General features: G+C 42.2%; 1 long non-coding RNA gene across 1 annotated transcript; it reads left to right on the plus strand.

Moving 5' to 3' along the window:
- The first annotated feature begins 7,726 nt into the window (after window positions 1-7,726).
- LOC133385796 (uncharacterized) lies at window positions 7,727-46,126 on the plus strand. Its single transcript, XR_009762961.1, has 3 exons — window positions 7,727-7,816; window positions 40,967-41,172; window positions 44,953-46,126. It is a non-coding gene; the product is annotated as an uncharacterized LOC133385796 (long non-coding RNA).
- Window positions 46,127-72,089: the final 25,963 nt, after the last annotated feature.

The raw sequence follows: 72,089 nt of genomic DNA on the forward strand, positions 1-72,089 counted from the left end.
AATTCAGTAGGACTTACTTTTGAGTAGACATGGTGAGGATTGTGCTGAAAACCAATGGGACTTTTGAGTGAACACAGCAAAGGACCGTGTTGTAAATCTTTCACCCCAATCCTTTTTTTAAAGCAATTAGACAGGGCTTACTCATGTGTCACTGCTTTTGTTTGGTAGGAAACTAATACTGATTTCTTTTTAAGTGTTCTGCAATGACCAACTGGTTTTGACAATAAACTATTATATGGAGTGTATGTATTTTTACATCTCCAGTATGTTGATATGGAATCTTTCAAACAACCCTGTGAGGCAGGGTTAGAAACCAAGGCAGCTCACAATAAGAAATAAATCCAATTAAAATCCAATAATCATGAAACAAGTATAAAACAGTTGCAAAACAGCTTAAGGTGGCATGATTCTGAATTTTGGTTTGGGTGAGTGAAGTTCCTTATCACTTGAGGTTCCAGTCCCATGCATGCTTCCCTGTCTGAGTAAGCCCCATTGAATACATTGGGACTTGCTTCTGATAAACATGCATAGGATTGTACTATAAATATATTTACAGGTTGTGTAAATAATAAAAATCTTTTTCATTAAATGCTTATATAAATATTTCTTCATACTATGTCTTGATATGTATCTGATTTTACACTATGGTTGTACATTATTATTTCTTCTACATTTTAAGTGTGCCCTGCTTGCTTGAGGTGGTCATGGCCCCCCTAAGTTGTTTTCACCTTGAGGAATAGATTAGGCTGAGAGATGGTGAGTAACCCACTGTCACCAAGTAAACTTTGTAGTGGATTTCCATTTTTAAAATTAATTAAAATATTTTATATGCAGGCAAAATGTATGAAGTAATGCAGATCCACAAAATACATTTAAAGCACATCCAACTCACATTTAAAGTACATGACTTCTCCCAAAGAATCCTGGGAAGTGCAGTTTCTGAAGAGAGTTGCTTTATGCAGCAGAGTTCATTGGAAATATAAAAAAAATGAGAGTGGTATTTATCTTAAAATAAACCCATTTTATTAAGAAAGTACACATTGACAGGAAAGCCTAATCATCTACACTAACTGAATTCAAAAGGTAGGGAGAGAGAGAACTGTGGGAAGAAGGAGGAAGTGGAAGTGATGATAGCTCTGAGAATATCAGTCTAACCAATCAGAGGCATGCTTAAACTTGAGCAAAGTAACAAGCATGGAATTCAAGCAGGTGCCCTTTCAACTGACTAACTATATCTATTGCCCCCAATGGTCAATAGATTCAGAACACACAGCGAGACAATGCATTGATTGAAGTGAAACTTCCAGCAGTTTTCCCCTCACAGTTATAGTTCCCACCACCCTTAACAAACTGCAGTTCCCGTATTTCTGTGGTGGGATTCTTGCACTTCAAATGTATATTGAATGTGTTTTAAATGCATGGTGTGGATCTGCACTAGCTATGCTGTGTATTCATTAGTAAATTAAAAATAACAATTTTAAAATATACTTTTTTAAACAGGGGAAGGCTTGTAGCTCAGTGGTAGGGCACATGCTTTGCACTACAATTCATTGTTTGGAAAAGACTATTGCCTGGAAAGCCCGGAGAGCAACTGCTAGTCCATGTCATCAGTACTGAGCTAAATAGTGCTAAATGGCCTGAGTCGGTATATGGTACATTCCTTTGTTTCTGAAAGAGAACAAAGACCCAACAGCCACAGTGACTCTGAAATTTATGTATTTTACTTACAAGATTTATATACCACTTTACTGTAAAAAACTTTAAAGCGGATTACAGAAGAAATTAAAATAATAAAATTATTGGCAAAAACAGTTAAAACAAGTATTTAAAAACATTTAAAATAATAAACTAACAATGAGTTAAAAACAGATAAAAAGCATAATAGCTTCTACATGCCTGAGTAGGCTTGCTTAAACAAAAAATGTTTTTAGCAGGTGCTGAAAAGAGTACAAGGAAGGCCCCTGTCTAATGTCAATAGGCAGGAAGTTCCACAGTGTAGATGCTGCCACACTAAAGTACTGATTTCTTACAAAAGCAGCTCAAGTACTATGTGGCGCCCATAAAATGTAAAGCTCACCTTGAACTTGGCCTGGTAGCAAATCGACAACCAGTGCAGATTTCAGAGCAGAGGTATTCTGTGCTGACAGGGACTCACTCATGTCAGCAATAGTGCTGCTGCATTCTGCACAGAGTAGTATGCTCCAAGCAACTGTGGCTGATGCTTAATGTATCGTGCTTAATGACATCAACACCACCACCCAAAAAATCTCAGGGTTTGGGATGCTTCTGACCTAGCAACCCTATGGACCTGTTCATGTCACCAAAGGAGGTGTGATTTCCAATATCTTGGGCCTAGAGCCCAAAGGGACGTTGTTCTGCTCATAAATTCAGGAAGGGGATGGAGTAGAGGGGACTCCAATTAAAATGCAAAAATAATGGTTTGAGTATGCTATAGAGTTTAAAAGTTGTAGGTAGAAATAGACATGAAAAGATTATTCAGGCACAATCCTTCCGGGATTGAAGCTTAACCCCCTTAATTATGTGGAGACACAATGTGAGAGAAAGGGAGACAAAGAAGAACAGATGGCAATTTGCACTTCTGCAATGTTTGATCAAAAAATGTTTTATAAAAATTTTAAATAAAATGCATTATATTAGGGAAAAAGTCTTGCAAAATTGCACAACTTTTCATGCAGATTAAAAAAAGTTCACAAACTGATGTGGAAATGGGATGTCCCAAACGTAAGATTGGAAAAATGAGAAACTGAAATTGATAGATTTGTCCATTCCTAGACACTGTTATTTACCATTTCTAGAATGCAGAGAAGGGATACCAGCTCTTTCTTGGGTGTTCACCACTGAATTTAGGATTGGATACCAAATGTATTATTGGAGTGGCTTGGTATACATTCTTGGGAGCTTGATACTCTTTGACCTATATACAAAAAAGTGGCTCTCTTGTGGTGGTGGTAGGAATGCAGAGTTATTATACTAGTTTCAGCAGGGGGGTTACTTTCGCTTACTGGGAGGAGCAAGGCAGCAGGGAGGTCGGTGCAGTGCAAATGCACTGGCAGGAGCACCAGATTGGCCCCACTGGTGCATTTACACCACATCAGCCTCAATGCCACCTCATCCTCACCCTTCGAGTAAGCAATAGCAACCCTACTGTTGGAAAGCTGGTGTAACAGCACTAAAGATAAAGGTGTCCCTGCACTTGTAGTGCGAGTCGTTTCCGACTTTTAGGGTGACGTCTTGAGAAGTTTACTAGGCAGACCGTATATATGGGGTGGGATTGCCAGTTCCTTCCCTGGCCTTTCTTTACCCCCCAGCATATGCCGGGTACTCATTTTACCGACCACGGATGGATGGGAGGCTGAGTGTACCTTGACCCCTTTTACTGGAGATTTGACTTCCTCCTTCTGTTGGAATAGCAACCCTCCTGTTGGAAAGCTGGTGTAACAGCACTACTAGACCCAATAAGTTGCTTTCTGGACAATACTTCCTGTTGTCTATAAACATCCAGAAAACAGGCTATAAAAGTAGTCAAGCTTTTGTAGGTTTCCTTGTTTCCCCTACAGTGCAATTCCCAGACAAGCAAGCTTGATTCTTTAGAACTCTCCCAATTTGGTGAAAAAAGTAGAAATACATCTCTCTATATGAACCAGACTGTTCTGGCCATTGAAGTGAATGGGAGAGCCCTTGGGACAAGAGAGTTTCCTGAATCCTCCCAAGAGTTGGAGTCTGTAAAGAATAGCTGGATCAGGGCAATTACATGGAAGAGAAAGTCCCACTGATTTCAGCACAACAGCCAACAAATGTACTTAGCATCACAGCCAACTGCTTTTTGAGGTTTCATGTAGAGCAGGAGGAGGATGAACTTCCCCCTTGCTACGGAAGAACACTGATCTATATAACATTACTCAAGAGAATAGAATATCACAGTTCTATTTTAACTCTTATTTTAGATCTTCCAATCCTACAAAGAAACCCAAGCCTTTCTTGAGTGCTTAGAAGCCAGGACAATGACAAGAAAAATGTGACATTCCCCTTTAGGCAATCTCTTTTTTTGAAAAAGGAAAAAAAAATGGGGAGGGAGCTCACAAGTTTAGGAACTGTCAGGAAAGAAGTGAAGTTAGAAATCTCTCAGTTATACAAATACTGATTTCTAAAGTTTTGAAACAACTTTGTATGAGATACAGCCTGGAGTTGAGAATTTTATCAACTGTACAGAAAACTGATTCATAGTAGAGTCTGAACAGCATATTGTTATAGGATTGAGGGAGTTGGTCTGAATATCACCTCTGGGTCCCCTCCAAGCCTGTGGGTTTATATACCTGTAAAATGGTATTCTCTAGAAGAAAGCTGCCAAAGTGGTCACACCAGACTCTTTGTTAATAGCCCAAGGTAACTCTTTGTATGTCCCAGGTCTACACCTACTGTGCTCCATCCCCAGGAAGACAAAATAGAGCAACCTTCCCTAACCTTTCAGATGTTTTGGACCCTAATCCCTATCAGTCCTCACCAGTATGGTCAATAATTAAGGATGATGGAAGCTGTAATCCAAAATATCTGGATGGCACTAGGTTGGGGAAGTCTGATACAGAGAGATGTCTGCCAAGACTTGGTCATTCCTAGATGAAGATGATGATACCACTTATTTGTCAAAATGGCTTCTAAGCCATTTAAAATATAACACTGATTATAAAGAATATAGCTCCACATAATTAAAATATACAGTAAAACAATTCTATCAAAACATTAAAATAAACATCCACAATTAAAATGTACAATTAACAAGCACATTAAAACAACATAACAAAACAGTTAAAAAAGCAATTTAAACCATTAAAACAGGTTCAAGTCAGGAGATCAGGAGAACCTATGTCTAAATAGATGTGTCATCAAGAGCTAGCAGATCACCAGTGTTGATGGGTGTCTCATATTTCAGCAGGGAGAACATTCTATAACACTGGTGTCACCGGTGAAAAAGCCTAGCTCCCTATAACCTAAAGCTGATAATCATCAGGCCATGGCAAAGCTAATCAGCAAAGCCAGAATAGACGTCAGCAGGCATATTTCGATGCCATCCAATTCTTTCTGCCTCTCCCCTTAGGTAGACACAACTGACCCCTCACATATTGGCAGATGTGATATGCCAGGAAACCATACCCTGGTTTCTGGTACAAGAAATGAAAAGACCCGACATTTTCTAGGTTCATTGGTTAACCCGTACTGAAGAACACTTCCTTTCTAACATCGTATTAGGATTTTAGCTTGACCCTGAGCAAAACAGTAAAATGCATCTCCTGGACTCCTAGTATACCTTCAAGTGCACCTGATATCTTGTATCTAGCTGTAATATTTTGGGGTAGTGGGAGGGTAAATCTCAATCTCAAGGAGTGGGAAACAGTCTGTAAACAACCAGAATAAATATTAAAATAAGACATTACATTTTGAAATCATCTTGAAATCTGATATGACTCATCACGTCTCTGGAGAATAAAGTAAACCATACATTACTGAAAACATTTTTCCTGCAAAAAGGCAACACAAATATTAAACAAGTAGAAGCAGAGATATTTGACAATGGTTATTATTATTATTATTATTATTATTATTATTATTATTATTATTATTATTATTATTATTATTATTATTATTATTAATCCCACAGTTCTGCCCACTTTTAGCATCTCCGATATGGCAATCCCACCAAATCATTTTCTAATCAATGTTTGGCAACATAATAATTGGATGTTTGCTACCCAGCCTGTTACTTAGTAAACATTAGCCACAGATGTCACATTTGATAATACTGCTAAAACATTCATATTCAGAAATTATCTTTATCTGTTTCTTTGTAATTTTTTTAAAATGATCGCTCTTTCTTTTTTACATCACACACACATACACACACACACTAGTTAGATCCCACTGTCAGACACTGTTGATGGAAAAACCAGAGTATTCAGAATTAAATCTTTCTATCTTTACCTTTAAAAAAAAGAAAAAAAAGAAAACAGAGTCAGGTACAGCATGTCGTCTGTATTAAAAAATAAGTCATCAACACTCTTTTCAGTTGCATAGATAAAATGATGTGAATAATTATGAGAGACAGAACAATTTTTGTGCTGAAAGGCTTACTTCCTGAAGCTTCCCCTCAAAACATCCTCTCGAGGCAAACAAACCCTGTCTCTATATTCCACAGAGAGTTTAATTTAATTCTGTTGGTACCTTTCTAGTGCCTCTCCTCAGGTGCTAATAGATGAGGTCAACCACACCACAGCGCTTATCCACATGGGAGCCTAACTTTGTACTAAAGACACTGCTTTTAGTATCAAAATAGATTTTCAAGGTCCACACTTCTTGCTCAATGGTAGCTTCCAATCTGCTGTTTTCCATTCACACAAGTAGGATCCTCTGGGAAGGATTAGTATTGCTGTTTCCTTGTGACCCCGTCCTCTAATTTTATGTTTACTCCCTCCGGTTGTTTGGGCTTCAAGTGCCTCAGCATACAATTGACAAAAAACAATGTAAACAGAGCCCATCGCGTGCAAATAATAAACTCACTTGATGAAAACAATAACATGGAGACAAGGAGGGAGGTGTTGTTTTTTAAAGTGGCTGCTGCTGGACAAAGTTCTGCTGAAAACTATTAAATATTATTATGGAACAAAGTGGTGCTGAAGTAAATTGTTGATGGGGGAGGGAGAGAGGTGTGATGGGGGTTGCCCACACCTACTCCCTTCTGCTGCAGCTTCCCATTACAAAATCACCAGGCAAGCCTAGGTGATAAGCCCGGTAGCCTGGAACAGAGCCCCACAACAACCTGTTGTGCTTGTTCAGCTTCCCCAGCCCTGGTGGCTGGGATTGATTTGCAAGCCAATCCTTCCGTTTTCTGAGTGATTTAGACTTTAATTCCCCCCAGATGTTCTCTCTATACCCCCCTTTTCTTGTCTGGCGCTTACTTTGAAAATGGAAGAGAGTAGCGGAAATTGCTCTTCAGTCCAGAGGATATGAAATGAATGAAGGGAGGATGAGGGAGTGGGTGTGGAGAGGGGAACGATTGACACATCCACCTAAGAGCATCGGAGCAAAGCATCTGCAAGCCCTAGAGATATGAAGTAGAAACGTTTTTTACTTTCCCTTTTCAGATTATATCAGGATTGGGATGATATAGATTTACAGGGGAAAACTGCGTGATAGCTTCTGTTTGCCTGCAACGTCATGTGAACCATGCAAATTAAAAGAGGATGCAAGTAGCACCAGATACACAGTAAATCGCCGTGTGGATAAGCCCAAAGTCTGAATATTTATGATTGCACTGTGGGTACCACTAGAAAAAAAAATCATTTAGCGTGGTTCTGCAGTGGTAGCATCTGTAACCTAAACTATTAGTATATATATAAAAAACAATACAGTGAAAATGCCAACAATTAAAATTAAATGTCTAAAAACTAATGTATGATAATGTCAACTAATACAGCCAACAATGTTGAGACAAACCAAATGTAGTGTATATTTTGGTAGTGGACCAAACACATTTCTACTGTGTTTCTATAGGCCAGGAAATGTAATGAATGAAATATGATTTACATATAAGTTATATCATGTTTTATGTATATACATGTAGTATCTGCAGGATTAGGACTGGCTATCTATTTTTTTCAGGGATATAGTCCTTTAAGCATGACAGTGCAAAATTTATTTTAACAGCTGGGTTGGGCTCTATATTAAGTAAATCTTGAGCAACCTTACATACTGTTTGCTGGCTGACCTGTGATATAATTTGGAAGAGGCCCTATAAGTAGGAATGGTGAGTGTCCACTGGTAAGATAGTTGGAGGTATCACCTCACATTAAATTTAAACAATTTTGAACCAACTAATACCTATTTTTCAGATTGGGCAAAATACATGATTAATCCAGATCAATCAAAGGATATAAATCGACTCTCAGGAAAAGATTCTCAAGAACTGTATATAAAAACAAGTTTGAACAGATTTAGTCCCCCCCCTAAATTCTGGTGGGTTGATTTATTTACTTATTATCTTTTTCTCTCTATAGGTGATTATATTATGCTTGGTTACAACAGCAAACTGTGCATGTAGTGACAAAACTGAATTATATATTGTATGTAAATTGACCATTAAAGAAGACCCATTTAGGGTAGAAACGTGTTTGGTACACTTTCAAAGTATCTGTATGCTACATTTGGTTTGTCACAACATTGTTGGCTGTATTAGTCGACATTATCATAGAATAGTTTTTAGATGCTTGATTTTAATTGTTGCCATAATTGTATAAACACAGAAACATAATTGTTTTCTAGTGCAGAATATGTTTTCTACTGCCGTCGCCGCCAAATCCCCCCCCATATTAAGATAAGTTGATAAATTACAGTGCTCTGAAAAAGGACTTTTAATGACGTTTGAAATTCATATGTGGGGCATGGCTCAGCTATGTTTTAATCATATTTGGCTAATTATGGTACATTTTTTTGGCCAATAGCCACTAATATTTCTAATGAAGGTATTGCCCCAATGTGGATTTTGTCATTTCTTTCTTATGGACCAACCAGCACAACTACTTTTGTGTTTATGTTACACTTCTAATGTACTTGAGTCTTATTTTTAAGAACCCTAATACATTACCAGCTATCACCCCCTCAAGAAGTAACATAACTTCATAACATAACATAGGTTCATAAATTCACTGTAGATGTTTGCCAGCATTTGGAAATATAAGCATTTATTAAGACTGTACCATCAATGTCAGGCAGAATGGTATTTACTTTTTCTATCAGATTTTAACTCTTTTAAAAAAACTGTGCCATGCTTATAAGGATGCTTTTTCAAACGTTGAATACCAAAATGTGTAGTCTTTAAAAAATGATGATCATTTCAGCAGGGCTTTATTTCTAGAGAAAAGAGGGGCTGAGTCTGTCAAAAAGATGGCATATCAGTTCCTGGGAGGATGGCATATCACTCTCAGGGGCACTTGTGGCCACATTTGGAATGCCCACACAAACAGCCACTAGGCTTTTAGCCACCTGGAGTAGCTGTTACCTCTGTGTGTGTTCTTGTGTGTTTGTGCTTTTGAAATGGAAAGGCAGCACTTGGACCTAGGGAAGAATGAATCTGTTTCAGCTTCTCTCAGTTTTTGATTTTCGAGTCTTCAGTGCACTCCATTTTCACATTAATTTGTGAATTCGTATACATTTTTGTGTAGCTTTCCCCAATATACACATTTTTACAATTTTTTCCACTTAATATAATGTAGTTTTGGTCATTATCTTTGCTAATCTATGCATTTTTGTGTACACTTTTTGGTTGGAGAACCACATCACAAAATTTAGAAAAATGCTAACTTTTGAAGAATAGTTGTGTTTCTGTTTGCTTATTGATTCAAGAAGTGCAGATTAGGTAGGTTTGCTTAAAAAAGTTAAGTGAACAAATTTATCTCCCATCCGTATTTAAAATCTGTATTTGATAGTTTTTATTTTTCAATTTTAATGTGGCAGTTTGCTTTTGAAACCTCTCAAACTATGAGACAGAATGGAATGGACTAGGATAGGAAGAAGTGCCTATGTATGAACGACAGCACATATGTTGTTATGTGCCTTCAAGTCAATTACGACTTATGGTGACACTATGAATCAGTGACCCCCAATAACGTCTGTTATAAACCACTCTGTTCAGATCTTGTAAGTTCAGGTCTGTGCTTTCCTTTATGGAATCAATCCATCTCTTGATTGGTCTTCCTCTTTTTCTACTCCCTTCTGTTTTTCCCACCATTATTGTCTTTTCCAGTGAATCATGTCTTTTTATTATATGTTCAAAGTATGATAACCTCATCATTTTACCTTCTAGTGACAGTTCTGGTTTAATTTGATCTGACCCCCAATTATTTGTCTTTTTCGTGGTACATGGTATGCCTAAACCACATTTCAAATGAGTTGATTTTTCTCTTTTTTCACTGTCCAACTTTCACATCCATACATAGAGATTGTGAATACTATGGTCTGTATGATCCTGACTGTGGTGTTCAGTGATACATCTTTGTGTTTGAGGACCTTTTCTAGTTCTCTCATAGCTACCCTCCCCAGTCCTAGCCTTTTTCTGATTCCTTGACTATTGTCTCCATTTTGGTTAATGACTGTACGTACAACTTTGCTCATAGTTAAGATGGCGGTGGCAGGATTGCCTGCACCCGCAACTATTCTCTGCTCATCCACGCTGCACGAGTGAGCGGAGCGTTATTTAGGTTTAGATTTCTTGTAACAGCATGTGATATAATTACAAAACATGTTCAGCCTTTTTATTGGATTCTTGTGTAGCTTGGAATAAATTGGTGACATGTGCCTCTGAGTATATGGTAAGTGCTGGCAACACCTGCAATCAGTCTAAATAACAGAAACAAGACATACACTGTAGTGGTCTTGGTTTTGGAGGGAGCAAGCAACAATATTAAAGCAGTTGATATTCAGATATTCATTTTATTTGATTTACTTTTCATTTTTAATGAAGTTTCCTGTGGTAAACTCTTTTGTTTCTCTTTCTGTAAATATGTGTATAGCAACATTTTGTATAATTTATGTTGAAAACCTTCAAGAACAGCTGTGGAGTAATGGCATGGACGATTCTGCAGAATAGCGTCCAGTAGACATGAGGACATGCTAAGGACAATCATGTAGCCCTTGTACTTGACTTTAATGGCTATACCAGTGCAGTTGCACAAGTGCAAGGGCCATAAGATTCTCTTCATTGTGTCCTCCAAGCACGCACTAGCTTACCTCTTATTTTTCTGTTGTACCACGTTATAAAATGTGTCTTCTCACAGTTCTGTCTGCTCTGGTTACAGAATTCTCAGTCTGTCACTGGTACTGTGTTCATACAGTGTCTGATCTCAAGGCTCCAACAGTGGAACTAAAGTCATAGTGTGCTGAGTAGGAGTCTTTTAGTTTGCACAAGCAATTGAATCATTCTGATTGGACAAACACTACTTGAATCTGACAGAACAGAAGAAGAGGCAGTGTTTTGTACCCCCTCCCCCCAAGAAATTGAATAGGGTGAGGAGTAGACATAACATTAACAAGCTGTTAAAAACAAGAGAAGCTTGGAGAAATGAGGGGAAAGGATGTAGATTACAACAACATTTCTCTTTCTTGCTTGTCAGCCAAAGACTGTTCAGTGGAAACGTGGTTTTAGCATGGTCATGAGGAAGGATGGAGAAAACCCAGCATTTTTTCATTCTGTATCCTGTATCCAGGTGGAGATTAAGGGTTTGTGGGGAAGGAAGGTTTTACTTTCATTAATGCCAGGGAACAGAGATACCCATTTCTGCAACAGAGTTTATTATTGATTGAACAGTACTTTGCACCAAGAAATTGTATAACAAGATTCCGACTTATGGCAACCCTATGAATTGGGTTTTCATGAGGCTGAGAGGCAGTGACTGGCCCAAGGTCACCAGTGACCTTCATGGCTGTGTGAGGATTTGAACCCTGGTCTCCCAGGTCATACTCGAACAACTTAACCACTACACTACAAAAATATAACCAGTCTTTTTCCATTAAAAGAAATAAGAATAAGGAAAAGTGGAAACATTAGATCTGGAATTGTCTGTGGTTTCTGCCAGACAGCATATCAAATTATCAGACCTTTAATGCTTCCTTGTATTTCAGATACAGCAGTTTCTATATTATAAAAGAAAATGTCAGCAAGACAGATGCACAGATTTTCACATCATATTAAATATATTTTTTATGAAATCTGAAGCTACAATCCTAAACAGGATTGCATGGGAGTAAATCCCATTGAACTGAAAATCTGGCTTCCTGCAACCTGAGCCCATTATTCCATGTCTTGCACTCTGGGACAATCGAGAAGAGATCCTGGCCCTCTTCGGTGTGATAATCTTTGAAGAAGAATGCTATCATATGTCTCCTCAATCTTCTTTTCTCAAGGCTGAACATGTCCATTCTTTTCAGTCTGTCCTCATAGGGCTTTGTTTCCAGTCTCCTGATCATCCTGTTATAGACCTTGACATTTTACTGACAGCCAGTGTGCTGTAGTGGCTAGAGTGATGGACTAGGGCTGCAGACACACTAGCTGCTTCAAAAGCAGCCAGATCATTTTATCTGGCTTCAGTTTAACATGTTTTAAAAATGGGTTTGCCCATGGCAGGATCCATCTCCCTTCCATGCTGTTGATCTCAGACCTTTTAGGACCACTCACAGCAAAGCATTGTCTCTGCCTAACCTACAGCAAAACATTTTCATTGGGCACACCGCAGAGTGGCAATACGTTGATCAATCTACCGAACAGTTTTGATTTCTGTGTGAAGCTGATTTTTCAGAGAAACACACTGAAGCTGCATTTCCCAGGTTTGGAAAAAAAGGGGTAGAGTTTGACTAGCTTTGTGCGTCTCTAACTTCAGAAAATGGAGGTGTAGACACAGTGAAGTCACACAACCACAAGTGTGTCTCTACCCTAGGACCTGAGAGACTAGGGTTCAAATCACCATTCAGCCATGAGGCTTGTTGGGTGACCTTGGGCCAGTCACAGTCTCCCAGACTAACCTACCTCACAGGGTTGTTGTGATGATAAAATGGAGAGGAGGGAGAACCATGTACACTCCCTGAGGAACTATGGGACATAAATGCCATAATAAAATAAATAAATAAAACTGATTCACATTTGTATGTTCATCCATTAAGGGAACAATCCAACCCCAAGATCCACCTTGACGAATGGAGTCTGGAATAGTACATTTGCTGGTGTAAGTCCTCCATCCTGGCTCAGTTGGGGCTCAGACAGCTCAGCTGGCTCAGCTGAAACCAGATGAGCCAAAGCCAGGGTAAGTTCCCAAAGAGGTACATTCTGGAGGAGTGGCAGGGTTGTGGTGGGGGGAGGATTGGGCAGAGGGAGACTTATCCCTATTCCAAATGCTGTTCAGCTCGGTCATGTGACCTAGCGACCCAGCAGAAATTGCACTGGCAAAAAGGGTGGTGTAAGTCAAACTTTATTTTAAAGGCTTATTTCCCCTCTGTCAGGCTCAGGACAGCTCAGCCAGCAATACCCCTGCTCCTGAACAGAGTTTGGAATAGTGGTAATTATACTGACATAATATACTTCAGCATAAATAATGCTGGCTTCCTATAGTTTGGATTGCTCTGTTAGTATTTGAGTAAAGAATCAAATTATTTATTTATTTATTATATTTCTATACCGCCCAATAGCCGAAGCTCTCTGGGCGGTTTACAGCATAAAAACATCCAGTATACAATTAAAAACATATATCAAACACATTGAAACAATATAACAAAATAACTAAACATAGTTAAACACATGGACAATGACAGACACAATCCTAAAATGTTAAGTATAAAAACGTATTAAATCAGTTAAAATATGAAGCTGTTTAAGATGTTAATGTTAAAATTACTAAAATTAAGATTGTGAGTGATAGATGTAGGTGTTAAAAGTAGATATTAAAATGTTAAAATGCCTGGGAGAACAAGAAGGTTTTTACCTGGCGCCGAAAGGATAACAATGTTGGCGCCAGGCGTACCTCATCAGGGAGAGAATTCCATACATGGATGGAATACGTACATGGATGTGTAAATAAGTTATAAAGGAATGAACTTTAAGCTTCTTTTTATTTATTTAAAAAACCCTCGTTCCGTTGTTTAATTCTTCTGTCACTGATTTTATTATACTCTGTATATTGCTTGGGACATATATGGAAGGTAATTAATTCTTCATGATCATGATGACCACCACTGCCACCACCATCATGCCAGACCAAACATCTCCTTTTGTAGGCCTCGGGGTAAAATTTAATATTATGGACAGGGTGCTTTGAAGGGAAATGTTCAGTATTAGCATCTTCGTTTAAATATTCTTACACTGATACAAGAATTCACACCTGCTACTCTCAGCTTCACTGAGAAACAGTTGACAATAGTCTGTGCTTGTGTCACTACCATCTTGTCACTTCCACAACAGAAAGTCAGTGGCAAAGAGTGAAGTGGTTAAGTGCACAGCTAAGATATTAGGTGACAAAAGAAGCCAGTGCAACATTCAGCTGTGTCTACCTGTCAGTGGCTGGCAAAATAATTTTAACTCTGCTGCCAGTAAAAAGAATGCAGACCTCTACAAAAATGAGGAAAGAGGACACCTGCTTAGCAACCCGTTGACCCAGAGAAATCACGACAGGGAGGAGTAGTTATGAATGGTGTTGCTAGGGAAGGAATTTGAAAGGGAACTGTACACTTTTGAACCAGGATTTTATTCAATTATCTATTATTTTTTAAATTTGATATGCAAGAGTGAACAAGGGCATGATCCAATCAAAGTTGAGCAAGTTTCTGCTCCATTGGCCACATGGGAGAGATTTCAGCATGTGCTTTTGAAATGCATTATAATTATAAATCAACTCATGTGGTAGAATTAGGCTTATTGACCTGAACGATACAGCTGTGATGTGCTCACACTTGAATGTCTTTCTTTCAGACTTAAATTCTGCAGTCTGCACTGTAATCTCTGAGAAGTGGTTTATATTTTACAGCAAACTAGCACATGTTTATGCATTTATTTGATTATTGCAAGTATTTATATCCCACCTTTCCATTGTATTTAGAAGCACCCACGATAACCTAAAACAATTTTAGAAAACAAAACAAAACTAAAATGCATCAGAAATTAAAAATCTAAAGCAATAAACAGCAATAAAAAGAGACAGGTACAGCAGGTAAAAACAGATCAATCCTTAATAAGTAGAGGAGTGGCCACAATAGAATCCTCAACCCAGCAGGCCAAAAGCAAGGAGAGAGGTGGGTGACCTTCAGTGGTAGGGAGTTCCACAATCTAGGCACAGCCATAGGAAAGGTTCCCTGTCCCATATCTCAACCAGCCAGGCTTGTATGGAAGGAGAATGGTTCCTTAGATGCCCTGAGCACAAACTGATTAAGGCTTTAAAGACAATCACAAAGATGTTTATTTATGCCTGGAAACAAATTGGCAACCAATGCAGCTGCTGTAGGATAGGCATAATATACTCTTATGGGCCAGTACCCATTAGCATCCTTCCTGCTGGACAGGCAGAAATTTCAGATGTTCTTCAAATGTAGCCCCATGCATTGCAATAATTCATTCTAAAAGTAACTAAGGCATATGTTACCACAACCAGGCTGGACCTTCTCAATAATGGGCACAGTTGGTGCACCAGGTTAAGATGAGCAAAAGCACCCCAAGGCACAATTGCTATTTGGACATCCAGATTCATGGCTGATTTTAGGAGTACTCGCACACCACAATTCTGATTTGTAAAGAGGAGTGTACCACACCCTAAAAGACTGTACCCCTATCCCTTTGACCCAAACATGCTTACACATATATCAATAATCTGATTCAGCATGACAGCTTCATATTGATATATCTATTATCTACTCTGATTGGCAGCAGCTCTCCTTCACTCTGGCAAAGGTATTTCCAGCCCTCCTATCTGACATCCCTTTTACTGGGGAAGTGGATGCTGGTCAATGAACCTGGGAGCTCATGTAGGCAAAAGAATGTGCCCACTCCGAGATGGAATTACTTGGAGACACTGGGGGGGAAAAACCCATCTGGTTAAAATACGGTGCACTCAGCTTTCTTATTCCATATTATAGTATCACTGTGTAAGTAAGCAAATAACTAAATTCTATATTGTAACCACAGGACACAGCAAATCAGAACATACATGAAAACATTACTACATCATGTATCCAAAAGGATTTAAAATATTGATAGATCATACATCCAATTATCAGAAAATAGAAATAAAACTGAAATCCAAAATACCAAATAGTAGTTACAACTCCAATAAAAGTAATCCAGATTCCCAGGCTAGTCCTGAAACTACAATTCAGCCAGATGACTAGCAGCATTAAGAAATACAGATATCTTTCTATTTTTAAAAGAAAATAAAGGAAAAATGGCCACTTGATAACTGACATAAGGTAATGCCTCTGCCAGCAAATAGTTGGTGCATTCCACTTCTGAGTCTGAGAAGCTGTCAATAATCTGATCCAACATCTTTCTTCTTATTGCTTCATAAAAGGTGCAGTGTAGGGCATAATGTTTAATGTCCTCCACTTGACCCTGGCCACAAGAACAGAGACACTGCTTCACAGAGACTTTACAGAATCTGCCCTCAAAATACATGAAAGGCAGTTTGGAAATGTAAGTTGGTAAATGCCTTCCTTAATGGTGCACTAGTGAGGTTGACTAAGCACCATGAAATATTTTTTCTTAAAATGGTGGTACCACAGAGAGAATTTAGAGTGCTGGACCAGACCAGCATCTCAATTGGCATCACACTCAACGAGCCAGTTGTGAATTTTATTTGTCACCACAGACTCAACAACCTCTAATAAAGGCAGAGAATACATTTATAAAATGGGGGATAGCATATTTGCCCACTAGTTCCCCTCCCGGGAGTGCCAATAACAAGATTTAACTAAGTGGCCTTTGGTGATGCTTTCAAACTTCTTAAAATATTTGAATAATATCAGACAGACTCTTACAGTAATTGAGGGCAGCCCTGCTTCCATTCTTAAGTGTGTGACAGGGGTACTCTGGGGGAGAGTCCACAGTTTCCTTATTCTGAATTATTTCTAGCTCGATAAACATCTTCTCATTCTATCCCCAAATCTCAGAATTAACATTGTGGCATTGTTTCCACCACAATACCACAAAAGTGTGATTGGGCCCCATGTCAAACCCTATGAGGGATATTAAAAGTGCCATGGAGACCTCTCAAATGATCTTCCTTAAGGACTGGCAGGTTACAGACGTTGAGTTGAAAAAACAAGAAAATATAAACCCAACCTACTCAAATGGATAGAAATACAGAATTGGGTTAGGTTATCCCGATATGAAAAATATGGATACCAAAGTAACTAAAATAAATATATAAAAGTGTCCAACTTTAATCTCAGACAATTAGTGAGTGTGTGTGTGTGTGTGTGTGTGTATACTATAGCCAGCATGGATTTTTCAAATTCCGCAATGTTAAATTGAAAATACCCCCATGCCATTCTGATGCCTCCCATAAGATCATTACAAAACAAAACCTTACAAAACTTATAGTCCTGAACTCAGAAACACTTGCTTAATAAACCTCTCAATTTTCATAGTGATGCACAAAAGAGTCAGAGAGAATAGAGAATTCAAACTCTAAAAAGAAAGGAGAAAACCCCGAGCCCTTTTGGACTTTTTTCTCTGAGAGTTCTCATAATCTGTTGAAATTCATTAAAAGTCAGCCATGTTCACAGAGGACCTGGACTCCTATTACTGACCTTGCCCCATACTCTGACCTTCATCTTCTGCAGTTTAAAAGTTAAAAAAAATAATGCCTGGCTGATTTTTACTTAATTTAATAAACTTTGCATTGAACAATGCATGCTCAGTAAGAACCAACTGTCAGTGTTCTAAACGCCAGACACACAGCTGCTTGGCTTGGCTAATCAGAAGGCCACACACCCACACCAGACTTTGTTTTCATGTGAGACAGTCATAGCTTCCTCCAAAGAATCCTGGAAAGTGTAGTTTGTGAAGGATGCTGAGAGGAGACTCCCATTCCCCTGACAGAGCTCCAGTGGCCACACTGGTTTAACAGTCAGCCACGCTGATTGAGGGTCTATGAGGGAAACACGGCATCTCCTAGGAACTCTCAGCACCCTTCACTAACTGCACTTCCTTTGATAGAAGCCATGACTGTCCAAAGTGAAATAAAGGCCTGGTGTGGATGTGGATAGGGACAGCTTTGCTTTAAATTTGGGTGGGAGGACACTACATGTGCCTGCTGTAGAATAAAAAGGTGGGGGAAACACTGAAAAGCAATGATACTGTTCACAATGTTTTCCTTTTGGAAAAGAAAGGGGCTTCTCCTCTACCAGTGCCCACCCACCCAATCTTCTCCCCTCCCTGCCCCTCCCTCAGGTCAGTGTTGGACTACAACCTGGGAGACCAAGGTTCAAAACCCCACACAGCCATGAAGCTCACTGGGTGACCTTGGGCCAGTAACTGCCTCTCAGCCTCAGAGGGAGGCAATGGTAAAACCACCTCTGAATACCATTTACCATGAAAACTCTATTCATAGCGTCGCCGGAAGTCGGGTCGACTTGAAGGCAGTCCATTTTCATTTTCAAACATGATTGCACAGAAATAAATCCCACTGAACTCAAAAAGTATGCAAATGATCAAACCCACCCTCCCTTCTCCTCTCTCCCCTCCCCTCCCTCTTGCCCCTTCCCTCCCCCTTCCTTTGCCCTTCCATCCCCATCCCTATTCCCTTCCAATCCCCTCCCCCCTTTCTCCTCCCATGGTCAGTTTTACCTATTTAAGCATGATTGCATAGGAGTAAATACCATTGAACTCTATAAGCGTGCAAATGATCAAACCTGCCCTCCCCTCCCCCTTCCTTTGCCCCCTTCCAATCCACTCCTTCCCCCTCCCCCTCCCCCTCCCCAATGGTCAGTTGTACCTATCCTAACCATGATTGCATAGGAGTAAATTCCACTGAACTCAGTTAGCATGCAAATGATCAGACCTGCCTTTTCCCTCCTTCCCCTCCCCTTTCCCTTCTTCTTCCCCTCCCCCTTCCTTCTTCCTCCTCCCCTGCCCACTCCAGACCCTCCCTCCCTACTTTCTGGACTATCCTAAGCATGATTGCAGGGGAGTAAATCCCACTGAACTCAATAAACATGCAAATGATCAATCCATTCTCAGCAAACTTGCAAGGGATCCCATTTCTTACCTCTCAGATTTAAAAGCAGAGAAATTCACTAATAGGCAAAAAAACATTGGGGTTTAAGAATGTACCTATAGCCCACAGATATTTCTATCAAACTTTAAAAAGCAGGGAAATTGGGCAGCTAGAGTGAATGCACCAGGGTAGCAGGAGACCTGACCTCCTCTCTGAGATATTGGACTTCCCTACAAATTGGTCAAAATGCAAATACAATTTGGGTTGTTCTTTCACAGTCCAATCCACTTGCTGTGTAGCTTGGAACAATTTGGTAACATGTGCTTCTGAGCATATGGTGAGTAGTAGAAAGAAGACGTGCTGTGCTGATCTTGTTTTAGCAAATGTGTACATGGGTCAAAACTGCCTACAAAAATGTACTTATTAGGAGAATTTTCATGAGGATTTTTTAAGAAACCCACAAATTACTCCAGAAATGTGGAGAACTACATTTAAGATTGGAAAAATAAGAAACTGAGAGAACCAATATTGACAGATCCTTAGCTGGTTGTGGTTGTGTTCCTCCTTCCATTACCTTCCCATTACCTTCCCATTATCTGCCTATCAAAAATTATACATTGGCTCCCCCACAACTGCTTTGGGATTTCTTTTGAAATTAAGGGGGATGTAGACAGGATTTTACTAAACAAACCAACAGAGTCATCTTTGAGCAGTGGTTTCTTTCCAGTGGAACATTGGGCTGGAGCATTCAAGTCCTAAAATGTTGAGGTTGTAGATGGGTATATTCATGATTAATAGTAGATTAACTGACAAAAACAAACAAGCAAACACCCACGCACCCCATATTTTGATTACTTTTGCATTCTCCTGGCACTATTTTTTTTAAAAGCTAAGAACTGAAAATTAATGACTGCTAGTTACGATGGCTATTTTTAATTCCCAAACTGAGAGACAGTTTTCCTGTGAGCACCAATTGATGGAGACCAACAGTAGGAAAAGCTGTTGTCTTCACATCCTGCTTATGAACTTTCCAGAGGCATCTAATTGGTCATTATGAGCAATAAAGTGCTGGGACTAGATCGGGGTGGAGAACCAGTAGCCCTCTGGATGGTGTTGGACTATGTCTCCCACCAGCCTCAGCCAGCATGACTGATGGTTAGGGATGGTGGGAGTTGTAATCTAGTGGCATCTTAAAGTTCACAGGTCCCCTAATTCTGGACTAGGTGGATCCAGCAGGGCTCATCTTAGATTCTTAACTGATTAAGATCAATAACATGTTTGAGACAGATATCACTTTGGACATGAGAAAATACAAAATAATTTCCCTTTGTGTTTTTTCTTTCTGTTATCAGGATAATTAGATCAGGAACTAATTGAAACGGAGACTAATTAATTTCAGCAATTGTTATGTATATGAAACCATAGTCTTTTCTTGACAAATTTGGTCTGATGAGGCAATATGAAGTGCTTGACATTTTGCCACTGAAAGTTAATTGCTCTCAATCTCCAATTTGAATGACCCATAATAAGAACTGAATTGCTTAATGCATTATTCAGAAGAAAAGTAGATGTGAGGGGATCACAGAAGGGGAAAAAAACTTTTAAGTGAAAACATGGATTGCTTTATTAGGCAGTATCATCAACATTACATATTGTCATCAAATACTTCTGAGTAAGGATTGGAGCTGAAATAAATTTGGAATCAAAAGCTTTATAACATGACAAATCTATTAAAAGACATGAACATATTTGAGGTCAATTTGTCAAAACTTTTTTAACACATCAACCTGAAAATTGATATTTAATTGTCAAAGCAGGCATTTCAAATCAGCTGTTGACTGCAGATCTGCTGTTCTACTTTTGGTGCTTAAAACCAGTCGTTTATGAGTACTAGAAAGGCAATCACGGCAAAGCTGTCTGGGGGGGGGGCTTACTCTAGTTCTTCCTGTGTGCATGTAGTGCACAGAGAGAGCTCCACAAAATGAAAGTCTTTTCATTAACTTCAATGCTGAACCGAGTTTTGGACTGGAAACAATTTATTGATGAAGAAAATGCAGACAACTTTCAAAGGAACACAGTAAGCTGCCTTACATAATATCAGAAGAGCCTGCTGGATCAAGCCAGTAGCCCATCTAGTCCAGCATTCCTTATGCTGAGTCAGGCCATTAGTCCATCTAGCCCAGTATTGTCAACACTGACTGGCAGTGGCTATCCAGAGTTTCAGACAGGGCTCTCCCTCAGTGATGCTGGGGATTGAACCTGAGACCTTTTGCTTGCAAAACATGTGCTCTAGTACTGAACAATGGCCCTTCCCCAATAAAATACAAAAGATCTTAGAATCATATTACATATAATCTGGTAAGACAATTGGAACAACCATCCAGTTGTACACCTTTTCCACCATGAGCATTAATGTGAACTGGGATGTGCAGATGTGGATGGGAGTTTTCCTAACTGGAAGGAGACTCTCCTTTTGTCTAAATTAAAAATAATTATAATAGGCTGTCACCACAAATGATGAACCTCATGCAACACCCTAGTCTGTTCAGCTCTTTGGGGACTTTCTGGGGTCTACTGCCAGGAAACATTTCCTTCAACCCAGCTGTAGAAGAAAATAAATGAAGAGAGGAGTTTTGGACTTTGTTTCCCAAAGCACAGAGGACACAGATCCTAACAGAGCAGAGCAGAGGGAGCTGTCTCAGTTGATCTACAGATGAAAACATAAAAGCAAGCCAGCTTTCAGAGAGCGAGCGAACAGGGAGGGCAAACAGGAGTTTGACAAAGGAGCTCGACAGGGGAGGACAAGGGGGAGGTCCCTAAAACAAAAAACAAAAACAAAAAACCATCACCACAACAACAAACCAAACAAATTACTAATTCTCCAGTGAGACTCTCAAGTTTACCCTGAAGTAGGACAGGACAAAGCACAGGCCACTCCAAAACAAGTAGTTAGAAAGAAACAAACGGTAGAAGAGAGTATGAATGGGAAGGATTCTCCAGTGGTTGTAACCTGCAAGGTGTGTGCCATGTTTGTTGCCTGCAACAAGTGCAAGTTCGTGGCACTGTTGGGAGAGAAGGTGAGAAGCCTGGAACGGTGGGTGGCTACACTGAAGACTATTAGAGAAGATGAAGAGTTCTTAGACAGAATGCTGGAACAACAGCAGCAAAGAGATGTGGAGGTGGAAGAGCAACAGCATGTGGTAGCAGAAGAGGAGACTGCTTTGGAGAGGAATAACGAACTGGAGGAAACTCCGTGGGAAAGGGTGACAGTTAGGAGCAGAAGAGGTAGAAGACACCCTTCACCAGTGGAGCTATGGAACCACTTTCAACCACTTGAGGAGGAGACTGGAGGACAGCCTGTGGTGGAAGAATTGCAGGAGACCCGTGTGACAACAAACAAGTGGCTGAAGCTCAATCAAGCAGGGCCTTGAAACCATGCCCCACAACATGAAGAGAAGAGTACTAGTAGTGGAAGACTCCCTACTGTGAGGGATCGAAACCCAAGTAAGCTGAGAAGATCTGTGGATTCACCAGGTATGCTGTCTACCAGGAGGATGGATTAGAGGTGTGACGGAAAGGTTTCCATCACTCAGCAAGCCCACCAACAGGCATCCCTTTCTTCTCATCCATGTGGGAACAAATGATACTGCCAAATGGAGCTATGAAGAAATCACATCAGACTTTGAAGCTCTGGGAAGGAAACTCAAGGACTTTGGGCCCCAGATAGTTTTTTCATCCATCTTTCCAGTACTTAGAAGAGTAGAAAGGGAAAGAAAAATACTTCGTGTGAATGAATGGCTACGAAGGTGGTGCAACGTGAGAGATTTGGATTCTGGGACCATGGGCTATGGTTCCTGGAAGATGGACTGCTGGCAAGTGAAGGGTTACATCTCACAAGGACTGGGAAGAATGTGTTTGGCCACAGCATGGAGAAGTTCATCAGGAGGGCTTTAAACTGAATCCTAAAGCGGAGGGAGACGTAAACTTGGTGGTAACAACTGATGAAGGCTTATGCACAGTAGCGGGACCAGAGAATTGACTCTAATAGGGCCCAGTAACAGTCCTCAGAAAAATGTAGTAAGGAAGTCAAGGCATAAATCACATGGTCTTTGATGTCTGTATACTAATGTGCAGAGCATGGGAAAGAAGCAGGACGAACTTGAACTCTTAATAAAGGAGAGCAATTACGACTTGATAGGTATAACTGAAACTTGGTAGGATGACTCCCATGACTGGAATACAGCAATTGAAGGATACAACTTGTTCAAAAGGAACAGAAGGAATAAAAAGGGAGGTGGAGTCACGCTATATGTTAAAAATATATATCCCTGCACAGAAATACAGGAAGATGATCAAGTAATAAAAGGAATGTGGTGCTTGGAGTCTATTACCGACCACCCAATCAAGGAGAAGACGAAAATGTAACTTTTGAAAAGCAAATTGCCAATGTTTCGAGGAGGCATGATGTAGTATTAATGGGGAATTTCAATTATCCCGATATCTGTTGGGAGACAAATTCTGCCAAACACGGTCCCTCCAAGAAATTTCTGACTTGTGTTGCAGATAACTTTCTCCTATAGAAAGTGGAGGAAGCAACCAGAGGATCAGCTATCCTGGACTTGATTCTAACCAATAGAGATGATTAGGTGGATGAAGTGGCACTTACGGGAACTCTGGGGGAAAGTGACCACACCATACTTGAATTCTTGATTTTAACAGAAGCAAAAGCTGAGAGTAGCCATACACACACCCTGGACTTCAGGAAAGCTGATTTTAATAAACTCAGTACAATTGTAAGTATGGTTCCATGGCAAGCCACCCTAATGAGAAAAGGAGTCAAGGATGGGTGGGAGTTTCAGGTTAGTGGACACTCTAGGCGACTTACAATAACAAAAAGCTATACATAATATACATATACAAAAACAAACCACAGTCCTAAACAATTTAAAACCAATTTCCAATTAAAACATCATAAAATTAATCCTCCTTAATCCCACAAAAAAAAGCACACAAAAAACAAACAAACACCCAGGCCACCCCAGCCAGCCGGCTTATGTATCGCTCCAAAGAGGGACAGGTGGTAGCAATCAGTCCCAGCTGGCTGGGTACCTGGGGCCTGGTCCTGCAGGATGCAGGTCTGCCAGGCAGAAGTCCCACAGGGAAGGGTGGTGGAGGTGGTGATCCCACAGCAGCAGCAGCAGCCTCTCCTTCCCTGGGCGGCGATGTTCTCTTCCTGCAGGCCCTGGGTCTCCCAGGCCACCCCAGCCAGATGGTGTCAGGAAGGCTAAAGCTGAGAATGAGCTGATGCTAGCGAGGGATGCTAAAAGCAACAAAATAGCTTTCCTCGGGTATGTCCATAGTAAAAGACAGAGAAAGAAATGGTGGCACAGCTGCTCAATGAGAATGGCAAAATGATAACAGATGATAAAGAAAAGGCAAAAGTGCTCCATTCCTACTTTGGCTCAGTCTTCTCCCAAAAAAAGGCTCTATGACCCTCCCAGGAAACATGAAGTAGAAGGGGCAGGATTGGAGCTTGAGACTGATAGACAAATGGTCAAGGAATACCTAATCACTTTGAATGAGTTCAAATCTCCAGGGCCTGATAAACTGCATCCTAGAGTATTGAAGGAACTGGCTGAAGAACTCTCAGAGCCGCTGACTATTATCTTTGCGCAATCATGGAGGACTGGTGAAGTGCCGGATGACTGGAGGAGAGCTAATGTTGTCCCTAGCTTCAAAAAGGGCAAGAAGGAAGAACCGGGGAACTACAGACCAGTCAGTCTAACATCAATCCCTGGAAAAATTCTGGAGCAGATTGTAAAGCAGTCAATCTGTAAGCACCTTGAAAGCAATGCAGTGATTACTAGGAGCCAACATGGATTTATGAAGAACAAATCCTGCCAAACTAATCTCATCTCATTTTTTGATTGGGTAACCTCCCTTGTAGACTGTGGGAATGCTGTGGACATAATATATCTCAACTTCAGCAAAGCTTTTGACAAAGTTCCCCATGATATTCTGATTAGCAAGCTAGCTAAATGTGGGCTGGATGAAACAACTATCAGATGGATCCACAGTTGGCTCCAGAATCATACTCAAAGAGTGTTTATCAATGGTTTCTTCTCAAACTGGGCGGAAGTAATATGTGGGGTACCGCAGGGATCGGTCCTGGGCCCAGTGCTCTTTAACATTTTTATTAACGACTTGGATGAGGTACAAAGCATGTTTATCAAATTTGCAGATGATACAAAGTTGGGGGGCATAGCTAATACCATGGAAGACAGAAAGAAAATTCAAAGGGACCTTGATAGGCTGGAGCATTGGGCTGAAAACAACAGAATGACATTCAACAGGGATAAATGCAAAGTTCTACACCTAGGAAAAAGAAACCAAATGCACAGTTGTAAGATGGGGAATACTTGGAATTGTTGTTGATCACAAGCTGAATATGAGCCAACATTGTGATGTGGCTGCAAAAAAAGACAAATGCTATATTGGGCTGCATTAACCGAAGTGTTGTTTCCAAATCACGTGAAGTACTTGTTCCCCTCTATTCAGCACTGGTTAGGCTTCATCTTGAATACTGCGTCCAGTTCTGGTCTCTACACTTCAAGAAGGATGCAGCTGGACAGCCATCTGTCGGGAATGCTTTGATTTGGATTCCTGCATTGAGCAGGGGGTTGGACTCAATGGCCTTATAGGCCCCTTCCAACTCTACTATTCTATGATTCTATGAGGGCTGCCAACAGACAGGTAAAAAGGATCCATTTCTACTGGGCAAATTCTGTAAGATAAGAATAGCCAGCTGCTGCAATCCTTGCCCTTTCAGGTTTTTAACCAATGAGTGAAGTCAAAGATGTGACAGACAAGGGATTTCTTGAACACCAGACAATAGCTAGATATCATTGCAAATCCTTTCTCTGCCTTTTCCTGCTTATCTCTGCATATTGGTTAATGCTGTGCATGTGCACATTCTGTGAATTGCATAAGCTTATAGCTTTCAGCAGTGGCATGTGTGCCTGCTTACCCACTTTTCTCTCTCTGTGCACATCCAACATGAGGCCCAGAACAGAAGACCAAAGAAGCACACACAGCACAGCAGGATCTTGGTAGGCATGCACAGTAAACAATATCAGTGATAAAGATAATAAAAGTGTGCATGCGGGTTTTTAAAATTTTATGCATACACGTACACATACATACAAACATACATACATGTATATATGTGCATACACATATGAAGGAGTGAAAAGAACTTAAAAGATAAAGGGGAAAAAACTTAAAACAGTGTCAGGGTGACCCGTCAGTCCCAACCAAAGGCTCTCTGGAACAATATAGTTTTTACAAGTTTCCGGAAAATCATCAGAGAGGGAGCAAAGCGGGCTTCTTGGGGCAGGGAATTCCAAAGTCTGGGAGCCACAATTGAAAAGGCTCTCCTGCATGCCTGTTAATCTAACTTCTTTCATTCCAGGCATGGAAAGGAGACCAGAGGCAGATGATCTTAAATCCAGGGTAGGAACATATGGACGTAGGCAGTCCCTTAATTACACTGGTCCAAGGCTGTTTAGGGCTTTAAAGGTCAAAACCAGCACTTTGAATTGGGCTCAGAAACAAATATTTGAACATGAATAAGGTGTACATGCAGCTTATGATGCCATTTTAATGTGTTACAGTTTTCTAAATATAAGGAGTTATACAAATTTAAATTTTCCTGGGCTGCTGAATAGGACAGTTTATTTGTCTAATTCATAGGCTGTTTTGAAAACCTTTTCAAGATGAGATTTTAATCCTATACTCACTTTTATGGGAGTAAAGCTGCAATGCTAATTCCACATAGCTGGGATCAAACCCCACTGGATTTAATTGGCATTACTTTTGAGTAGAAATGGTTAGAATTGTGCTCTAAGTCAGTGAGACTTTTCAATATACATAGCATAGGTTTGTGCTGTTAATCTCTCCCCTCTCATCCTATTTCTCGAGCAATTAGGCAGGCCTTACTTAGGTGTCACAGCTGTTATTTGGCAGGAAATCAGTGCCATGTATTTTTAATGAATTGTCCTGCAATGGCCAACTGGTTCGACAATAAACTATTATATGGCGGCTCAACTCCAAGTTTTCCTGAATGAATCGGATTATCTAGACCCTTTTCAATCAGGCTTCAGGCCTGGTCATGGGACAGAGACTGCCCTGGTCGCCCTGCTTTATGTCCTACACTGGGCATCAGATATGGGGAGTGTATCCCTGTTGGTGCTGCTGGACCTCTTGGCAGCCTTTGATACCATCAATCATGGTATCCTTTTGAGCTGCCTTGCTGGGATGGGTCTATGAATAACTGTTTTACAGTGGCTCCATTCCTACCTGATGGACAGGACCCAGAAAGTGGTGGTGGGAGACTACTGCTTGACACCCTGGCCATTGGCCTACTGGGTACTGCAGGGTTCCATCTCGTCTCCCATGCTCTTTAACATTTATATGAAACCGCTGGGAGAGGTCATCCGGAGATTTGGAGTGCAATGTCATCAAGAAACTGAGTCTGAATCCTAGCAAGACGGAGGCACTGTGGGTTGGTGGTTCCCGAGTTCAGATAATTGGTCAGTTGCCTGCTTTGGATGGGGCCGTACTCCCTCTGAAAGAGCAGGTCCATAGTTGGGGGTGCTCCTGGATCCATCTTTGTCACTAGAGGCCCAGGTGACCTCCGTGGCTAGGAGTGCCTTTTACCAGCTTCGGCTGTAAGACAGGTGCGGCCATTTCTGGACCAGGATAGCCTGACCGCTGTTGTCCATGCACTGGTAACCTCCAGGCTGGATTACTGTAATGTGCTCTATGTGGGGCTGCCCTTGAGGTTGGTCTGGAAGCTGTAGCTGGTGCAAAATGCAGCAGCAAGACTGCTCACTGGGGCTCACTGTCACCCCACTGCTGAAAGAATTGCGCTGGCTGTCCATTTGCTACCGGGCCAAGTTCAAGGTTCTAGTTTTGGTGTACAAAGCCCTATGCAGCTCAGGACCAGGATACCTGAAAGACCGTCTTTTCCCTTCTATACCCAGTCGATCATTGCGCTCTGCAGGTGAGGGACTCCTGCAGATACCATCTTATCAGGAAGTTCATTCTGCACAATATAGGAAACAGACCTTCAGTGTGGTGGCACCTCTTACCCTGTGGAATTCCCTCCCCTTGAATATTAGGCAGGCACCATCTCTGCTATCTTTTCTGCACCTTTTGAAGACTTTCCTCTTTCAACAAGCTTTTTTAGTTGAGATCTATCCCAGTCTGCATCTGTGTTAGAATTGCTATTAATATCTTTTCTTGCATAATGTTTTAACTCTTTTTTAAAAGATGTTTTTAACGTTTTTTTAAAACATGTTTTTAACATTGTTTTGTTTTAATGTATTTTAAGGTCTGTTTTTATGATGTTTTAAAGTGTTTTTAGTGCTTCTGTTTGCCGCCCTGGGCTCCTGCTGGGAGGAAGGGTGAGATATAAATCAAATAATAAATAAATAAATAAATATGCTGATGACACTCAACTCTATCTCTCCCTTCCATTAGATAGCAGCTGGGAGTGCTCATCCTAAACTGCTGCCTGGAGGCTGTGAAGGGCTGGATGTGGGCTAACAAACTGAAACTTAATCCAGACAAGAAGGAAGTATTGCTGGCCAAGGGTAAAACTGCCCCAAGGATAGGGTTGCAACCTGTTCTGGATGGGATTGCACTCCCCATGAAGAGCAGGTCTGCAGTTTGGGAGTTCTGGATCCTGCCCTGCTGCTGGAATATCAGGTGGCTGCAGTAGCCAGGAGTGCGATTGGCCATCTCAAAATGGTCTACCAGCTGTGTCTGTTCCTGGAGGCAGCTGACATGGCCACAGTGACACATACATTGGTGACATTGAGGCTTGATTCCTGTAATGCACTCTACGTGGGGCTGCCTTTGAAAATGATTCGGAAACTACAGTTGGTCCAAAATATAGCAGCCAGAATGCTAACTGGAGCACAGCGCAGGGAGCATATCACCCCTGTGCTGTATCGGCTCCACTGACTCCCAATTTGTTTCCGAGCCCAATTCAAAGTGCTGGTTTTGACCTTTGAAGCCCTAAATGGCCTTGGACCAGTGTAGTTAAGGGACCACTTATGTCCATATGTTCCTACCCTGGATTTAAGATCATCTGCCTCTGGTCTCCTCTGCATGCCTGGAATGAATGAAGTTAGATTGACAGGCATGCAGGAGAGAGCCTTTTCAATTGTGACTCCCAGACTTTGGAATTCCCTGCCCCACGAAGCCCACTTTGCTCCCTCCCTGATGGTTTTCCGGAAACTTGTAAAAACTATTTTGTTCCAGAGAGCCTTTGGTTGGGACTGACAGGTCAGCCTGACACTGTTTATCTTTTATTTTATCTTTTAAGTTCTTTTATTCTCACTCCCTCAGATGTGCATACACATATATACATACGCATGTATGTTTGTATGTGTGGGTATGTATATACATAATGCATTTTATGTATTTTAATCGTATTTTATGCATTTTAATTTACTGTAATGTTTGTGATTTTATTGTTTTATTATATCAAATATTTTATTATATGTATGTGTGCAATTTTATTGTAGCCGCCCTGAGTGCCCTATTGTAGAGTAGAAAGGTAGGATAGGAATATTTAAAATAAATAAATAATATGAGGTGTATGTATTTTTACATCTCCTATGTGTGTGTGTGTAGCATTATCAGCAACCCTGTGAGGTAGGTTAGGCTGAGATTTGGTTCAATTAAGCTGCATATGTTTAGAGTATTTGTGTGTGTGTGTGTGTGTGTGTGTGTTGGCAAGGTTTTGTTTTTTAATTTGCTGTAAAATATCAGGACTGTAGGATGTGCAGTTAAAGCAAGGGGGGCTGCCTTTGTGCATGTTTCCCCCCTCACTGCATGGTTTGTGATTATGACATGATAAATTTGCTCCTCGCTTTTCTTCCTGGGTCCTCCATCCCCCTTTTATCTTTGCAACAACTCGCTGAGGTAGGTTAGGCTGAGACTTGGTTCTGTCACCAATGTTGTGAAGCTGCGCATACTTTGTTTTGTCTGTTGTTATCAGGGATTCAAAATAACTGTTCATATTGATTATATGTGTACCTAAGCAGCAGCTCTTGCCAGTAGCTTGCTAGGAGACAGGAGTGGGTAGGAACATAGGGGGCTCAATCTACATACAGTGTAGCACACCCAGGAAATCCTGTTGGCACCCCTGCAGATCTGAATAAAAACGATGAATGTGAAATAATTAGTGCTGAGCCAAAAATGTATCCTCCAGTTTCTTGAAAGTTTTCTTTGTCGGGGGCGGGGGCGGGGAGAGGCTTCAATTTTTCTGCCTCTTTCTCAGGACACTTTAGAATTTTGGTGAGTATGGGGGTTTGAGCTTCCCTTATTGTGAGATGGTTGAAGTTGATGTGTATGCATGGTTTCCCCCACTTTCCATTAAACATTTCTGAGTGCTCTGAAGCCTTCCTCGCTGCTCACATTCCCTCTGATCTGAAAAAACAAAGCCCCCTTGAGAAGGCCCCATTATGGTTCCCCCCAGGCTTTTAATTGATGCACAGGCATCTGGTGAGGTGGCAGAGTGCAGATCACCAGAGAGGAGATTTGTATAATGATAGAATGGACGCTCATGAGCACCCCTCAGCCATCTCAAAAGCAAACTGCTTTCACTTCACCTCTAAGAATTTCACCAAAATGTTATCTCCCCTCTGATAATTTTGGATACAATTTCTTTTCTCATTAACTAAGACTTTTTTTTGGGGGGGGGATATTTTGGCATATCACTAGAAGTAACCTTAAAACAAAAAGTGGTAGCTTTAAGAACCAGCCAGTCTAATCCATAGAAAAGAGTCTAGGGAGACATTTAAGAGACTTACTTTCTAAAACCAGCAAAGTCAAACATCAAAATATGAAGAATGTTGTGGGGGGGGGGGAGATGAGAAAAAAAGGGAAGACAATCACACAGAGAGATTTAGAGATTTAAGATGAAATAAAGAAATAATTAAGGCTGCAGTCTTACACACACACACACACACACAGAGAGAGAGAGAGAGAGAGAGAGAGAGAGAGAGAGAGAAATGATCGCTGGAGGGGGGAGGACTGCACTCTCCCAGTGTGTGCCAGCAGAGAGAACTCTGATGGGAGAGCAGTTCCATTTATGGAATGGCCCTCTGCAGTGGAGGCCTGAGCTCCACTTGAATGGATGGGAAGCCACTGATGTTAGCCCTCCCTCTGATGTTAGCCAGCATAGAACGTTGACACAGACATTCTGGGTGCCAGGTAGAGGGTGGAAACTGGGCTGGCCAAGGGTCAACTGGATCTGATGCCAGTCCAGCTCCCAAAGATGGACCAATCTGAGCCCCTCTGTTGCTCCAGCTTGGATCTGACACAACTAAACAAACAACAAACACACCCACACCACTTCCAATTTCTGTCCTGACCAGCAGAACTCTGGATATGGTGATGGCTCTGGCATGCTGATCATCCCAGGCTGCTCTGTAACTTAGCTAGTTATAGGTTACCTGCTGAGCAAAGTCTTGGGTCTCAGAGCATGTACAGAATACCTTGCAGAAGAGAGGTTCTGTAAAGGAGAGCATATTTGGACTGTTGCTCAGATGTTTCCAGGAACAGCAAGGCTGAAAGTGAAGTTTTACATATTTATGGAAAACTGAGACCGGAGACTTCCGGGAAGGGTGACTTCGCTTGTGCCTGCTTTTGAGACGGGGTCCCGCCTCAAAAGAAGCTTATTCAGATATAAATCAGTCAGAACATTTTTTTTTGACTGATGAAATTTCTCCCGGGCAGGGAGCAACGTAGAGATCAACCTCAAAAGCCTGTTTTTGTTGGGAGGACTGGATTTCATTAATTTATGAGAAAAGGTCCAGCCAGCAATGCCGGACGGACTTCCGAACAAGCTCTATCTGATTAATGCGATACGTTTATCTTTTCTTCAAAGAGAAAATGGACTAACAGGCAAGCACCCTTCTTTCTATTATTTTTTTTACTTGGTTTAAATTGTTGCAGCAAAAAGAGATTTGTCAAATGAATCAGCTTTAAAGAACTTCTGGGTGAGCTATAACTCTTCTCTGTTATTCACGAAATTAACAGCTTATCTCTGTTTCTATTGCAAAAAGCTGTCCTGGAAGTGCATTCTAAAGATATAAACAGAAGAGGGATTTCTATTCCGAGGAGAAAAAAATAAAAAATATGAACTTTGGAACATTATATTGTCTGGGACTATTCTCTTTTTGGTCTATTTTATTTTGACGAATCTGCTTCTTCACGACGCCACTAACTGTTTTGATGCTGGGAACTAAATTTGTTTTGTGTTCTTGAACATAGAGAGATAAGGCAGGCTGCTCTGTTTATACTGTGATGTCATCAAGCCTGGAATATTAACCCAATTGTTGCTGAAATAAGAAGTGGTTCTTCTTTATTTTTGTTTTGTTTTGTTTTTGTGGTTTTAAAAATGGCAATCAAGAAAGTGGCTGAGAATCTGGAAGTAAGTATGTTTCAGAAAATAATGGATGAGATTGAGATAACGAAACAAACCCTGCGACAGGGCAGTAAGGAGCTGAAAATTGAACTGAGCAAAATGACACAGGAGCTTAAAGAAATAGGGGATCCTGTGAGAGAGGAGAATGAGATCAGAGATGAGAAAAGAAAAAATAAAGGGAAGATACAAGCCCTGGAGATTGGAACAAATGTGGAATTGGAAAAAGATCTGGAGTTTATGGATATTAGAAATAAAATCTACTGTTTGGAATTTAACGTTATCTCTGAAGAAATTAATGAAGATATTAGAGATAAAGTTATCAATGGCTTGGATAATTTTCTGGACTGGAATGACGTGATGGAGCTTGATATAGAGAAAATCTATGGAATTAACTGCAGCCATGTGACAATGGAAAAACTCTCAAGAGATGAGCCAGTGCATTTTGTAAAAAAGAAGAACACAGATATGACTTTACAACAATATTTCAGCAACTTATTCAGAATCGATGGCAAGAAAATATTTGGGATAGAGGAAATTCCCATCAGACTCTTATTATATGACTATGGCTATGACAGCAAGATTATTATGGAATACTGATAATGGAAGATTGGACACTGAAATTACTGGACTTAACAGGACTATTGAAGATGGAAGATGGAATTAATATGGATAATGGAATAATGGCTATTGAAATTATTGGACTTAACAGATTTGATGAGATGGATTAATCGATATGTTTATTTGGACTATGGTTATGACAATAAGATTATTATTATTATTAACGAGATGGATTAATCGACATGTTTATTTGGAGAAAAATTGATAGATAGATTTCTTAAAGAATTGAAACCTCTCTTTGACTTTTTGTGGAAAGAATAAAGTCATGTTTATGAGATTTGATGATTAATTAAGATAACTACTGGAGGAAAGTGATTTTATAATATAATTTAAGAGACAGGATTGTTATATATTGTAGACCTACAACTGATTTGATCTGCGACAAATGGGAAGTCAACATTTTATTTTTTTGTTTAATCATTTTTGTTTTGTTTTGTTTTTTGTCTTTGAATGTTTTATGATTTTGTTTTGTATGTTTTATGAAAATTTGAATAAAAATTATTGTAAAAAAAAAAGGAAAACTGAGACCGATAAAAGTCTGCCCCCTTTTTTTATTTAATAAAATTTAGATAGTGCTTGAATGTAAAGACCTCTGAGCGGTTAATAGGTGGTTGTTTTGTCCCACGGCAATGTCTGATGCTGGTGTTCTTCATGACCAGTTAGTAATTTACTTAGAGGGTCGTTCCAGTTTCTTAATGACTTTGCACTTACATGTCAAAAGAATTAGCCAGTTCTGGCCAGGTGGAGCTTGCAAAATAAGTATTAACCTATGGATCTATATTCAGAAAGAAAAAAGTGGATAGCTGTTTACACAGGGTTTACTGTGGAAGGCATTAAATCCCAGATATGCTAGGTGGCACTGTTGTGACTTGTGATACATCAGAATATAGGGGTTTGTCACATAAGGCCTATGCATGCATGTAAATACCTCAGTGAGTACACTCTTCTCCCATGATATATCTACTGTGAAAAAAGTGGTGGAGAGATCCTGGAAGGAAATCTATGTATAGAGGCCAGTATGTACATAGGTCTTGATTCTCACTAAATATTATACACATGGTGAGGGTGGGTACATCCTCACTGCTGAACATCACATTATGTGTGTATAACGTATATGGCCAGGAGCTATGAAAGCTACCCTTTGCACATAGGGAATACACACATGCATTAAAATATTGAGGGGGGAAATCCATAAGGATATTGGTAAGCAACCAAAATATTGTGTTAGTAGCAGTCAGTGGAAGCTTCTCTTCATTTGGGGGCTCTAATATGCAACAAATTAAATTTACGGAACCAGAGTTGCTGAAATGTGGGAAAACATTTTGAAGGGAGGGGGATTTGCTGTTTCCCATTTTGAAAAGCACAGGGGAGAAGTAAACTAAAGCAGAGATGCCCTTAATATCCTTACTGCAAACCCATTCTCATGCTGGCTGAGTTTCTGCCACAATGGCTACACATGCTCTTGTGCAACCTGAGTCCTGCCTCACCAGCTGCCCTTTCTGTACTCCCAAATTCATTACCAAGAAGTTAATAATGTGTTATGTTGTTAGACAAGAGCGGAGCGATTCCAGCCAAAAACAGAATTTAATCAGAATAACTTGCATGGCTCTGTGGAACAGAAATCCGGCAGTGCCATGTTTTTGTCCAGTGCTCACAGCTCAAGCCCCATCTGCCCTATACATTTAAACAGCCATGGCTTCCCACCAAAGAGTCCTGGGAACCGTAGTTGGTTTTTTTTTTTTTTTTTTTTCAATAATTTTTATTCAAATTTTCATAAAACATACAAGACGAAATCATAAAACATTCAAAGACAAAAAACAAAATCAAAAATAGTTAAACAAAAAAATAAAAAATAAAAATAAAAATAAAAATAAAAAATAAAAAATAAAGAGTAAAATATTGACTTCCCATTTGTCAAAGATCAGATCAGTTATAAGTCTATAATATATAACAATCCTGTCTCTTAAGTCATATTATAAAATCACTTTCCTCCAATAGTTATCTTACTTAATCATCAAATCTCATAAACATTACTTTATTCTTTCCACAAAAAGTCAAAGAGAGGTTTCAATTCTTTAAGAAATATATCTATCAATTTTTTTTTTCCAGATAAGCATATCGATTAATCCATCTCATTACTAATTATGATAATCTTATTGTCATAACCATAGTAAAAATAAACATTTCAATTAATCCATCACATCAGAATCTGTTAGGTTCAGTAATTTCAGTAGCCATTATTCTATTATCCCTATTAGTTCCATTTTCCATCTTCCATCTTCAGTAGTCTTGTTAAGTCCAGTAATTTCGGTATCCAATCTTCCATTATCAGTATTCCATAATAATCTTGCTGTCAAAGCCATAGTCATATAGTAAGAGTCTGATGGGAATTACCTCTATCCCAAATATTTTCTTGCCATCCATTCTGAATAGGTTGCTGAAATACTGCTGTAAAATCATATCTCTGTTCTTTTTTTCAAAATACACTGGGTCATCTCTTGAAAGTTTTTCCATTGTCACATGGCTGCAGTTAATTCCATAGATTTTCTCTATATTGGGCTCCATCACATCATTCCAGTCCAGAAGATTATCCATGCCATTGATAACTTTATCTCTAGAATCTTCATTAATTTCTTCAGAGATAACATTGAGTTCCAAACAATAGATTTTATTTCTAAAGTCCATAGACTCCAAATCTTTTTCCTGTTCCACGTTTGTTCCAATCTCCGGGGTCTCCTCTCTCACAGGGACCCCTGTTCCAGTCTCCAGGGTCTCCTCTCTCACAGGGACCCCTGTTCCAGTCTCCAGGGTCTCCTCTCTCACAAGGACCCCTATGTCTTTAATCTCCTGTGTCTCCAAACAATAGATTTTATTTCTAAAGTCCATAGACTCCAAATCTTTTTCCTGTTCCACGTTTGTTCCAATCTCCGGGGTCTCCTCTCTCACAGGGACCCCTTCCAGGGTCACCTCTCTCACAGGGACCCCTATATCTTTAATCTCCTGCGTCATTTTACTCAATTCAATTTTCAGCTCCTTACAACCCTGTCGCAGGTTTTGTTTCGTTATCTCAATCTCATCCATTATTTTCTGAAACATAGTTATTTCCAGATTCTCAGCCACTTTCTTAATTGCCATTTTAAAAGAAAAATATAGGAAAACCACTTCTTATTTCAGCAACAATTGGGTTAATACTCCAAACTTGGTGACATCACAGTATAAACAGAGCAGACAGCCTTATCTCTCCATAGTTAAGTAAACAAAATGCAGTTCCCAGGATCGAAACAATTAATGGCAGTCGTCAGGAAACAGATTCGTCAAAAAAAAATAGACCAAAAAGAGAGTAGTCTCAGACAATATAATATTCTTCAAAATAAAAATCTGGAATAGAAATCCCTCTTCTGTGTATATCTTTAGAATGCAAATCCAGGACAGCTTTTTGCAACAAAAATAGAGATAAGCTATTAATTAGTGCGTAGCAGAGAGAAGTTATGGCTCCCCAGTGAGATGTCAAAAACCGATCAATCTGGCAAATCTCTTTTAAACAGCAACAATTTAAGTCAAATAAAAGAAAAATATAGAAAGAAGGGTGCTTGCCTGTTAGTGCGTTCTCTCTTAGAAGATAAGGTGAACGTTCGCTTTATCAGATAGAGCTTGCTGTTGAAAGTCCGTCCCACCTTCGTCGGCTGGACCTCGTCCCATAAATTAATGAGATCTGGTCGTCCCAACAAAAATAGGCTTTGAGGTTAATCTCTTCGTTTCTCCCTACCCGGGAGAAGTTTAATCAGTCAAAAAAAAAGAAAAAACTGACTGATATATCTGAATAAGCTTCTTTTGAGGCAGGAGCCCGTCTCAAAAGCAGGCACAGGCTAAGTCACCCTTCCCGGAAGTCCGGGAACCGTAGTTGGTTAAGGGTGCTAAGAGTTTATATGAGACCTCTATTCCCCTCACAGACCTACAATTTTCAGTGGTTTAACAATCAGTCCTTCTTCCCAGGGGACTCTTGGAATTGTAGTTTTGTAAAGGGAATAAGGATCTCCTACTGTCTCCTGGGTGTCAAGGGCCAGCTAAAGATCATCCCCACAGTGAGTGGCTCAGGGGTTAATGTGCCCTGCCACTTGTGCAGCCATGGGCAAGCTGCATAGTCCCAAGGAGCCCGGTTACCTCCCAGCTGGCAGTTGTGGACAAGGAAGGGGCTGGCTTGTGCAGCTGTGGCAAGCTGAGCATGCCCTAGCCAGCTGGAGAGGACTAGCCTCAGAGGGAGGCAATGGTAAACCCCCTCTGAATACCGCTCACCATGAAATACCTATTCATAGGATAGCCATAAGTCGGCATCGACTTGAAGGCAGCACATTTCCATTTTCCCAACAACTTTCAGCATCTTTAAAAAACCACAGATCCCAGGATTCTTTGGGGGAAGCCAGGACTGTGGAAAGTGCTATAGTAATGCTTTAAATGTATAGAGCAGATGTCATACCATTTACAACAGAAGAAATTCTGAACTTTGATTCACAATTTAGCTTACAAAAAGAAGCTAGCCACCCTCTAAAAGGACAATGCAATAGAAGTATAGAGAGCAGGTGTATTACAGTTGTTAGAGCAGCCTTTGCCAACCAGGTGCCCTCCAGATGTTTTAGACTACACCTCCCATCAGCCCCAACCATACTGGCTGTTGTAGTCTGAAACATCTGAGGCCACCAGCTTGATGAAGTGTCAGCAAGAACTCGGGAGTCTCAGGTTCAAATCTCCCCTCAGAAATAAAGCTTGGCAATGATCTTTATCACACTCTCTCAGCCTAACCATTTGTCCACATGTTACATTTTTATCCCTCTCTCATTCCAAGTAGCTCCGAGTGTGTAATTGTTCCTTTTCCCCATTTTATTCTTACAACACATATTTCCTCACACAGTTGTTCTCAGAATTAAATGGGGAAACCACTTACACTGCCCTCAGCTTCATGGAGGAAGGTGAAGAGACAAAAATGTAGCAAGTAAATAAATAAAATTAATGTTTTGCTTCCTAAGGAACATTAAAACTCCTTGCTAAAAACTGGGGTCCATATAAACTTGGGAAATAGAGTAACAATGGTGGTGACTAACCATGATGAATGGCATGATGAATCAAGAGGACGAATCTACAGCAGCCCTCCCCAACCTGTGTCCACCAGATGCTTTGGACTACAATTCCCATTAGCCACAGCCAACACAGCACTGGCTATGGCTGATAGTAGTTGTAGTCCAAAACATATGGAGGCTGCCAGGTTGGGGAAGGCTGCTCGAGGGTGCATACACCTTATTAGTTTTGCATGGTCACTTTGGTTCACCTTTTTGTAAACATTTGTGAGTGGGGGTAGAAGAATAGGAATTTCACCTGAAATCACAGAACTGAATAGTATTGCAGTCTGGGTTATGACAGCTCTGATTCTTAAAACTTTATCATACTACAGAGGACTGTCTTGGTTTGTTTGCAAGTCACCACATGGGAGGCTGCTTGAAAGGCTTCCGAATGCAATTTTTTCTGCCCTCCAGTGCAACTGCACTGTGCTTCCTAATAAAAGAATGATAAGATGGAAAAAAAACTGCTAGGTACCATGTAGGGGCTGAAAGATTTGCACTATTTCCTGCCTTCATGGAAGAATCATCAATGTATGAGGCTGGGGAGAAGGATAATGGATGAGATATGGTGAAAAGCTGGTCCTTAAACAGTGCGATCCCACTGATTCTGTCAATCTTATCATTCTAGCAGCAATTTAGCCTTGTGTGATCTCATCTGCCTGGCTAGACTCTGACACAGAATTGTATTAACAGTGAAGCATATAATAATGCTGTATTCACCCAGCATGGAATCTAACCAGAAGAAGACCCAATAGTAGAAGAACCAGAACCACCACTAGTATCTAGGGAAACTGGATTAATATCAGATGGAACCTTTTCTGATAGTCAACTAAGACACTGAAAAGATATTCCAGCTGTTAAGTCTAGTCCAATAAGCACTGTATAGTGTAGTGGAGAAAGTGCCAAACCTGGACTGGGACTATTTCAGTCCAAAACTATAATAAGCCATCAAGCTGAGTTACTCAAAATGTGTAGACCCTTTAAATGTGTGCATGGTGGCTGCTTATGCTCATACCATCCTGCCAGCCTCTGGTCTGGCTGCTATAAATGTGTTGGACATCGCCGTTGCACAGGAGTTCCAAGTGAACAATATGCATACCTCTGTTTTGTGGTATACAGCTTGCAGGTTCAGGTTCAAGCCCATGGTATCCTAAACTTGAAGCCCCCAAAGCAAATGTGACATCCAATGTGTGGATGACAAGCAGAGACTGAGAGGGAGGAATGAGCACTCTATGGGCACAGGGTAGGCTAGTGAAATCCTATTCCCCCTTTTGCATTTGTATATTCCAAATGTTTACTCTGAACAGAGCTCCTGTCTCAGGTTAGCTTGTCTTAAAAGGGTTGCTATGAACATACACAACAGATACCCCTTCCCATCTATGCCATGCTTAAGCTCTTGGAAATAAGAGTGGGGTGTAATTATAACAATTGATCCTGGGCTCCTTCTGGAAGGAATGGCGGCATATACATTTAATAAATAAATAATAAATTATAATACTGAATCAAACAGGCAATTAATGGTGCAATTCTATCCATGTCTAACGCCCATGAGTTTCAATGGGCTTACTCCTAGGCAAGGAAGTATAGGAATAGCCACTAAGGCTAGCCATGTTACTTTGCCACTGATATTGGTTACCCATTCAGAACGCTGTCTGGACCAGGAAAATGGAGCATCATCACAGCAACGCTGCGACTAGTGTGCGCCTTATCCACAGAGTACATGTTATGTTAGGAGTTTGGTACTGTCTTGTAACTTATTATATTGCTGTACATTTGAAAGCTCATATATCTTTGTGATACGTGGTGCAACTAGCTATAGAACTGAATTGTCACCACAGCATATGCCTTGTCCTCTTCTTTAAAAGTACTAAACCTGCTTTACTTTAGCAAGGGGGGAAAAGGGGGAAAGTAGCAAATGACTGCTAATGTTCCAACTTTACATTCATACTTATGCTTCAAATTATTGGCTAATGTGCTTCCCTTATTCTTTGAGGGTAGCTTCTCTGCTAGAGATCATTTTCTCAGCCTGGCTGCTCAGTATGTTAAATTATTTGTCACTGGAGTATAATGTGAGGGGAAGGGAAATGGCGGGGGAAGGAATGAGGGAGTTTTCAACCACCTCGAGGACTTCTTTCTCAGGTAGCAACGAGATCAACCCAATTTTTAGAAAAAGCAAAGGAGGCAGAACTCACATCCCGGGAGAATGCAAAGTAATTACAAAGCAATTAAAACGTATAATGTATAATGGATGACCTGAAAGACAATGCCTGTATACAGTTAGAACAGAATTCCTTGAGTGAATTAAAAGGCACTAACACTAGCAAAGTAAAGCACTAGCAAAAGATTTCAGGGTGAATTAGCTGAATTGTTAAGTGGAGTACTGTTTGCTGACATTCAGGTTAATCACATGACCAGTCAACTGCATTCATTTGATAACACCCACACAAGCACACCACAGTGCAAACACTCTACAGTTACACATGAAGAGGTTAATTAACTCTTCTCATAAAGCATGCACTTTGTGCCCATCAAACACAGCGAATATCAAAACTGCTAAGCTATTTGTCAGTGCGGCACAGTTTAGACCAAAATTTGTGACTCATTATTCAAAATACAGTGTGAATAACATAAGACACCAAATAAGGAACAAGCTAGCTCTTAGCACTCCAAATGGAGTCAGGGTGTGGAGGTTTCCATATGTGCAAATGGGTCATGGGATCCAGTGCCACTGGCACTGACACCTCCTTTCATCTCCCAGGGCAAGGGCCATGTCTTACTGGTACAGCATCTGCTTTTCATTCAGAATGTCCTCTGCCCATCACTGTTGCCAGCACTGAGCCAGAAGGACCAATGGTCTGGCTCAGAAAAAGGCAACTTTCTATGTTCCTAATGCATGCATATGTAGGACTGAAACAACATACACATATTCATATTCATGTAGGTATGTAGTTGATAAATAATTTTCTGATTGGTTATAGGCGTTCAAGTCAAGAGGGTTCAAGAGACCCAGTGCCTGCAGGAGGAAGGGGAACACCACCATCCCTTCCAGGGAAAGAGAGCCGTTTGCTGCTGCCTGCCTGCCTGCCTGCCTGCTTGCTGCTGCTGCTCGGCTACCACCACCACCACCCTTTCCTGGTTGGACTTCTGCTCTGCGGGGGTCACACCTTGCAGGCCCAGGCCCCAGGTACTCAGCCAGCGGTGGCTGATTTTTCCCACCTGTCCCTTCTCTGGAGGGGATACATAAGCCAGCTGGCTGAGGTGGCTCCTGCTTTGTCTGCCTTTTTCTGGGTCTGCAGATATGTGCCTGGGAGAGAGGACTCAGAGCCAAGTGGGGAGATTTGAGGGGCCCCCAATTAGTGTAGTGATGGGTAGAGGGAGATATGGCATTGTGAGGAGGACTTGCCAGGTAAGGGGAACGCAGCCCAGGCAGTTAATGGCTGTGCCTTGTTCCGGTCCTCCCCCCACCCGCAGGTTTGTTGGTTGCCCTATCAGCCAGCTCTCAGGCCTCCGGATGCTGCTGCTAAATGCCAAATCGGTGCATAATAAGATCTCCCTCATTCACAATTTAATTGTGGATGAGGCAGCCAATCTGGCATGTATAACCGAGACCTGGGTGGGTCAGCAGGGGGGAGTCAGTCCCAGCTATGTCCACCAGGTTACCTGGTTCAGCACAGGGTAGACCTGAGGGTCAGGGAGGGGGTGTTGCTGTGGTCTATAAGAGCTCCATCTCCCTCTGCAAGCACCCTGTCCATGTGACTACTGGTCTGGAGTGTTTGCACCTTATGTTGGGTCAGCGGGACAGACTGGGGATTCTGTTGGTGTACCACCCACCCCGCTGCCCAACAGACTCCCTAGCTGAGCTGATGGAGGTGGTCTCGGGTGTACTGTTGGTTCTGGGGGATGTCAACATCTATGCCGAGGCCACCTTATCCAGGGCAGCTCAGGATTTCATGGTCTCCATGACAACCATGGGACTGTCCCAATATGCCATTGGCCCAACACATGTAGCAGGGCATACTCTAGATTTGGGTTTTGCATCTGGACATGGAGTTGGTGATCTGAATGTGGGGGGCCTTACATCAGTCCCTCTGTCATGGACAGATCACTGCTTGCTGAAGTTTAGACTTACAGCGGCTTTTCCCCTCTGCAAGGGTGGAACCTATGAAGTTGGTCTGCCCCCAGAGACTAATGGATCCGGATGGTTTCCAAAGGGCTCTGGGGAGTTTTCCGGCTGATAGGGCTGGCGCTCCTGTCGAAAGCCTGGTTGAACTGTGGAATACAGAAATGACCCGAGCAGTTGACATGATTGCTTCTGAGCACCCTCTCCTGTGCAGAGCTCGTACGGCTCCATGGTATACCCCAGAGCTGAGAGCGATGAAACAATATAGGAGACGGCTTGAGTGCAGATGGAGGCGAACTCCTAGTGGATGCAATTATACACTGGTAAGTGCCTATGGTAAGCTGTATTTAGGGACAGTGAGGGCGGCAAAACAACAATATTTTGCTGCCACTATCAAATCATCAATCTGCTGCCCAGTGGAGCTCTTCAGAATTGTCCGGGGGCTATTACACTCTGGCCCCAAGGACATGGTAGAACCTTCTGAGGCCCACTGTAATGAATTTGCTAGGCACTTCCAGGATAAAATCTTTAGCATCCGCCAGGACTTAGACTCCAGTGTTATAGCAGGGGAATCAAGCGAGGTATCCAGAGCACAGCCTTGTCCCGATTTCTTGGATGAGTTTCAGTTGGTACAGCTTGAGGACATTGACAAGCTGCTTGGACAGGTTTGTGCAACCACTTCTGTGCTGGATCCTTGCCCTTCTTGGCTAATAAAAGCTAGCAGGGATGAAACAGTTGGCTGGGCCAGGGAAGTGATTAATGCCTCTCTGCGAGAGGGGGTGGTCCCTGGCTGCCTGAAAGAGGCAGTAGGGAGGCCACTCCTGAAGAGACCAGAAAATCTTAATAACTATAGGCCAGTAGCAAATGTTCCATTCCTGGGCAAGGTCCTTGAATGAGTGGTTGCAGGCCAGCTCCAGACACTCTTGGATGAGACCGATTATCTGGATCCATTTCAGTTGGTTTCAGGCCTGGTTTTGGCACAGAAACAGCCTTGGTCGCCCTGTATGATGACCTTTGTCGGGAGAGAGACAGGGGGAGTGTGACTCTGTTGATTCTCCTTGATCTCTCAGCGGCTTTCAATACCATCGACCATGGTATCCTTCTGGCTGAGTTGGGAGTGGGAGGTACTGCATTGCGGTGGTTCCACTCCTACTTGGCAGGTCGCCTCCAGAAGGTGGAGCTTGGGGAACGTTACTCGGCACCCTGGACTCTCCAGTATGGGGTTCCACAGGGGTCAGTTCTGTCCCCCATGCTGTTCAACTTCTACATGAAACCGTTGGGCGCGGTCATCCGGAGCTTCGGAGTGTTTTGCCATCAGTATGCTGATGACATGCAGCTCTATTTCTCCTTTTCATCTTCTTCAAGTGAGGCTGTCAATGTGCTGAACCGGTGCCTGGCTGCAACAATGGACTGGATGAGGGCTAATAAACTGAGGCTCAATCCAGACAAGACTGAGATGCTGCTAGTGGGTGGTTCTTCTGACCAGATGGTGGATGTCCAAGCTGTCCTGGATGGGGTTGCACATGTTACCAAATTCTTCCAAGCTACACAGGAAGTGGATTGGACTGTGAAAGACCAACCCAAATGGTTTTTGCATTTTGACCAATTTGTAGGGCAGTACAATATCTCAGAGAGGAGTTCAGGTCTCCTGCTCCCCTGGTGCATTCACTCTAGCTGCCCAATTTCCCTGTTTTTTAAAGTTTGATAGAAATAGCTGTGGGCTATAGGTACATTCTTAAACCACAAGGTTTTTTTGCCTATTAGTAAATAATAATAATAATAATAATAATAATAATAATACATTTTGCTGTCTAGCTCCTGTGAGAGTAATGGAAAGATAACCATTTGGATGGGATTAAATTCAGAGAAGGGGTCTGAAGAAATATCAGTGCTCAAGACAGAGCAACTGAAGGAAGTAGTAGGCAGTAGCTTGAAAATAAAAAGAACAAGAAAAAGAAAAAGAAATGGGTGGAGGAGACATCTAAATAAAAGAGGCAATAAAGAGGAAGTTGGAGTACACCAAAACTGAGGGCTGCTGATGGAGTGGATATGGGAAAGCAAGAAGGGAAAGGATTCTGGGCTAGGAAAGTAAAGGAGAGAAAACCCTGCTCAGTGTAATCTAGAACAGCCTTTGCCAAACTGGTGCCCTTCATTTTTGAGCCTATGAAACTTATTGCATCGGGACCAATCGATTATCCTATCTTACTAATGAACTGAGAGCATCTTCTTCAGCTGAGCTTAAACATCTTGCAAAATATAAACTGAGAAAATCTTTGTAACATTTATATATTGCAACATGGAACATTTTTCACTTTCATTAAAGCAATCCAAATGAAATCGTGTAGCAAGCTCTAAGACCTGAAACAGATAAAACTAATCAGTCTTACAGACTGATCAAATCAACGTTTATTCAGAAGTAAGGATTTCATCCTTAAGAGTGTCCTTTAGTACCCAGTCACGTTTTATATTTACTTTCTAGTTACATATACAATAGTGTGTCTTTGAAGATATTATCCCTATAACGGAGAATAGTCATCTGTTCTATATACAATGTGGGCAGAAGAAATTGCTTGACAATAACAGGGTCACTTCCATTAGCAACCAGAAATGTATAATGAAGAGATTGTGCAGCTGGAACAGCCTTGCAAATCAGTATACAGAGTTATTAGCCCACACCATTTTAACTAACTTTCTCTGCCCCATGTATAAATAAACTTTTCAACTTCCAGAAAATGCTGTGATATCAAATCCTAAGAAACTATAAGTTACAAAGGGGGGGATGAGCTATTGTAGAAATATAGGTGTATGTGTTTTATATAAAAGTATTTTTCCTACTTTGAACAGTGGTGTACCAAGGGCGGAGCGGTGGGAGCGATCTGCCCCAGGTTCAGGCAATAAGGGGGTGCATTGTCTGAAACACGCTCTCAGCGCTCGGATCGGCTCATAAGGATGGACAGAGAGCCCAAGCGCAAGATTGCCCGCCTCCAAAGCCTTGAAAAACTGCTAGGAGAACGCGTGACAAGATCCTCGTCTCTCTCTGAAGAAACCAAAAGGGGGGAGAGGAGAGGCTTGATCGCTTCCACCTCACCGAGCTTGCCTAGTCATACACATCGCTTCAAGTTAAAGTTGAAACGGACTAGCCCCAGCGGCTACCTGTCTGGGGCGTTATATTAAAAAAGGAGTGTGAAATAAACGGTCAGGTGACCAAACAAGCCGATCGTTCCAGCCGGTGGGGAGAAGCTGTTGAGGAATGTGAGCCCGGTCAGTTTTGCCGCCCCAACAACGGCGGGGTGGGGTGCTACTAAGCCAAGGAAACTTTGTAATGGACTTTAAAAAAAAAAGCGTTCACGGTTCAGCAAAGGAAAGGAGACCATCACTTCCAGGGAAACCGAGATCTCTTGCTGCTGTTTACTCAAAAATGATTACACTTGTCCCCACTTAAAAAAAAAAAAAAAAAAAGTCTACCAGAACCAGGAGAAAAGGGGACTCGTCGCGTTTGGGCGTCCCTGGCGACTTTTACTGGGACGGTCTACAGGTATACTGTCGGTTGGTCACGTTGCACGTGCCAGAGGGATGGGAAACGAGTGTGTACGGGTCGGGAAAGGCCCCCACGCAAGCACGCGTAAGTGAGCAAGCGCACACACCCCGGAGTGCACCTCTCCTTGGCTTTTGGGGGGGGTGCGGGGGAGAAGATCTTGTCTGTGCGCTGGCCAGCAACTCGAGCCAAAGAGGCCACCCAAAAGCCTGGAGCCCCAAACCGGCTCGATCTTGCCTTGGGTGCCCTCAGCCCAAAACTGACGAGCCCCCACCAGGCAAAACTTCAACTGTGAGGGATTCTCTGCAGGCTGTTAACTGCATGCAAGTCAGACCTTTGCCCCTTCTGTCTCCTCACATCCTCTCAGTTCTCACCATCATCGACACACACACACAACCCAGCAAAGCAAATATCTACAACGCCTTATCTGCAGGTTGCCACTTTTTTCCTTTTTTGTACTGTAATATTTTATTTTATTTTTACTGGCATGATTATATAAAAGTTCAATAAAAGAAAATTTTTACTGTCTGCGTTTCTTTTCTGGCCATTATTATTATTCATTTCATTTCATGATTATTACTGAAAATAATTTTGTCGTATAGAGGAGGGGGTGTTAAAAAATGATCCACTCAGGCTATCAAATATGCTAGGTACACCACTGACTTTGAAATAATTTAAAAAGAGCAACTCCTTTATAAGTTAAAAAGCAGGAAAATGCATAAGGAAATTATGGTCATGGCTGTATAGAAAACAAGTATTGCCTACACCCGTCCATGTGTTCATTTTATTTATTAAATTTATATTGCACTCTTCCTCCCAAAGGGATCTAGAAACTAGGAACAACTGCAACCTCTCCAAACAGACACATATTTGTATTAAACGATTTATGTTTTGGAACTAAAGAAAATCTCTGTCTTCTTATGTAACCAGGAGTCAGCACTTTATTTGTTCCACCATACAGGACATCTGAACGGGACGGTGTAAAAGCTGGAACGGTACGGAACAGGCCGGAATGCATAAAATATTACTGAATAATGCTGGTCAACCCAGCCCACACAATTCTGGGAATGAGAAAGATTTGAAGGAAGATTAAAGCAAGCAAACAAACATATAAACCCTAGATTGAAAAATATAACAAAAACAATCATTTAGGAAGCAATCCAAACCCAAGATCTTTCAGGATGAGCAAAGTTTGGAATGGGTGGATTTTGGGCTAAGCCAGGGCTCAGCTGGGGCTATGTCCACTAAAGTCCCTCATCCCAGTTCATCCAGAGATACAAAGGCCTAAATCCTCCATCCCGGCTCAGTCAGCATTCAGCTGGCTTTGGCTCAGCTGGCTGAAATGAGGACAGGTTAAGGCCTGAAAAAGGGTCATGGTGGCAACAGGATGGGGCAGGGGGAAACGTACCATTCTGAACCCAGTTCAGCTCAGTCATGTGGCCTGGAGCCAATTCTCAAGAATAAGGCCCACGCTCAGCTGATGGTAGCCCCTCCCAGAGGTGTCTATGTGGATTTGGAATAGGCAGAGCTGGGAAGTAATTAGTTACAAAAACAAATTACTTGTAATTTATTACTTTTTTTGAGGAACGAGTTTACATTCTTTACATTTTGACTGCAATAGAAAGAAAAGTAATTTTATTACTTTTGAGGAGTAATTGTAATGTGTCCAGCATTACTTTTGGGCATTATGTTGGGGAGGGGAGCAAGGAAAGTCTTCTGGTCCTCTGATTTGTGGATGAAAATCATGTGCCTCAAACTGGACTTCTGTGCAGCAGCACTCTTCCCTCGAGGTCTGTGGGTGGATAGGAGGCGACGGAGAGCAAGACAGGGGTGGAGTGGAGAAAAGTATTGTTTTTTTAAAATGGACAGTGGTGGGGAAGAATGAAGGAAGAAAGGAGCCAGAGGGCAAGAATATGGATAAAGGAAGAGAAGGAGACAGCAGCAGAATGGAGATAAAGAACTATGGAGGTGAAAGATGATGTGTGTGTGTGTATGTGAATACTTTGTTTGCATTTGGCATGCAAAACAGCCTCCACCGCCCTCCATGGCTACTTTGCTGCATTTGCAGTGTTTTAACACTTTTGCATCTCGGGAAAATGTTTGCTTGGGTGAGTTTCCCTTAGTTGGTGGAAGGGCAGGGTCCGGGAGGTGGTTAAGTGAGAGAGATTATGATTGCTGGCTGAGTGTGTGTGTGTGGGGGGGTTGCATTTGGTTTGATGTGCAAACATCTGAGTAGTGGCCTCTGCCTCTCTTCCCGCCTCCCTCACCAGCAGAGAGACCACCACTGCTATCTTATGGATAAAAAAATTATTCTACTACCTCTGTGTGTGTATGTGTGTCCGTGTGTGCGTGTTTTTAATATTGTTTTGGCTACCACCATAACAAGGTGTCCCTGTGGGCCGTTGGGCTAGGGCCCCACCTGGCCGCCCTTTGGAGCCAGCCCTGACCAAGAGGTTTGGCCCTCCCCCTCAGTGCTTTTTGTCCCTCATGGTATTCTTAGCATTGCTAGGGCACAGTACTGCAGTGTCACCAGAACTAGCAAAGTAACAGTAAGTCTGACAAGTAATTCATCCATTGAACCCTGTCTTCTATCTGATCAGTATGTGACACAACATAAGGAAGGTGGTCAAAAGAGAACAGAATAATAAGCTGTTAAAAAAACACTTGATTTGGCTGAGCACAAAGTCTGTTTCCAGTTTTAATTCAGAATAAAAAAGTGAGCCTCAGCTATCACAACTTCAATTGCTGCTGGCTTTTGTATTCACTTCAATGGAAAGGGCACCTTCACATATACATAGTTTTGTGCTTGCATAACTGCTGTCTCCATTAAACTGCTTGTAAGTGTGGTCCACATGCTATATTAGCATTAGCGTGCCCATGGAATTCTGGATCAGGGAACTGGGCCCTATGAGAGAAAGTTCAAAGCCCTTCACATTGATCCAACTCTAGTCATGCAGCTTTACATGCATGTAGCTGCTACTTATACTTGAAATTTGAATGGGATACACATCCAAATGCACATCCAAATATGTATTCAACTGAAAGTTATACCATTACTTTGCATTCAGAAACTCATCTAAGTGCTCATCTGATTTATTGTCTATACATCTCAAAAACTGCAATTAGTAACATGGATTCTTCCATAAGCTGCTGTAAGTGGAGATAGCATTTTGCACTTTAGGACAAGCGTGTGTATGGATGCTCATTACTTACATTCAATGTGCAGCAATATTATGGTGCAACTAGGTGCAGGTGACTAAAACTGAGCCAGTGCACTTATTTACAAAATTGATCATAAGCAACTGCAAACCAATATAAACTTCGGGTGTTGTTGTTTTTTTAAAAGCAAATAAATTAAAATTGAGAGTATTATTCTAATGGAGCAATGAATGTTTCTTAAATGAAGTTATCATTGCTGAAGAAATTAGAACTATGTCTCCATTATTACTGCCTCTATGTAGGACACTTTTTTTAAAAAAATTGTGCCATACATAAATGGTTATAGATATAAAACATTACTATTCAATTACTTCAAAATTGAATGTTTTTTTGGGGGGGGCAAACCGTATTCAGTTTATTTAATACGTTTTTATTATACACTGTTTGAAGCAGCACACAAACTTTGCACTATGTGGAAGGAAAATTATAACATAAATGGGTAAAGCTGCATGACATTCGTATATACACTTAACTAGGAGTAAAACAAACACACATATGGCAGAGCTACAAGTATACTTCTGAAGGTAATTTCTATCACCAGTTCCTCTCATGAATATAACATTTTTAATATCGCAGGGAAGGCACTATCATTAGGCAAAGTGAAGCAGCCACCCTAAGCAGCTGATTTTGGGAAAAGGCAACAAAATTTGCTAGTTATTTAACTTATTTATCACTGCATTTTACTACTTAGAGAGAGGCCATTGTGAGAATATCTGGCTGTGTTCACACCAGGGCATTCATGGGTCTGTAGGTCATTGTTTCCATGTGCACAGTTGTGCACTTTTATCCACACATGAGCAAAAATTTGGAACACAAAACAAAGACTGATTAGGGGACCAGAGTTTGTGTTAAGGTAAATCTGGGGAAGGGGATTCCAAAATATATATACGCTCCAGGCCATTGTACTTAGTACTTTACTTGTATTCATTATAATCCATCTCCTACTTAAATTGTTTCCACTTTAATTACCTTATCCCAGTCTGCATCTGCACTGGAATTGTTTTTTAAGAGGTTTTGTTTGTAAGATGTTTTATATGCTTAGCGTTTGTTTGCCGCCTTGAGCTCCCTTTGGGATGTAAGGTGAGATATAAATTTAATATAACAATAACAACATTGATGAAGGAGGCTGTGGTAAGAGTTTGTTAAAGAAGCCTTTGTTAGACCCTGCAGATCTTAACAACTGCCATCCAGTTTCTCTCCTTTTTGGGCAAGGTGATTGAGAGACTAGTGGCTGCTCAGCTCCACATTTTCCTGGTTGAACTGGACTATCTAGACCCTTTCCAATCAAGCTTCAGGTCTGGTTATGGGACAGAGACTGCCTTGATCACACTGCTTGATGACCTATGCTGGGTATCAGACAGGAGAAGTGCATCCCTGTTGCTGCTGGACCTCTTAATGGCTTTTGATACCATCAACCATGGTATCCTCCTGGGCTGTCTAGCTGGGATGGAATTGGGAGTCACCATTTTATGATGGCTCTGGTTCTACCTTGCAGACAGGTCTCAGAAGATAGTGCTGGGAGACCACTGCTCGACCCCCTAGCTGCTGGCCTATGGGGTTCTGTAGGTTTCCATGCTGCTTCTCATACTTTTGAACATCTACATGAAACTGCTGGGAGAGGTAATCTGGAGATTTGGAGTACAATGTCATCAATACACAGATGACACACATCTCTATTTCTCTCTACCACCTGATTGCAGGGAGGGAGTGCTCATCCTAAACTGTTGCCTGGAGGCTGTGAAGGGCTGGATCTGGGCTAACAAACTGAAACTTAATCCAGACAAGATAGAAGTGTTACTGGTCAAGGGGAAAGCTGTTCCAGGAACAGGGCTGTAACCTATTCTGGACGGGGTTCCTTGAAAGAGCAGGTCTGCTTTGGAAGTACTCCTGGATCCTGCTCTCCTGCTTGAATATCAGGTGGCTGTGATAGCCAGGAGTGCTTTCAGCCAACTCAAACTAGTCTACCAGCTGCATCCATTCCTGGAAGCAGTTGACTTGGCCACAGTGACACATGTTGGGGACATCGAGGCTTTATTACTGTAACATGCTCTGTGTGGGGCTGCCTTTCAAAATGGTCCAGAAATTGCAGTTGGTTCAAAATGTGGCAGCCAGAATGTTAACTGGATCACAGCATGGGGATCATATCGCCCCTGTCCTTTATCAACTACACTGGCTCCCAATTTGGCCTAATTCAGAGTTCTGGTTTTGACCTTTAAAGCCCTAAACCCTTGGCCACTACTGTGCAGAGTCCCTCAGGGTTCAGTGTTATCTCCGATGTTATTTAACATCTATATGAAGCCGCTGGGAGAGGTCATCCAGAGGTTTGGAGTTCGATACCATCAATATGCTGATGATACGCAGCTTTATTTCTCCTTTCCTCCAGATGCTAAAGAAGCTGTCCGGCCCCTAAACCAGTGCCAGACTGCAGTGATGAACTGGATGAAGCTGAACAAGCTGAAACTAAATCCAGACAAAACAGAAGTGCTTCTAGTTAGTCGAAAGACTGATCTGGAAATAGGGAACTTACCAGTGTTGGATGGGGTTACACTCCCCCTGAAGACCCAGGTTCGCAGTTTGGATGTACTTCTGGATTCGGCTTTGACCTTGGAAGCCCAGGTTTTGGCGGTATCCAGAAGTGCTTTTGCCCAGCTAAAACTGGTCTGCCAACTGCGCCCATTTCTGGAGATTTCCGACCTAATGAAAGTAACGCATGCCTTGGTTACATCCCGGTTGGACTATTGCAACACGCTCTATACAGGACTTCCCTTGAGAACAGCCCGGCAGCTTAAATTGGTTCAAAGGGCAGCTGCCAGAATGCTAACAGGAGCTGGCTTACGAGCCCAAACAACCCCACTCTTACAACAGCTACACTGGCTGCCAATCCGCTACCGGGCTCACTTCAAGGTATTAGTGTTAACTTTTAAAGCCTTACATGGCTTGGGCCCTCTCTATTTGTCAAATCGTATTTCCTTTTATGAACCCTCTCGGCTCCTGAGATCCTCTACAGACCCAGGTCTTATGATCCCTCCATTCTCCCAAATCCACCAGATGGGTACTAGAAACAAAGCTTTTTCGGTGGTTGCCCCTACACTTTGGAATGCCCTACCGATGGAGGTACGTTTCTCCCCCTCACTTGAGATATTGGATGAGCTGGCCAGAGTTGCACCTCCAACTGATTTGTCTGGACTAATCCAGCTGTGCCTACAAATTGATCACCGACTGGAAGGAAGACGTTTAGAGAGAAAACAAGAGGTGCAAAAATATTCAGCCTCAGTATCCCGCAGTAAAATCCCTTCGACCCCCGGGACATCAGGCAACGCGGGGGACGGCTCTGGAGGGGTGCGGATGAAGCTGTCGGAGGAGGAAAGAGACAGACGTCGCAGAGAATGTCTCTGCTTTATTTGTTCCAAGTCAGGCTATCTAGCTAGGGACTGTGAACTGAAAGGAGACAAAACAGGGTCGTCAGGAAACGGAAGCAACCAGTCCTAGCGCAGGCCAGAGGACTGGGGGCAGCGCTGTGCAAAGGGCTTCCATTAACTCATCCCCACCTAAAAGGGGTTCTGGTATTACCCATTAGGATTACAACTTCCACAGGAGTGCACTTCAACTCAACAGCGTTGATCGACAGTGGAGCCTCTACAAACTTCATCGATACCGCCCTAGTCAAACGCCACCACATCCCACATCGGAAACTAGAAGCCTCCTTATCAGTGGAGACGATAGATGGCAGACCACTAAAGTCCGGGGGGGTCACTAGAGCCACTGAGGATTTGAAGCTAGAAATCCCGGGGCACGAAGAGTTCATTTCCTTGTGTGTATCGGACCTGTCTAATTTTGAGGTGATTCTGGGAATGCCATGGTTGATAAAGCATGACCCAAAAATAGCCTGGAGAGAAGCAGTCGTGTGGTTTACGTCCCAGTATTGCCACGAAAATTGTCAGTCAGAGAAAGCAATAAAAGCCCTAGCAGGAGCTGTGCAGGAGGTCAAGGAGGTGACCCTCCCCTCGAAATACCTGGACTTTGAGGATGTGTTTAGTGAAATTGAAACTGAGACTTTACCCCCCCCTTCAGCCGTATGACTGCGCTATCGATTTGGTGCCAGGAGCGAGCATTCCACCAGGCAAAATCTACTCCCTCACAGAACAAGAGAGAGTAGCTCTGAAAGAATTTTTGGAAAAGAACTTGAAGCGGGGATTTATTTGTCCCTCGCAGTCGCCTGCAGGAGCCCCCTACTCTTCGTGAAGAAAAAAGGTGAGCTATGACCTTGCAATGATTATCGAGCCCTCAACCAAATTACCATCCCGAACAGCTAGCCCCTGCCCCTAATTCCAGAGTTATTAGATCAACTGCGTTCTGCCACGATTTTCACAAAGTTGGATCTGCGGGGGGCATATAATTTGGTCCGAATGAAGGAGGGACATGAATGAAAGACGAGTTTCAACACCTCTTATGGTCAATTTGAGTACCTGGTCATGCCGTTCGGATTAAGTGGCAGTCCAGGGGTGTTCCAGAAGTTCATGAACGAAGTGTTTAGGGACCTCTTGGACCAGTACGTGGTTTGTTATCTGGATGACATCCTGATATTTTCAAGGAGCCAGTCAGAGCATGACCAACATGTGAGAACTGTGCTGAGAAGGCTGAGAGAGAATCACCTATATGCCAAGCTGGAAAAGTGTGGCTTTGACCTGCCTTCCCTGGACTTCCTTGGATACCGAATTTCAGCAGGGGGAGTGGAGATGGATCCCGGAAAGGTGAGCTGTGTGTTGGATTGGGGACAACCGACCACCAAGAAAGATGTGCAACATTTCTTGGGCTTCGCCAACTTCTACAGAAAATTCATCCCGGGCTTCTCCAAACTAACCGCCCCCCTCACAGACTGTTTAAGGGGAAAAGGGAAGTTTCAATGGACAGACCAGGCAACAAGAGCGTTTGAAGACCTGAAAGAGAAATTCGCCTCCGAACCTATCCTACGCTTTGCTGACCCGACCCGGCCTTTCGTCGTGGAAGCTGACGCCTCGGACTGGGCGATCGGGGGGGGGGTCTCTTGCAGCCTGACAGGGGTGGGAAGGAACTACACCCGTGTGCATACTACTCTCGAAAGCTCAAAGATGCTAAAAAAAACTATATTGTGTGGGAAAAGGAGCTTTTAGCTATCAAAGACGCATTCGAAAACTGGAGGCAATATTTGGAGGGGGCTCAACATCAGATAGAAGTACGATCTGATCATAACAACCTTGAGAGCCTACATACCGCTCGGAAATTGAACCAGAGACAGATACGCTGGTCGCAGTTTTTCGCCAGGTTTAACTTCAAAATAAAGTACCACTCCCATATAAAAAATCAGAGGGCGGATGCCCTATCCAGACAACTCCAATACAAAGATGAAAAGGCTGACACCCCCCTCCAACACATCATCCCACCGGAAAAACTCACGTTAGGAGCCTGTCAGCCGTCCTGGGAAGAAGAGCTCAAGAGGGCCCAGCAGGGGGATCCAGACATACAACATTACATCCAGGAAATGGAGCAGAGCACGGACTCAGAAGTAAGTTTCCACTGGAGGGATGGGTTGTTGTGGTTTAAAACTGCCAGATATGTGCCAAAAGGGGACTTCAGACTCACAGTATTGCGTCAATGCCATGACAATGTCACAGCTGGGCACTTCGGCATTTTTAAAACCATTCAAAATGTAGCTAAGGATTTTTGGTGGCCTCAAATGTGCAGAGATGTTGAGAACTATGTAAAATCCTGCACCATGTGTTTACGGGAGAGCAAGCACAGGAAGGCCTGCAGGGTTGTTGGAACCTCTAGCCATTCCGAAGGGGCCGTGGCAGGACCTCTCCATGGATTTTATAACCGATCTACCAAGGTCACAAGGAATGACTGCTATTTTGATGATCGTGGATTCATTGACTAAAATGGCCCACTTCCTCCCTTGCTCTGGTGCCTTGGACGCCAAAGAAACGGCAAAGGTGTTCATCAAAGAGATTTACAGATTGCATGGGTTGCCAGACAGCCTCGTCTCGGATCGAGGCACCCAGTTCACAGCTAAGTTTTGGAAGTCTGTTTGGAAGCAGTTGAAAACGGAGCTAAGGCTCTCCTCCTCTCACCACCCTCAGACTGATGGGCAAACTGAGAAACTTAATGCAGTTTTAGAGAGGTACCTGCGTTGTTACGTATCTTACCAGCAAAATGATTGGATTTCCTATTTACATGTTGCAGAATTCGCCTACAATAACTCCATGCACACCAGCACTGGGCAAACACCCTTCTTTGCTAATTATGGATTTCATCCCAAAGCTTTTCCCAGCCGCTCAGGCGGCGGGCCTGTGCCAGCGGCAGAGGAATTCCTCCAGGAATTACAGGCAGCACAGCAAGTGTTGAAACAACAATTAGACGAAGCCAAAAGGGAATACAAAAGAGTTGCTGATCAACGTCGGTGTGAGGGGGTCCCCCTCCAGGTGGGCGATCAAGTATGGCTGTCAACCTGCTTTTTTAACATGCCGGGTAAGTGCAGGAAGTTGCAAGATAGGAGAGTGGGACCCTTCGAGATCCAGGCTCAAATAAATCCAGTGGCTTTTCGTTTAAAGTTGCCAGAGACTTTTAAAATGCACCCAGTATTCCATCGTTCCTTGCTAACGAAGGCCGCCCCCCCCCAGTGAGTTGAGGCCGATAGAATCTCCAGGGGCACCGATATTGGTGGGGGAACAAACAGAGTTTGAAGTGGGACAGATCCTGGACTCCAGGAGAAGGAGAAATCAGCTGCAATATCTAATTCATTGGAAGAATTATGGGCCAGCCGACAGATCCTGGGAAAAAGCAGAAGACGTTCACGCCCCCATTTTAGTGAGAGACTTTCATGAGAAATTCCCTCATTGCCCCAAACCAACAGGGTGGGAGGGAGCACAGCATGGAGAAGGGGATGATATCAGGATGTATGGTTGGGATTCTGATGTTTCTGAGAATGAGCTAGGAGAGGGGGGCAGTTGGGCTAAGTCATCTGGAGGGGAGGAGGAGGCTTCCCAGATAGAGGGGGAAAACCTTGAACAGGCAACAGACTCATTTCCCACGCACTCCCTCCCTAGGAATGTGAAGCAGTTACAGACCGAGGGGGAGGAGGAGGGAGACCAAGGCCCTTCGGCTGCAGAAAAGGGTAGAGAGAAATCACCTGAAGTGTTGGCCCAACCCCCCCACTCCCTACCATCCTTTCCGAATCAGAAGGGGAGGAGGTAGCCGCCCCCCCATCACCCCGCACCCGAAGACAGTTAAAAAGGCGCCAAAGAAAAGAGGAGGGAAGGGGCGTAGATGTGGGCAGTTTGAGGTGGAGCGAGAGAATTCGTGCCCGAAAGCCCCCTTGATAAGGGACAGGGAATGTTTGATACTCTGTTCTATCAACTCTCTTCCATGTCGCGGGTTTTGGTTCATGTTAAGAGTTCATGAGGCGAAGAAGCCTATGTCTGGAAATTACTCTAATAAAAACTGATTTGCTTTCATCAAGTGATTCTGTTCTTGAGTCCCAACCCGGGCACGACACCCCCAGGCCTTGGAATACCCTACCCTGATAAGCCCACTCTGTTCCCTCCTTGATGGTGTTTTAGGAGACTTCTGAAAACTGTCTTGTTCTGAAAAGTGTTTGAGAGGGACTGAAGGTATGGCCTGAAACTGATTTGATTTTTTTCTTCCTTTTGAATTTTACCTCTTTCGTCCCTTTTTAATATTGCCCCCTTTAACCTGTTAACAGTATTTTATGTATTTTTATCTATTTTAAATTTTGTTGTAGTTTTATTTACTGTGTATGATTGCATTGTGAGCTGCCCTGAGTGCCCAATCATGGGGTAGAAGGGCGGGGTAAAAATATTTTAAATAAATTAGATTAATTAAATAATATATTAAATTGGTACTATTTGATTGGGGAGCAGAGGGAAGCATGTTACCTTGACCTCCTAGGAGGAATAGAATCCAAGCAGCCTTTTAAGTAGAGATACTTCCCAGTGTATTGGGGTTGTTTTTAGGTGTTTTAATTGTTTTATCCTTTGTGTGTCTGCAGCCCTGGGCCTCCTTTTGGAGGAACGGTGGGTTATAAAATTTAAGAAATAAGTAAATAAATAAAAACCCAGGAGTCAACCTTGCTGCCACGATGCCACAGCCTCTCCCTGCCCCTCACCCAAAACTCTGAGTTCATTGTTCATGCGAAGAACATCTGAAAAGGACAGGTGATAGTTAAAAACAGTTAGTCAAATTAATGGATGAAAAGCCAGTTATAATGCTCGTGTTCCAAGACACTGCACTTCTGATTGCTAAAGGCTGGGGACACACATTTGTGCAAGACTGTCACTTTCACACCTTTGCCTGTAAGCTTTTCAGAGGCATCTGCCAGCCAACTGTCAGAGACAGTGCTCTGCTATTGCATGCCAATTTTTATGTTCATATATTTCATTCCAGGTGCTGGACATATTTGTCCAATTTGGAGTCACATTTCTCTGACGACCCCCTCCACTCTTTATAACAAATCCTCATGGTGTGTCTTCAAGAGCTATATGATAATTCCACTGATCCGACTGGAACCGATTCCTTTTTAAATGTTCATAGCAGAGAAGGAAATTCAATCCTTTGCTTGCAGGAAACCGGCCCTTAACAAACATCAAGCAGGGCCATTATCTGTACACATGGCAGGCTGTGTGGTGAGCATCTGCAGTCTCTCTGATGAATTTAGCTTGTTATCTCTCCTCCAAATAGCAGCAACAGAAAATGACAACTGAGGTGTTGCTGTGCTAACGAGCAGATATTATCTCTTGAATGGTTGTCACACATTACAGCCATATGACTCTCAACAAAGCCGGGAGTAATGAAATGCCTTTGATTGTATAGCTTGATCTTTTCAGCCACCTTCTTTATTTGTGGAAATAGAAGAGACAGAAACAGAGAGAAAGAGAGAGAGAGAGAACCAGCCCCACACCTCCAAAGCAGCATTTTTCCCTATTAAGCAATTAAAATGCCATTTAGCCCCACTTTATTTCTGACTGAGAGGCCCTATACGTTTGATATACGTATGGATGGCAGAGTGTGTTTCTGCAAATGGAATTGCCATAAAGACGTATATACACTCCCCTGCTTGGGCTATGTGCTAATTCCTTGTCAGAGCATTTAATTAGCCTTTGGACCTTCCACTGATTAAGATGAACCCTGCTTCACCCTAAAGCCATGTCCTCTTGCTTTTAGCTGGGGGTCATCAATATTGTCAGATTTTCAGCTGGACATTTGCACGGGGGGGGGGTCCAAATATCATAGGCTTTACTTCATTTTCTCACACACACATTGCTTCCTGATTGCAAATACCTATTTGTGTAAGCTACTCTGATGCCTTGCTAGAAGGGCAGTGTGTGTGCGCACACGCACGCGCACATTCATATAGAATCAAAATACTTCTAAACTCTGAGAAACAAAACTTTTTTCCCCAGGCATGATGGGAATCTGAGTCACACAAAGGGGTACAGCAGTTCCAGTCTCCTCCCATGACCTACTCATGTTCATAACAATGCAACAGAAGAGCTCCACACATGATCAAGAAGTCCCCTCCCTCAGTCTTTGCAGAGACCTTAATCATGCAGAGACTGCTCTCCACCCAGGCACCTATGTACATGGAGGCTCAGTTGTCACATCCTAATAAACACACATATGTCAGGGAGAAGCCTGTCACCACAATGCCCCTGCCCTCCCATGCGGTTTCATAAAATCTTTGATAGCATCTGAAAAACCTAAGGCAGATGTTTTTGGATCAAACTGCATACTTTCCGACATTTCACAGATTAAAATATGGCCACTCATGGATGAAAATAGCAACACTTTAAAAAGACTCCTGTTCTTACACCAACAAGGCTGTCTGACTATTCCCCTCTCCTATTACATAAAGTTGAATTTCTGCCTAGGGCCGGTACCAGGGGGCGGAGCCTTGGCCAAGGGCCCCTGTTGACAAGAGGACCCCTGCTTAGGGTGGGGAGGGTGGCACTCCCATTCTGCGATCTGTGGCAGCATTGGCTCCTGACCCTGCTGTGGATTGTGGAGAGGGTGCTCCCAGGCACCTCCGCCCCAATACAGTCAGTGTAGGCCACGCATGCCCTACCTACCTCTATCGCTCCTGTAAATGACGTGCATACAGTCCATGCATGCCTGCCATCAACCAAGATGGTGGCGGAGGCTTCCCTATGGGGCAGTGCACACATGCCTGCCATCAACTAAAATGGAGGTACAGGCTTCCCTAAGAGGCTGACACCCCTGCTACCATCTTGATTGATGATAGGCATGCGCAAACAGCACACACGTCATTTATAGGAGTGATAGAGGTAGGTGGGATGAGCGGGTGGATTTATTAACCTTGAATGAGTGGTTGCAGGCCAGCTCCAGACCCTCTTGGATGAGACCGATTATCTGGATCCATTCCAGTCAGGTTTCAGGCCTGGTTTCGGCACGGAAACAGCCTTGGTTGCCCTGTATGATGACCTCTGTCAGGAGAGAGACAGAACGACTGTGACTCTGTTGATTCTCCTAGATCTCTCAGCAGCTTTCGACACCATCAGCCATGGTATCCTTCTGGGAAGAATGGCTGAGTTGGGAGTGGGAGGGACTGCATGGCAGTGGTTTCGCTCCTACTTGGCGGGTCGTCTCCAGAAGGTGGTGCTTGAGGAACATTGCTTGGCACCCTGGACTATCCAGTATGGGGTTCCACAGGGGTCAGTTCTGTCCCCCATGCTGTTCAACATCTACATGAAATCATTGGGTGCTGTCATCCGGAGCTTTGGAGTGTGTTGCCATCAGTATGCTGATGACACACAGCTCTATTTCTCCTTTTCATCTTCTTCAGGTGAGACTGTCAATTTATTTATTTATTTTATTTATTTATTTATTTATTTATTTCGTTTCATTTTTAGACTGCCCATAGCTAATAGCTCTCTGGGCGGTGTACAAACAGGATTAAAATACAATAGTATAATAAAATCAATAACACATAACAGCAAATTAACTAACAACGTTAAACATGAAAACATTAAACATTAAACATTAAAATGCCTGGGAGTATAGCCAGGTCTTAACCTGGCGCCTAAAAGAAAGTACCGTAGGTGCCAGGCGTATCTCCTCAGGTAAGCTGTTCCAGAGTTCGGGGGCCACCACAGAAAAGGCCCTAGATCTAACAACAATCCTCCGGGCTTCCAGATGAGTTGGTACCCGGAGGAGGGCCTTAGATACTGAACGAAGTGGACGGGTAGGTTCATAGCGGGAGAGGCGTTCCACAAGGTATTGCGGTCCCACACCGTATAAGGCTTTATAGGTCAAAACCAGCACCTTGAATCTAGCTCGGAAACAGATGGGTAGCCAGTGCAGGCGGGCCAGGACAGGTGTTATATGCGCAGACCGATGGGTCCTCATCAACAGCCTGGCTGCCGCATTTTGCACTAGCTGGAGTTTCTGAACAGTGTTCAAGGGCAGCCCTACGTAGAGTGCATTACAGTAGTCCAATCTAGAAGTTACCAGAGTGTGAACAACTGAGGTGAGATCGTCACTGTCCAGATAGGGGCGTAGTTGGGCTACTAGACGAAGATGGTAAAACGCATTCCATGCCACCGAGGCCACCTGAGCCTCAAGCGACAAGGAAGGGTCAAAAAGGACCCCCAAACTACGAACCTGTTCCTTCAAGGGGAGTGTAACCCCATCTAGAACAGGATGAACATCCACCATCTGGGCAGGTAAAGGGCTCACCAACAGTGCCTCGGTCTTGTCTGGATTGAGTTTCAGTTTATTAGCTCTCATCCAGTCCATTATCACGGTCAATGTGCTGAACCAGTGATTGGCTGCGACAATGGACTGGATGAGGGCTAATAAACTGAGGCTCAATCCAGACAAGACTGAGATGCTGCTAGTGGGTGGTTCTTCTGACCGGATGGTGGATGTCCAATCTGTCCTGGATGGGGTTGCACTCCCCCTAAAGGAGCAGGTTTGTAGCTTGGGGGTTCTCCTAGAATCATCTCTGTCACTTGAGGCTCAGGCACCCTAGGTGGCATGGAGTGCCTTCTACCAACTTCGGTTGGCAGCCCAGCTACGCCCCTATCTGGACAGGGATAACCTGGCTTCAGTTGTCCATGCTCTGGTAACCTCCAAGTTAGATTACTGCAATGAGCTCTATGTGGGGCTGCCTTTGAAGATGGTTCGGAAACTGCAGCTTGTGCAAAATGCAGCAGCCAGATTGGTAACAGAGACCAGACGGTTCAAACATATAAAACCGATTCTGACCCGCTTGCATTGGCTGCCTGTATGTTTCCGAGCTCGATTCAAAGTGCTGGTTTTAACCTATAAAGCCTTACAAGACTTGGGACCACAATACCTGATGGAACGCCTCTCCCGATATGAACCCACCCATACACTACACTCAACATCCAAGGCCCTGTTCCGAGTGCCTACTCGGAGGGAAGCTGGGAGTCTGGCAACAAGGGAGAAGGCCTTCTCAGTGGTGGCCCCCAAATTATGGAATGATCTTTGTGACAAGGTGCACCTGGCACCAACACTATTATCTTTTGGTACCAGGTCAAGACTTTCCTCTTCTCCCAGGCATTTTAGCATGTGTTTTAAATTGTTTTTAAAAGATATGTTTTTAAATTTGTATATTTGTTTTTAATGTTTTTATTTATTGTAAACTTCCCAGAGAGCTTCGGCTATGGGGTGGTATATAAATACAATAAATAAATAAATATTAGCCCCATGCAGCCTGTATGGAGGGGCTGTGCTCTGGTGCCTCAGGCCCAGGGGAGGCTTGTGCTCAAGGGCCCAGACGTGCCTGGTGCTGGTCCTGTCTCTATCAAACACTATTAGGGATGTGCTAGAATTCTGCCCAATTCGGATTTGATACTGAATTATCCATTCATTCAATTATTCTTTATCTTTGCAGATCAGATTAGATTTTCCGCTGCTATTTTTGAAAACAATTTTTTAAAATAAAAAATCCACCTCTAAAATATCAATATTAAGAACAATAGTTTTATCGATAGTTTCATTTATCAATGTTTCCTTTCAAAATATCAATATTTCCTTTAAGATTATCAATATTTCTTTAAAAATATTGATATTAATATTTTTGAGGAAGAGAAAAACGGATTGGTAAAAGTAATCAATAATGGGCAAAGAATGAACTCAAATAGATACGGGCCTGTTAGGTCAACAGAATACTTTCAAACCAGCACCAGCCAATGGATCCCATCCCTAAACACTATACATTTACTCTCCAATAAGCTGTTCTACGCTGACATCTGAAGCAGGGTGTTTTAGCAAAGGGACAATACCAGTTTCTTTTGATTAAGTACTTTCTAGATCTACTTTGAGATCCAAAGGATTGAAATTGGGATCTTGTGCATGCAAAGCATTTGCTCCCCCAGTCCATTCTTATAAATAATGGGAAAAGGGGGGGTATCTGAACATTGCCTGCTTGGAATGACTGCATTGCTTTCCAACTTTTTCCCTTTAGGACTAAGCTTAGAGACTCCATTTGTCAGAAACATGGACCTTCCAATGGTTTGCAAACAACATGGAACACTAATTCAATCTAGAGGTTTGAGTGAGATTTTTTTTAAAAAAATTGTCTAATTTATATGTGCTTCAGTAAACACTTTTTTCTGTTCTAAATAATTAGTCAAATGGCATGTGATACTCTAAGGACAGTACAAGCTGTACATACCATCTTGGTTTTCTCAGTTATCAAATTATGCTGGCATTAGTTGTGGTTTTGCACATGACAGGGAACTGATAGTAAACTTAAGCCACTTGATCACCGTAGTGCAAAGCACTTTTACTACATGTTAGCATGACTGATGAGGCAGAACACCTTTTATGCCTCTCATAAATGAAAACTCAATTTTTTTTGTTTGCTCTTTCAAGGCTATTATTTACATTTACTGGCCTTCCACTTGAAGGAAGGTCCATGAATTTCATATCTGCAGCGTGCCAGCTTTGTGAGTTACCTGGGACATTCTTCTCACAGTCTTTTAAAGGAAATGATTTCAGAGAGGCGATATATTACTTTTTCAGTTCTTGTCACTGAACATTATTCTCATGATATATTAACTTGAAACATTCATAAATAAGGATATTTGACTTATCTATCACTGTATAGTATGCATGAAAATTCTTTTTAAAAGGGGGAATTGACAGCCATTTGGTGGTATGCTTGCAACGACAGACACTATATGCTGCCCTGCCCTTTATAGTCACATCACAACACAGCACATGAATACTATAGTTCCCACCATTCCATTTATTATTTAAGTTTAAATTCCGTTCCATCCATAATGCTGATCTCAAATCACAGTGTTTCCTTCTTATTTCTCATCAGCAACCCATTCATAGAATCATATAAGGCCATCAAGTCCAACCCGCTGCTCAATGCAGGAATCCAAATCAAGCATTCCCGACAGATGGCTGTCCAGTTGCTTCTTGAATGCCTCCAGTGTCGGACAGCCCACTACCTCTCTAGGTAATTGGTTCCATTGTCGTATGGCTCTAACAGTTAGGAAGTTTTTTCTGATGTCCAGTCGAAATCTGGCTTCCTGCAACGTGAGCCCATTATTCCATGTCCTGCACTCTGGGACGACAGAGAAGAGATCCTGGCCCTCCTTTATGTGACAACCTTTCATGTACTTGAAGAGTGCTATCATATCTTCTCTCAGTCCTCTCTTCTCCAGGCTAAACATGCCCAGTTCTTTCAGTCTCTCCTCATAGGGCTTTGCTTCCAGTCCCCTGATCATCCTTGTTGCCCTCCTCTGAATGTTCAGTAGGCCATGATGCTAGCTTTACAGATGAGGAAACCTGAGTTTCCATGCAGAGTGAATACAGGCAATCATTTACCAAGTGGTGTTCATAAATGACTGGGAGACAGTGTCTCTATATCCTCAGTCAAGTTCTGCCCTCCATAACTCCGTCTGACCCACTCACTTGGAATACTGCTTGCTCGGCCACACAACTATTCCTGGGCAAGCTTGGCCGTGTTCTGACACACCTGGCTGCAAACTGCCCAGTAGGCCAAAGGGTTGCATGATGGATCCTCCACCTGCTGCACCAGATAGCATGCCACCTAGCTCTCTAACTAGCATGGTAACTGAGTTGTGTGCCTCTTGCCCGAGAGGCAAGCAGAAGCAGAGAATTGGAAAGCAGGAGAGGGAAGTGCTGTAACTCAGTGGCGGAGCATCTGCTTTGTATACAGTCCCTGGAATCTCCAGGTAGGTCTCTGACCCACCCAGTCTGAAATACTAGAGAGCCCCTGCCAGTCAGTGTAGACAATATTGTGGACCAATGGCCTGACTCAATATAAGATAGCTTCCTATGTTTCTATGGTCACTGTAGGACACCTAAACCAATGGGAGACTGCTGCTTTTGTGCACTACCAGCTGTTGTGCCTAGAAAGAAGAAGTGCAGTAAAAACCAACAGCTATTAAAATAAAGCCATTCTGATGAGCCAGCTCCAGTCCTTGGCTCTGTAATGAAGAGCAAGCCCCTACCTAGCCCCCTCTTAGTTTGAACGTCCAGGGCTCTGAAGGTTTACAAGTAAGGAGGATGTTTTTTACAACAGTGCTTGCTGCTCATTATAAGACTCTTTTTCTCTCTCTTTCTCTCCCTGCAAGAATTGATACATAATGAGCATTTGATCTCTTGCCATCAGGGGGCAAAAGGTGTGTGGAAACTGGGAAGCAAAGGTACTCATGAGGGGTTCATATCTGGCCTTGGGTGTAGGATCACAGAATAAGTCAATCTGTGAGTTGTGGGTAGATGTAGGATGAGCTATATGTACTTTTGGTCCCATCACTCAATGACTCCACAGTTATGCTAAAATGCAACTTCTCATAGAAGCTGATTTAAAAAGGGAGGGGGAAGCTGGAACATGCCATCACCTTTTCCTCCTAATCAAGAGCTGAAATATTTAAGAGTTGCCATCTGAAGTCAAAATGTTTAAGGCTGTGAAATGACTGTACCAAGATATATGCTCTGTAAATAATTAATTATGCATCTTCTTGAAGTCTGGTGCTATGACTCAGGACATGATCCAATTAAATCAAGCTTCTCCTGACTAGGAGGGAAATTGAGAGTAAAACTTATTATTTCACCCACACAAATCTGCTCCTACATCAAATGGGGAGCAGATCTTAAAAATTAAAGCTTCCATCTTCAGTTAATCAGCTTGACCTTGAAAGAACAAAAAGGGCATTGTTGCCTCCCAGCTGGCCTAGAGGAAAGAGTACACAGTTTCCTTAGGGAGGAATCAACCATATGCTAGTGAGACGTTATCTTGGCTCTTCATACTGTTGATATTTTCCTTGCCTTTTTAGTGCTTGTATCAATATTATTTCTTTGTTTAAGAGAAAAGAAGACCTAAAGGGATACAGTGAACATGACAATAGCCATATCTAAAATTCCACATGAATTAAAAGGAAGATGACATATTCTGAATGATGAATAGTTGGTTCAGCCCTTTTTAGAGTATACCACTTTGGCTGCAGGTGGAGAGAACTATATAAATGAACACTATGCTCACTGGTTGTTGTTTGACTACAGTTCCCAATATCCTTGGCTATTACAAATACAAGAGAGCCCTGCTGGATCCGGTCAAAGACTCATCTAATCCATATTCTGTTCTCATGGTGGCAACAGCACTTGTCCCACATGATTCCCAGCAACTGGTATTCAGAGGCACACTGCCTCCAGCAATGGAGGCAGAACATAGCTATCATGAGTAATAACCATTTAAAGCCTTTTCCTCCATGAATTTGTCATCTAAGTCATCTAAGCTGGGGGCCATCACTACATATTGTGGAAGCAAAAACACTTTTAACAAAGTGTAATGTGAAGAAGTATTTTCTTCCTACATTCAACTTCATTAGATGCCCCTAGTAATTAGAGAGAGAGAAAGAGAGAGCTCCTTATCCATTTTCTCCACACCATGCGGAATCTTATGCACACCTCTCATATTCTCTTACTCACCTTTTTTTCTAAACTAAAAAGCCTCAAATGTTGAAACCTTTCCTCAAAGGGAAGTGCTCCAATCCATTTATCATTTTTGCCCTTTTCTGAGCCTTTTCCAGCTCTACAAAAGGTGAGGTGACCAGAACTGTATGTAGCATCTCACCATGGAGTTGTATAATAGCATTATGATGTTGAGAGTTTTATTTTCATTTTCTTTCCTGATGAACCCTAACCCTATGTATTCACACTTTTTACAGCTGTTGCACACTGAGTTAACATCTTCATTGAGCTATCCACTACATCCCCAAGGATTCTTTCAGTTCTGACCCCATGAGCATATAGTTCTTTATAATTCCTTATCACTAAAAGATGCCCTGTCTTAAAAAGCACCTCACCGGTAACCTGTAATAGGACATTTTCAGTGGTGGTACCCTAACCTTGGAATATTCTCCGGAAGGCTTCACGGTTCCAAGTCTATTTAGAGTCCCAGTTAAATACATTTTTATATGGCACTTGGCCTTATACATCTTTAAAAGTGCTACTCTGTAAACATTTATTCAGTGGTAAGTCCCATCGACTCCTATAAGTCGGAATAGGATTGCAGCCTAGTCTTGCTTCCAAATAAACCTTCATCAGATTACACAGTTTGTCTTTTACTCTGTTTTGTCTGGTCTGTTGGTCTTCATAATCTATCCTGATTTTATGTTCATTGTCATAGTTGTTTAATTGTTGGAAGACACTCAATATATTCTCAGACCTAAAAGCCAGTACCAATAATTGAAAATAAATAAATACATTTCGTGATGGCAAACATTATCAAGCAAAAAACAACAGCAACAAATGCCTCCTCTCCCTCAGAAGTCAGACACCTCCCATGGAGACCATAGTTCAGAAAGTTCCAGGTTCAATCCCTAACATCCCTAGTTAAAGAGGTGCCTCAGGTAACAGGTGCTACCTTGAAAGCTTGGAGAACTGCTGCCAGTCAGAGAAGGCAACACACTGAGTTAGACGGGAAATAGTCTGACCTGGTATAAAGCATATTTCTATTTTCCATGTGTATTTTTGGTACAGCAGGAGTCACATGCACACAGATGCTGCCAACATGATTCCCATGGCTGGAAATCCCTACTTACAACCTTCAAAATTTGCGCACAGATTCACTTGACCTAGTGCTTAACTTGTGAAGCTCCACTTACTCCTTTGGGAAGACAGGTGGAAAGACTGAATCTTGCCCCCATCCCATTTTTCCTCTCCCTACAGTGATGTCAGCCAATCAGATCAGTGAACAGGCAAATGCAATGATGTTTATGTAGCAATGCTGTGTGTGGTTATGGAATTAGGCTATCACCTGTGTTCACTGGTGGCTTGAGTGAAAACTTTATCAATAAAAAAAATAGTGTTTTCCCTAAGCATTACAGCAAACATGTACCATTCTCTTTTTATTTACTAGATTGTTTTATGATGACATCTTCCCATACATCTCCTTGCAATTAGATTCATAATTTTTAATACAAACACCTTGTGAACACAATTCCTGAACCAAGGTAAATACATTTTGGAAATGGCTTTTTGAAAATGAAAGATGGCATATCCAGTAAGCACAGAGCAGAAATTTAAGTTATTCAGAGAATTAACTGTCAAATGAAAAATTGGATTGAATTAGGCCTAGCAGTGAGGTAGTAAATCTGTGTTTGGGCTGTTTTATTTCCAAGTCAGGCGTAAGACAAGGATTCACATGATGGACTCCCCCCCCTCCACAAAAAAATACACCCACAAAGATTCCTACTCATAGAAGACTAACATGACGGGAAAATTTAGATTAGAACCCTTCTCCCTGAAAACCAGCTTTCTTTGTGGAGAAGCATTCTTTCATGTGATACTGTAGTAGTACTGTCTGAAGTTTGAAGGCACACAACTCACAATACAACCCACACTCTGGCTTACCAACTTAATGAGGGTTGAACTACAGGAAACACTAAATTGCACAATTCTTTCTTCCAACTTTGGTGTGTGTGTGTGTGTTTAATCAAAAGGAGTCACAGAAGGCCATTATGTACAGCAGAGGGTCAAAGGATAGGGAGTAATTATTGAAACCTTTTCATATCCACCAACATGGTAGAATAACAACACAAGACGTGGAAGTTTGAGTGAACAAGGGTCACAATTTTATTAATGTAACAACAGATCTGCAAACAAAAACTGTGTAGGGGAATTGTAAACCCTACTAATATCTACTACCTGGTACAGTGAGATAGCTCAACTTCAGAACTGGGTAAGCTGTGACTACCCTGACCCTAGGGACCCCACCTTAAAGGGAGAGCTTGGAAAAGTTACTTTTTTGAACTACAGCTCCCATTAGCCCCAGCCAGCATGGCCACTGGATTGGGCTGATGGGAGTTGTAGTTCAGAAAAGTAACTTTTCCAAGCTCTGCTTAGAGGTATTAAGGGAAGTCTTCCTGAGCCATTCCCTTCCCAGGCCCCACAGTTCCAGGGAGGTGACCCAAGCTGGCCCCAAAGGAAACCCATATCCACCCCTCAGTCCCAGAGAGTTGAAAGGCAAGTCTCCAAAATCCCTCTTCATCTTAAAGGTGCCTCAGAGGACTCACCAAATCCATACCTCTGTTTCCCTTTCTCTGCACAACCCGGCAAAATGTGGCCAGATTAACTGATTTAACAAATGGCAACCCATGGCTAAATAATGTCCAGAACAAAATCACCGACCCAATGGAAACAATGAAGAGGAGCTGGGAAAAAATTCAGACAGAGCCAGTTGAGCAGATGAGCAAACAATTCCTATCTTGCCCCCAAAGTGACTAGCAAATTCACACTGCATCCGCAGGGCACAAGGCATGACATATGGATGCCCATCACACCAATGTGTTTCATGTCCTCCTGGAACTTGCATTTTGCCCCCACCCACATGGGGCAGCAGGTGCGGGAAGCAGACTTGTAGGCAGAACCTGACCCCTCCCAGCTTCTTTTCTCCACCTTGGAGAAAAGATTCAAGGTCTTCGGACATATCTGTACTATGCAGAGCAATGAAAGTGCTATGTATTAGCAAACTACAGCATTCAAGTACCATTATTCTGAAGAGGCATTTGTTTAATATATTACTCCCAAAAAGAGCCCTGACTAGCAGGATGCAGATTTAAGTTCAATAAGATTATCCCACATAACATTCCATATTTTTGTAAAAAAAAAAAATTCTAATAGGAAGCTTCGCAATGCTGTTATGTGCATTTCAAGATCCTATTGGCTCACTATAGCTTTTAAAAATTAAACGTTTATGTGGTTTATTCTCTTTTAAGACAAAGGTCTGGAAGCTATTATAAAATGTTACAAAATAGTAGAGGGTGGGGAAGATGATGTCTCTTTGGAAATGTGTCAGTGAATCTGGAGGGGATCCGACTAAGGAGTTTGCATATTTTCTTGATGTCAATGTTAATGTCAATCCATCCAATAACATACAATATGAATAGCTGAACTCTCAGCCTCAATGTGATTTAAGCATTGTAGTGAAGCAGATGCAAGAATGGAGAGGTTTCGTTGCCATCAAATGATCATTCCCTGACAGGTGGAAGAAGTCACCACCAGCATCTTCTCAATCAAATTTACAGATGTTGTAATTGAAGTGGTAACAACACATCAGACTTGTTCATTCCAAAACAAAGCATCAAAACATGTCACCACTTATTTCAGAAAGCACAACTGTCCAGCTTGTAATGCTCAGCATTAATTTGGTGTCTGGAGATAGACACCAATGCGTTATCTGCCTACTCACTTAAGTGAATAGCTTGAAAACACAAACAGGGGAGGGGAAAATATATTCTATTTTGCTTTTCAGAAACCTAGCCAACCCTCCCTTATCTGCCCCCCACACACACGCGATCAGTTGGCAGCAATGCTTACAACAAAATCTTGCATCAGGAATGGGGAAGTTGGTGGCCTTCCAGATGGAAGCCCACTTCAGCATGATCGGATTGTCAATTCAGGTTTCACCCCGGCTTTAAATGAAGCATGGGCCTGTTTTTGTTTTGGGAGAGATTTTATTTTGTGTTTGCCTTATTGCAACTGACTAGAAAGTCTGAACAATTGAAAATAACCTTTCTGCTCCCCTCTATGCAATCTTAATTCTGGATGTTTATCCCCTGGGTTGAATAGCAGCACAAAAAGAAATGAATAAACTTTGCAGTGTGTTAATTATTTCCATTTCTATGGATAGTTTAAACAAAACAGCTAATTCCTCTTTTTACAGAACTCAAATGCATTCATTAGTGAATGTCAACCAGTATAGATAATATCGCTACAGCAACTTCATAGAAATAACACAGTGTAAGGAACTGCAAGGATCAAAAGGTCATCAGAGATGTTGTTGTACACAATGTATTTAAAACAAAAAGCAATTATTTTTGCCAGCAGAGAAGCAGGCATGCAAATTAATATTACTCTAAACTTGGATTCATGTTTATCAGCAAGCCACATTTATTTAAAAAGGATATAATCAAGAATGGATCTATATGCCAGAAACCTCAGAGAGCTACTGCTAGTCAGTGTAGACAATCCTAAGCTGGATGGTTCAAGGGTTTGACTTGGGATAATGCAGCTTCCTAGGTTCACAGAGTTCCATTAATATTTAAAATTAGAGCTGACAAGGATTTGGTAAAAGAACAAGCAAACAACTGTTCACATGTGTTCTTCTAGTTCAAATATGCTTACAACATATGAATATATATTCTCATTTTTTTAAAAAACTAGGGGGGCTCTGCCACCCTGCTCACTTTGGTCACCAACCCCCACATGCACCCCAGGCAACCCCAAACACGTGTGTGTGTGTGCGCGCACACCAGACACTCCCACACACACAGACACAGGAACTCCAAAACACACACACACTTGCAAATGTGCCCCCAGCACTCACAAATGCCCCCCAGACACACACCCCAGCACTCCACACCCCTTGCCAGTTTCCCCTCACAATTCCCTCAGTTCCTCTAGGCATTGACGTGTTCTGGGCACAATAGGTCTGCTAACACTCATTTGTATCTGAGCTGCATCACTGCCCCTGCCGCTGCCCTGCACCACCGCTGCTCCGCACCTCCACTGCCCCATTGACAAATGGTGTTCCCACCACTACCACCAGTTGCCCCCTGGCTGCTCGCCCTCCTCCTGGCTGCTTGCCTGCTTGCTCCACATCCATTTGCCTAGTTTACCTGTCCCCTGCCCCACAGCTGCTCATTTACCTCTCTTGCCGTACACCCAGCTACCCCACTCATTTAGGCTCCTCCCCCTGCCAGCCATCCTTGCTTCTCTCAAGCCCTTGCCTCATTTACTGCCCTGCCTCCATGCCCCACTCCCTCAGGATGCTGTGTGACACTGTGATGGGTGTGATAGCTTAGGAAACCATTACATAGCTAGATTAGAAATGTTTGTTTGTTTATTAAATTTATATCCCGCCCTTCCTGCCAGTAGGAGCCCAGGGCAGCAACGTTCCTGTGCATAAATGTTCTTGCCCATATGGATTGTAGAGCAAACAATAGTTAACCCACTAGATTTTGAAAATGCATTCAAGATATTATTTGAAAATGTATCAGGGTCAGAGAAATCCAAACTATAGAAAGCTTGTGTAATTTACACTTAAGTAAATAATGCCAGTGAATTTACCCCTATTCCTCAGCCTAGCAGAAGGAAAACAAACCATAAAAACAGAGTTTGACTTACACCACCCTTTTTGCCAGGATATTTTCAGTGGGTTGCTAGGTCACATGACCAAGCTGAATACAGTTTGGAATAGGGATATGTCTCACTCTGCCCTGTTCCACCTCCACCACACTCCCACCACTCTCCTGGAATGCCCCCTTTTCAGGTCTTACCTGAGATTCAGCTTAGCTGGCTGAGCCCTGCCTCACTTGGGATGGAGCGCTTAGGCAAACGTATCTCTGGCTGAGTTGAGGTGAAGGACTTCAGCTCGTGTAGCCCTGGTTGAGCCCAGGCTCTGTTGGCTCCCCTGGAGATCTATCTATTCCAAACTTCACTCATCCCAGTGAATCTTGGGGTTGGATTATTCCGTAAATGAGACTTTGGCTGCTTTCACACTGCACTTTATTCTGTTATTCTGATGATTTCTTACTTGGTAATTTGCGCATTATACCCTATATTTGATCTTTCATGACATACAAGCTAGCTCTGGAATTCTAGTGGAATGTAGTGGTAGTGCATATTTCCATGATAAATGATACCA

This window comes from Rhineura floridana, chromosome 5, assembly GCF_030035675.1.
Source record: "Rhineura floridana isolate rRhiFlo1 chromosome 5, rRhiFlo1.hap2, whole genome shotgun sequence".
NCBI classification, from domain to species: domain Eukaryota; kingdom Metazoa; phylum Chordata; class Lepidosauria; order Squamata; family Rhineuridae; genus Rhineura; species Rhineura floridana.